This window comes from Drepanopeziza brunnea (genome assembly GCF_022702325.1).
Source record: "Drepanopeziza brunnea f. sp. 'multigermtubi' strain 214-2 chromosome Unknown ctg8, whole genome shotgun sequence".
Lineage (NCBI taxonomy): Eukaryota > Fungi > Ascomycota > Leotiomycetes > Helotiales > Drepanopezizaceae > Drepanopeziza > Drepanopeziza brunnea.
This window is the reverse complement of record NW_027094071.1, coordinates 2,545,317-2,617,405: the sequence shown is the minus strand read 5'-3', so window position 1 is coordinate 2,617,405 and position 72,089 is coordinate 2,545,317. Positions and strand designations below refer to the sequence as shown.

The 72,089-nt window shown below is 35.8% G+C and overlaps 3 protein-coding genes across 3 annotated transcripts; all 3 read left to right on the top strand.

The window, feature by feature from the left end:
• Positions 1-51,252: 51,252 nt before the first annotated feature.
• Positions 51,253-54,093, top strand: L3040_005414 (uncharacterized protein; the record flags this gene model as incomplete). The annotated part of the gene is made up of 1 exon (XM_066157366.1): positions 51,253-54,093. The coding sequence occupies one exon, from the start codon at positions 51,253-51,255 to the stop codon at positions 54,091-54,093; it is 2,841 nt and encodes a 946-aa protein (XP_066011668.1).
• A 2,471-nt stretch (positions 54,094-56,564) lies between these two features.
• On the top strand, positions 56,565-57,656 carry L3040_005413 (uncharacterized protein; the record flags this gene model as incomplete). The annotated part of the gene is made up of 2 exons (XM_066157365.1): positions 56,565-56,809; positions 56,882-57,656. The coding sequence occupies 2 exons, from the start codon at positions 56,565-56,567 to the stop codon at positions 57,654-57,656; spliced, it is 1,020 nt and encodes a 339-aa protein (XP_066011667.1).
• Positions 57,657-58,267: 611 nt separating this feature from the next.
• L3040_005412 (uncharacterized protein) lies at positions 58,268-61,816 on the top strand (the record flags this gene model as incomplete). The annotated part of the gene is made up of 1 exon (XM_066157364.1): positions 58,268-61,816. The coding sequence occupies one exon, from the start codon at positions 58,268-58,270 to the stop codon at positions 61,814-61,816; it is 3,549 nt and encodes a 1,182-aa protein (XP_066011666.1).
• Positions 61,817-72,089: the final 10,273 nt, after the last annotated feature.

Genomic DNA, 72,089 nt, shown 5'->3' with positions numbered 1-72,089 from the left:
TAAACGCTGCTTTCGATAATATCAATGTTAAATCCACCGCTTAATAAGCTTTTTTCGTTTTCGTTTAAAAAAACCGATCTTTCGCTACCTTTCTTTTTAAGTAGCAAAAGACTTGCTTTGAAGCTCAATTCAGCGACGAAGCTTTTATCGCTTTTCTTAAGCGCGCTTTTTACTCCGATATTATTAATCGCCTTTTATATATCTCGGCTAGTGATTACAAAACTAAACTCTTCGAGTTTATTTTATAAGTCCGCGGTATTAATAATATCTTTCGCAATCAAGACTTTAATTACTTTAAGAAAAAGACAGTTACGGTTTCCGTTATCTTTTAAATCGCATTCGGATATACCGCTTTTATTCCTACTCTTATTACTATACAAGGAAGCACTGCTATAAACGTTAGCGTGATAGAAATGGGCTTTGTAGCTACTTAGACCGCCGCCGATGCTTTTGCTAAGCGTATTCTTAAGACCTTAAACGAAAGAGAAGCTAAAAAGGTTTATTATCGTAACAATAGCCTTTGCAATTGGTGCTACGACAAAAACCATACGAGCTCCGCTTGCCTTACCGCCTTATAGAATACTAAAAGAGGAAAGGGCCAAAGAAAAGCTTAGTCTTTGATCGAAGACGCCGTCGAAGACCTTATAAAAAGAGTACTTTAATCATTTCTTCTTTAGATATTGTAAACACCTTGCCTGATGGGGTATTTGCTATGGCCACTAAGGCTACACTAGACGGACCCATCTTTTATAAAAGGGCACATATCTCTTAGCTAGAACAATTAACGAGCTTTCCACCTACCTTTTCTGACACTTCTTTGTGAGACCATAAGGTCTAGCCTTAAAGCTAGGCTTTTATATAGCATATCTTTTTAGGTGCTTCTACATTAGTGACTTACGCAAGGATTTAAACCTTTGGTCTCTGTCCTTATACAGCCTATCATAATCGCTTGATTCGCAGTTAAGTTGAGCTTCGTTCATTTAACACTTCACTTTACAATTACAACTTCAAAACAATTAAAACCCTATTCCCGATAGGTTCGGACACCGAAACGCCGAAATAGCCGAAGTGCAATATTTCGGCTCTTCGGTAAAAACTCTTTTTTATTATTAATAAAAAAGAATTTTCACTTATTAGTGAAAATATCTTTCTATACTTTAGCTCTCATCTTGAATTAAAGCAATTGATATAGTCCGGAGTTGTTAGCGAAGCTAATCAATTGATTCTTAAGTTTTTTATAGTTTTGATTTTAATTATTAATTTACTTTTGCAAAGGATTTACTCTTTTTAATCTCGGATCGAGAATACTTTGCGAAAGTTACTTATTTAGCTCGTGAACCCGGTTTACGAGTTAAAATCAAATAATTTAAAAACCTTTTATCAACCCGATCATTTTTAATATATACATATATTTAATCTTTAAAATATCGAAAACCTTTTTAAGATTTTTGACATCGAAGTCGGCGCCGAGTCATCTTTCTTTTCGTTAGAATTTTTTGAATTTATTAAATCCTTTAATCGTATTCTTATAAGCTTCAGACCAACCTTATCTTACTTCGACTTTTAACCAAAACCTTTACTTTTATCGAAAACAATTGCTTCGGAAATGCTTTTTAAAATCAATACCGGTTTTAAAATCTTTACTATTCTTCTTTTTCTTATTCTTTTTGCTCTTTTATTAAGCCTTGCGCTAGTTATAGTCGACCTTGTTATCTTTTACGCTTTTATAATTACTCGCATGCTATTGCTAAGTACTTTAGGAGCTCCTTGCTTTAATAGTATTAATATCATCGACTTTATCGAAAAGTACGAAAAGACTTATAAGGACTTTAGTATCTTTTAAGACGATCGGTTTATTAAGCTCTTTTGTTATTGCGATAACCTTCGCAAAAAGGTTATTAAAAGCTTGCTCGAATAAAAAGCTAAGAAAGATTAAATTGCTTTCGTTAAAGCTTTAAAAGCCGAGTTTCGTAAAAACGATACTTAACAAATCAAAGACTCGATTGCTTTCTTGTAAGAATTTATTATGCAAGAACGAAATGTTAATAACTTGAAAAACTATTATCGCACTTTCTTTCGAGTTTTCGAAAGACTTACTTTAATACACTTTTTAAGCAAGACCGAATAAAGCCGCTTGTTTCTTTTTAGATTGCTCGTCGAAATTCGAAATAAAACGATCAAGCATTATAAAGTCGACGAACTCGACTTAGACTTTTATACCGCTTTCGACGACTTCGTCGCATTCGCTTTTAAGACCGACTAAAGTGCTAAAACTATCGAAGCTATAAATCGAAAGAAGTTTTTTTTAGCTAATTTCATTAAAGATATTCAAACTTTAATTAAAGAATATACCGAGCTAGCTAGCGTTCTTAAGTCTATTAAAAAAGCTTTAATAATAGTGCCGTTTACTCGTGAACTACGGTTTACGAATGAAAAAAAAAGAATTAACAAAATAGGTTTTATAATTAAAAAGTTTTTTAACTTGCAGATCGATGCGATTTATAATCGAATTGATTACTTCGAAAATTAAATCGCTAATTTAACTTCTCGACGCCTTATCTAATCTTAGCTTTAAGTTCGATTCGAAGATTACGACGAAGCTTTTATTAAGTATACCGCTTAAAATGCTCGAAGTAAAGTCAGCTTCGAAAGTAAAGTTTAGATTGCTGCTATCGGCTATAGATTACAAAAACGAAGAAAAAGAAGAAATAAAAAATACGAAAACCAAATGCAAGATTATAGCTTTTGCGAGAACTCCGAAAACACAACTTAAGCTTTTTATTAATACCGAGATGAATGTAAAGCTTTTAAAAATATAATCAATAAAAGATGCATTTATATTAGTAATTACGAACGCCTTTGCTTAAGACTTAAGAGGATCGGTGCTTTTATTATTTAAAAGAAATAAAAAAAGACTTGGTTTAAATCTATTCTGCTAGACGTTCGTAAAACGGAATACGATAACATCTTAAAGAATCGGCTTATTAGCGGACTTAAGACTTATAAACACTTGCTCTTTTATTAACAACCAATTTAATAGCTAGCTTAATATCAGCCCGATCAAAATGCTTAACAACTAACCAACTAGCCAAAAGAGCTTATTATTATCTTTAAAAGACTAATCGATATTAAAAATATTAATACTATAAGATAAATCAACACGCTTAGCTATTTATCTAGTATAAAGGTTGCTTCGATCGAAATTAACGCTGCCGCAAAAGACAAAGCTAAAAAGCTTTTTCCGCTTTCGAAAAGATCTAAACCTATTAAGATTAAAAAGAATATCCGATAATAAAAAGAGAAGAACTACGGCACCTTTAAAGCCCGTGCTTCTTAAGAATCGAGTACTGCTATAAAAATAGACTCAAAGGATAAGTTGTTCGATAGTATAATTAAAAAAAAGTCTTTTAAACTAACTAAAGCCGATAAAGCTATAAAAGATATAAAAAGAAAGGTTAAGATCACTTAGCGAGTGCTAAGAAAAAAGAAGAAAAGGACTTACAAACGAAAGAAGTTCATTAACCTTTACGTTACTATTAAAGCTTAAGAAAAAGTAATAGCGGCGATTATAAAATCGAAAATCGAAGTTTAAATTAAAAACTTGTTCGGACTTAGCTTTCGCTTCGACAAGCTATTAAGCTATTATATTCTAATAGTCTTCGATGCTAAAGAAAACTTAAAAGTCTTTTAAAGTAAGCTTATTTTTATAAACGCTTTAATTATTAAACGTTTAAGTCGGAATAAAGAAGGCAAGCTAGACCTTTTAGCGACGCAAATTCGCAAACAACTTATCGCTTACAATTGCTTCGAAGTAACGATAAAGACTTTAAAAGTTTTTATTAATATCGACGGTATAATCAAAAGTAGATCCCTTTTCGATAATAAATCTAAAGTTAACGTAATAAATAAAGAAGTAGCTAAGATAGCTAAACTATTTATTATAACGGATCGAGCTTTAGTTTATATTACCGTATTTGAAAATCTCTATAACTTCGATAAATAAATAAACGACGTCGAAGTTATTATCGGCGGAATCATTAATTACGCTAATTTTTTTATTATTAATAATAGCAGTTACGAGGTTATCTTAAGCATGCTTTTCTTTTTAAAATCTTAACTTTCTTTTTTTTACTTCGATAATAGCACGATGAAAGCCTCTTTTTAAAATTACGATCGATCTACTTAAAATTAAATTATTATTGCAAAAGACAAATCAGATTTGGTCGAAGACTCGAGAAATTAATAGCTAGCATGCAAGCTAAAATAGATACTAAGCTAAAAAGAAGCTTAAAAGGAAATTCCGCCCGTGAACTATAATTTATAAGTAGATCAGCATAAAAATAATAAAATCATAAAAAAATAATTTAATTTAATATTAAATAAGATTTATTAAAATCAAAAACATTAAAAATATTTGCAATTAAACTCGATAAATCGGAAAATTTTATATTTATTATCGATAACGATAAGGACCTTTTAAGAAGGAATATAATAGAAGTTAATACGATGTATAAAAGGAAAGCGGAAAAAGTTAAACCGATAGATTTAAAAGTATCGGATAGAAAGATACTTAAAAGAATCGACGATTAATTTAAGCAAGATAAGAAAGCGAAACCTTTTAAACTTAAAAGACCTTTTTCGGAATACTTTATTAATAAGTTTTTAAACTTAAAAGTTAGATTAAGATTAACGAAAAAACGATTCGAAGCATTTACGATTAGCTTTTAAGTCACTTTAAAAGAAAGAGAGCTGCTTTACTAATGCTTTTTGAATCAAGAAAAAGCGATAGCTTAAGATTTTATTTATTTTAATTAAGTTCGAAAAGAAGTCATGCCACTTTAAAAGATTAAGACGATGCTTTACGAAGCTTAATAAAAGAAAACGTTTACGGTATCGAAAGCTCTTTAAAAGATAGTTATCTTTATGCTAAAAAAACGATTAGAGCAAAAGGTCTTCGAATTATATTAAAAACCTTACCGAAATAAATAGTTTATTATAATAAAAAAAAAGAAAAGAAAATATAAGCTGATTACTACCGTAATTAAGATAAACCGTATAACGGTCAAGGACGCTAATATTGCTTCGAACGTAGATTAGTTTTCGAACGAATTTGCCGGTCTTACGATAATTATACTCTTAGACTTTTTTTTTAAATACGATTAATTCTTTTTCGACGTTAAGTCTCGAAACATAATAGCTATTTAAACGCTTATTAAACTGCTTCGGATGACTCAAATACTTATAAAAACTATTAATTCGATCGCTTAATTCGTTAAAGTTATTTACAAGATCTTTATAGATTGCATTCTTAATGTTTGCTTGCTTTATATAAATAACGTAAAAGTTAAAAGATCGCGATCTTTTTATAATTACGAAAAAGTTTTGCTCGGAATTCGACGATTCGTTTTAAAATATATTTAAAATATCGATAAAGTGCTCGTAAGATTTAAAAAAGCTAAGACGACCGTCGGAATTAAGTTTTAATATTACATGCCCGGCTTTAATATCGTTAGATTCGTTACGGATAGCGAAAGACGCTACTTTTAGATCGTTAAAATTAAAAAGATACTAAAATAAACTAAGTGCGAAGATATATCAAAAGCCCGAGCTTTTATTAAGATCGTAATTTATTATAAAATCTAAATTAAAAACTTTTTTATAATTGCTGCTTTAATTTACGCGATTATAAGAAAAAAAGTCGAATTCGAATAGTTAAAGCTTTAGCAAGAAGCGATAAAGCTGCTTAAAAAAGCTTTGCTCTTTGCTTCCGCTTTTATTAAGATCGATTATAGCAAAAAAAAAAGGAAAATCTACTTGACGATAAATGCTAGTCTTAAAAGATAAAAAGCAGTATTATAATAAAAAGATTCCGATAAAAAGCGATATCTTGCTAAGTTCGAAAATAATCTTTAAAACCTTGCGAAAAGCAAGTACGACGCGATTAAGCGAGAATGCCGCGATGCTTTAAAAGCTATAAAAAAGATAAAAAGCGAATTATACGAAGTTCACTTCATTTTAAAAACCGACGCTAAAGTATTAATTGATCAACTTAACGGATTAGCGAGCGATTTGCTTAAAGCTTTCGTTACGAATTAGATTGCGTAAATAAGATTAATAGACTTTAAAGTCAAGCATATCTTTAAGATTAAAAACACAACGGCGGACAGTCTTTTTAAAAAGAAAAGAAAGCATTTTTTAAATATTAAAAAGAAAAAAAAGAAAGATATTAACGATTAAGTTATTAACGAGCTAAGCATTGTTTTAATATTTTCGATTAAACGACTCGTGAATTATAGTTTACGAGTTAAAAAAAGAGTTTTAAAGCACGATTACTCGCTCGATTTTAAGCTTATTGCTTAATTCTTTATTACTTTTAAACGCTTTCTTTCGATCAAGACTTACGATTTCTAAAAGTTTAAGAACAAAGCATTTAACTATTTAGTTAAAGATAGTCACTTTTATAAGCGAGCAAACAATTCTTATCCGATTAAGCTAGTTATCGACGGAACTTAAAGACGCTATATTGCTATTTCCGACGCTTATCGAAAATCCGGATATAAAAAAGCTGAATCAACTTATTATCGTACGTTAAAACTCTTCTTTTAAAATAGATGTTACGAAGACTGCAAAGCTTTCGTTTAAAGCTATAAGCTTTATTAAAAACGCAAAGCTAAACGAATAGAAAACCTTTTATACTCGACCTAGTTTATTTAAATGTGGTTAAAAGTCAGCTTAAACGTATTACGAGTACTTACTATCGATAAAAAGATAACTTGCTTCGTATTAGCTAAAAAAGATCTATTTAAATAGCTAAAAAAGCGACCACTTCGATTAATCAACGCCGAATCTATTATTAAGTTTTTTTAAAAAGATATCGTTTGCCGTTATAAACTATTCGAAAGATTGATTATCGATAAAAGACTCGAAAATAAAGCAGTTGCTAAAGCTTTCGCTATTAAGTACGGGATTAAGAAGGTTTAAATTTCGAGCTATAATTTAAAAGCAAATAAAATGATCGAGAGAAGACATAAAGACATCTTAAATAGCTTATCGAAAGTTATAAACAAAAGATTTAAAAATTAAGTTCGCAAATTTAATAAAATGCTTTTTGCAGTTCGGACTTCGATATACGCACTTATTAAAATTACCTTTTTCTTTTTAAACTACGGACGAAAAGCTAAGCTATTTTTAAAGTCACGATGGCTAGTCTAAAAGTTACTGCTATAACAAAAGGTTCGATCTCGCGCTAACTTGCTTGCTATAAAGTTTAAATAATTAAAACTCTAAAACGAAGATATCAACGAGATCATTTTAAAAAAAAAACGCTATCGACTTGCCGCTAAAGCTACTTAAAAACGAGTCAAGGTTTTTAAATCGGAACTTATTAAAAAGAAAGATCTAGTATTGCTTTACGACGTTAAACGCAGCATCGATATATTAACGGATATTAAACTAGATTATAAGTAGCTAAGACCTTATATCGTTTTTAAAGCTTACGATAAAGGATATTATAAATTTTAAGAAACCGATAAGATTAAGCTTAAAAGCACTTTTGCAGCTAATCGCTTTAAACGATTTTATCGCCGCGATTAAACTTTCTTTCTTTTTAATAAAGACGACGAAAAAAAAGAAAAGGACGATTCGGGTTCTTTAAACAACTCGGACCTTAACGAATACGAGCTTTCCGACGACGGCAAAGATAAACTACTTAGCTTAAAAGTGATCTTTAAACTTAAATCTATCAACTTTTAAATTATTCTTTTAACATTTTCGAAAGAATAAAAATTAATTTATAAAACTGTTTCTTAATCTATTCCTTTACTTTTATTTTTTTACTTTTTTATCCTCTCTTTATTCTATACTTATTTTATAAGAGGACGTGCCTTTAATAATCACTTTCTTTGTTTTAATAAAGAAAGGTATTTCTTACGTTTGTTTTTTCACTTTTAAACTTGCTTTTTATTATATTTTCTGTTTTTTCTTTATTCTTTTCACTTTACTAGCTATTCACTTGTCTTATACAGATTGTTCTTATTATTTGATTGTTTTTCATTTGTTTAAGCTTATACGGCTATTTCTTATTTCTTATTTAAGACTGTTCCCTTGTTTTAAGCGTGCTTAATCACGTGTATTCGAAAGTGAACTGCTATTAAGAAGAGTGGGTCCTCTTTACAAATGTGCTTATATAAGAAAGCTCTCTTTTCCTTTTTCTTAACATTTTCTCTTTTTATATAATAATAATTATAACAATACTACTACTCCTTTTTTCATAACTACATAATACTATATTAATACTAACGACCTTAATTATTACTTAGTCAATTACCGCTATTATTAATCTTTATTCCGCTATCTTATGTTTGACTCGTGAACCGTAGTTTACGATATAAATATGCTTTTTAAATTAGCCGACGCTAAAGGAAAAGCCTTTATCCGTAATGCACTTTTTAGCTTATTAATAAGCGAAGAGCAAGCCGCTTTAGCTCGATAATCGAGTTTCGAATTAAAATTCGAAAGACGAGTTATTAAAACCTTCGATAAATTCTTTTAAACTTACCGTTAAATAAGCAATTCTAATCAATTAACTATGCTTAAAGTAGCAACCTCCGACTTTAATAATAGATTGGGTAAAAAAGACGACTTGATTTTACAATACGATTAATTCTTACGAGCCGAATGCGCAAGAAAGAATATAAACGCTAAAGACTTCTTTTCGGCTTACGATTAGTTTATTATTAAAGTCATCGTTATCTATTCCTTACGTAATAAAAACGCCGAAAGATATAAACGAATTAAGAAAGCTTTCGACGACGCTCGAAGCTAATTGCTATATAACGATTACTTTAAAATTGTATGCACTTTAATCCGCAACGCTCGTTAATTAAGCGTCATCTTAAAAAACTATACTTTTAACGCTTACGCTATCCAAGTCATCAATTATTATATTATTGCTTACGTCGTTTTTTAGAAAACTATAGCTAATATAGCTCGAAAACGCAAGTTCATTAAGCTTAATACTACGATAATCAACTTTACTTGCTAAACCGTGAAAGACAAGAACAATATTAAATAAAAGAATAAAATCGCTATTCTTAACGAAAGACTTTTAAAAAAGCTAAGATTAAAAGTCTTATTATATAGCTTGTTGATTTTGGCTTTCGATAATATTAAAAGCGAATACGACGAGCTTAAAGAACGTATAAAATTTGCCGACGAAAATCAAACTTAGAATTTCGTTTTGCAAAAAGAGCTCGGATTCGAAATTCTATTCGTAAACTATAGTTCACGAATAAAAGATGATTTAGCAATCGAAGCAAGATTAAGTTAACCTTTTGCGCTTAAGACCTTTTTGCTTAAATCACTTATTGCGCGCCTTTCGCTATTATTAGCTTTATCTTAAAGATCGACGTTATCTTTTGCTAATAAGCTTTCGAACGCTAAACTAATTGCTTCGATCATATTTACTTTACGCAAGTCTATCGACGCAAGCTCTTTTCTAGCTTTTATATTTAAAGTGCAACGCGACTTTCTCGAGAACCAGCTATTATTAATATTACTCGTTAAAGAAAAAAACAGCTTCAAGTACGAACTAATTAAAGTTGTGTCGAACCGCTGCTTTAAACTCGTCGAGATTAAAGACTTTATAAGTATAAACGTAGCTTTTATCAACTTTTATTAAAACTTTTATTAATCAGCTTTCGATCGCTTAAACTTAAACGAGAACATCGATAATGCTTTTGAAGTTGCTACGGAATCAATTAAAAAAGTTATCAATTAGATTCGCAAGCTTTTAAAAAACGAATTTTTTAATAACGCGATCTTACGACTTTTCGACCGTCGTAGCTAAGTAAAAGTAAGTAAAGAAAAAAGCAAAATAATAAACTACTTCTTGCTGTTCGAGATCTTTAATTTAAGCTTTAATAACGACGATTGCGATTGCATAAAAGTCTTTTAAAAAGTAAAGAACGTATTAAAATTTAAAGATAGATTTAAAAAACTTTTTAACTTAAACGTTTAAACGAAGCTCCGCTTTAGCCGCAAAGTCTTATCGTCCGCTACTGATTTATTAGAAAGAGTCTTTTGCGAAGTCTATACTTTCGAATACGTTAAATACTTTAAGCTAGCTACGAAAGGCTTTATAATAGTAATGATCCGTTTTAACTTATATCGATTTATCGAAGCTTTTTAAACTAACGCTTTTAACAACTTTATGCTTTACTCGAGCAATTAATTAATGTTCGCTATTAAAACTAAAAGCAGTACTTTAGTTAAAAGAATGTTTAGCTTAAGCTTTTTTAAGTTTAAAGCTAAGCCGATATCTTTTAATAAGCTAAACTAAAGCATTAGCTTAATAGGCACCGCTTAAAAGAACAGCTTTTTTAATACTTTAAATGCGGATAGCTATACGAAAGTTTAGCTTATATTAAAAGCTTTTTTTTTAAACGATAAGCACGGCAATTAAACCTTCTTTACTATTATAAACAAAGAGATCTAGATATACTTCTATTACTTTCGGACTAATGACTTAAAAAGAGCTTCGACTAATGCACTTTTTAATATAATGCACTCTTTAATTTAGTAAGTCTTTCGAAGCTATTATAAGCTATATCTTGTTATCTTGTTTAATCGCCGAGACGAGAACTATAAGCTTATCGTTTATTCGGAACTCTTTCAGCTCTTTAGATGCAATAATAGTGCTCGAGTGATTACGATTAAACACGACGCTAATATTAAACGATTCGTAAACCGTAGTTTACGAGTGAAAGATAAAGTTTTAAATTATTACTTAATATCTTGCGGCGTAAAGAATCAGATCGAAAGCTTAGTTATTTAACTTAAAAGCTACACTTACGACACTAACCTTAAAAAGACCGCTAGATAAAAAGCTTTTAGACTTGAGTCGAAGACTTTAAATACTTTTAAAAACATTGCGCTACGTTAATCTTTCGCTATAATCAATGATCTCGCTACTTTTATATCCGTTATTACGAAACAAAGTGTTTTTTTAAGTATAAACGTTTTTTAGAATTCTTTTTATAGATAAGTAATCTTTTTTAATAATTACACCGCTTTGCTAAACGATAATACTTTAAAAAATAAAATCAGCTTTGCAAAACACGCTTATACGATCGTTTTAAAACGCATGCCGTTAACTTTTTAATAAAGAGTTATTAATAAGTCAAGCTAGCTTTTTATCGCTATAATCTAGCTAAACTACGTCAGTTTCGTATTAAAAGCTTTGATCGAAAGAATAAATTAAAACGAACTTCGAGTAATAAAAGAATTGATCGCTATCTTTATTATGTTTCGAATTTAGTTTTAAAAACACTTTATTAAGCATAAGAAGAAGTTGTTTTCGGCATTTAAAAAAGGATTTGCTATTATCTTAAATGCTAAAGCTAAGACTTATAAAGCTAAGTCCTTTTTTAAAAGCAAGAGCCGCCGAGCTGACGACTTTATAGACGCCGATAAGTTAAAGGATTTTAAAAAGAGCTTGCGACCGATTAAGTTGTCTTTTAACGACTTCGATTTAAGTATAAAGATTAATTTAAAAAGTGCGAAATCTATTCGTGAACTACGATTTACGAGCTAAATCGACGATCTTAAAGCATCATCTTCTTAATCGGAATCCTTAAACCGCGCATTCGATAAAGCTATAAAAGCCTTAAGTGACTTGCTCGAAGACGAAGACGACCTTAGTAGCTCTAGACTTTATTCTGGCTTCGCTAACTTTTCGTCGGCCAAGTTTACGCTTATTAACGATGCTATTAGCAATAAGCGCAAGAACGATACGCGCTCTTTTACTTTTAAAGATGCTGCTGCTAATACGTCATCGTCTAATGCTAGTCTAGCTAAAAGAAGAAGACCTTTCCAGCTTAAGGAGAACGAAGGAGTTAAAGACGTAAGCACGGAAGAAGACTATGAAGAAGCTGCCGGAGCGTAGTTTAATAGTTTAAATGTTTAGAGTTTGGAAATAAAATACCTTTTCTTTTTTGTACACTAGATTTTTTTTTCTTTCTTTTATATCCCTTTTTTTCTTTTTGCTTAATAGTAAGCGGGGGCGCTTACCTATTTTATAAAGGGACGGATGTAAACACCTTGCCTGATAGGGTACCTGCTATGGCTATTAGGGCTATATTAGACGGACTCATCTTTTATAAAAGGGCACATATCTTTTAGCTAAAATAATCAACGAGCTTTCTACCTACCTTTTCTGACACTTCCTTGTGAGACCATAGGGTCCAGCTTTAGAGCCAGGCTTTTATACAGCACATCTTTTTGGGTGCTTTTACAATACCCCGATTAAGAATCATTTGATTCTTTTTTGTATTGTAATAGACTTAACTAATGAAATTCTTATTAAAACCAAAGCTATAATTGATTGCGGGTGTATTAGAAAAGTAATAATCAATTACTCTTTTGCGTAAATTTATAATTTAATTCTCGAACTTTTATTAAAACCTCGATTTTTACGATTCGCCGATAGATCTTTTTCGTTAGCGAACGTTATTTATAAGACACAACTTTATTTTAATATCAACGGCTATTCTGAACTTATTACTAAGTTCCTTTTTAACTTCGGCAAATACGATATTATTCTAAGCAAGCTTTAGCTCGCCTTTCACAACTCTTAAATCGATTAGAGTTTTGATTCTTTTATATTTAATAATAAGACTTGCAAAAATCATTGCTTACCTTTTACTTGTTATTAATTGTTTGTGCGCGGCTTAATATTTCTTATTACAACCTTTAAAACTTTTATTAAAAGACCTCTCTTTCGGAGACTAAGTGCAGCCGCTTTTTATATTACAGCTTTTATACCGAGAGTAGAGATTTTTTCTGCTTTTTTTTACGAAATTGACTAATAATTAAAGACCGAATTTAAAGTAGACTTCGCCGCTTTCGATATTACTTCTCGACCAAGCTTTTTTCTTTACATCTTAGACCTCTTTAACTTTTAAAAAATAGACCGAGAATTATATATTTCTTTTATAGATACAATTAACGATATTTAACTTTCCGAACTTTAACAACGCTATATAGCCGCCGACATATATTTTTGCGGCGCTTCTTTTAAAGATATTCGGAAAGCTTTAGCTTTTAAGGCTCGTATCGATCTTGCTATAATCGTCTTTCTTTAATACTACGATCACTTTAACGCTTTCGATCAAGACGAAGCAAATAAACTCGCTTTTTATAAAGATTGCGATTACGCTATCGAGCTGAAACTAAGCGCTATCTTTTTTTATAATCCTTTTTATAACATATTATAAGATGAACTTTTAGTCTTTCGCAAATTCTTTAAAGAAAACCTTAATAAAAGATTTATTCGAGCAAGTACTTTTTAAGCAGCTTCTTTTATACTTTTCGCTAAGAAACCCGGCGGAAGCTTCCGCTTTTGCGTGGATTATAAAGCTTTAAACGCTATTATAATAAAGAACAGATACTTTTTCCTTTTTGTTTAAAAAACCTTTTCCCGCTTTAGTAAAGCTAAATATTTTATTAAATTAAACGTTATCTACGCTTTTAATAAAATCCGAATGAGAGATAGTGATAAATAGCTTATAGCTTTCAATACTTGATACGGCTTTTTCGAATCCTTCGTTATGCTTTTCGGTTTGTCAAACGCTTTAGTTACTTTTTAAGCTCGAATCAACGATGTTTTACGACTTTTCTTCGATATATTTTGTTTTGCTTATATCGACGATATATTAGTTTACTTCGATACTTTAAAAGAATACCGTTTATACGTTAAGGCCGTACTCCGAGTTATTTAAAAAGCAAGCTTTTAATTAAACGTTAAGAAATGCGAATTCGAAGTTTAAGAAGTCATTTACTTCGGCTTAATTGTTTTTATTATAAGCGTTAAGATAGACTTCGTTAAAGTCGATTGTATAACTTTTTAAAAGGCCTTCGTTAATGTTAAAGACGTTTAAGCATTCTTAAGCTTTTTAAATTTTTATAAACGATTTATTAAAAGTTTCTTTCGAATCGTTACTCTTTTCGTTTACTTTATTAAGAAAGAATCTAAATAGAATTAGACCTCCGCTTGCTAACGAGCTTTCGATACTCTTAAAGAAGCATTCGTTTTAGCACCGATTCTTTCTTACTTCGACCTCGATCGTAAGATTTAGCTTAAAACGGATGCTTTCGATTACGTCTCTTTTGCTATTCTTTTTTAAAAAGATAATAAAAGCGAATTTCACTTCGTAGCTTATATGTTTCGCAAATACAACGCAGTCGAATGCAATTACGAGATCTACGATAAAGAACTTCTCGTTATAGTTCGAGCTTTCGAAAGCTAGCGTTTAAACCTTACGAGATCCTTATACTTTATATACGTATTGATCGATTATCGCAATCTCGAATATTTTATGATCACAAAACAACTCATTCGACGGCAAGTTCGATAAAATAAGTTCTTTTTTAAATTCGATTTTATTATTAAATTTAAACTAAAAAAAGAAGGCCGAAAACCTGACTCTTTTACACGCCGATCACAAGACCTTTTTTAAGATAACTCCGACCTTCGTTACACTTATCGAAACCAAGCCTTTTTTTCTATAGATAACTTAAACTTTTAAATTTCGAATTTATTAATACTTACTTCTTTCTTAAACGCTTTCGCTTAACTCGATTTTTCTTTCGAGCTCACTTCTGCCGAGCTTTACACCGAAGTAGCTTTTTGCTTAAACGAACTAGCTTTTGCAAACGAGCTTTAAAACTTGAAAATCATGCGCCTCTTAAAAGAAAGTTATAAATCCGACAAATAGTTTAAAGTCATTAGTAAAGAGATGATTAAAGAAGAAAAGATCTTTTATTTTAAAGAAATCGCTTTTTCCGAATGCATCTTGCGTAACGATCGATTATTTTTCCGAAGTCGATTGTATATCTCGGATATCGAACTACGTATCTTCTTTTTATAATCTGCTTACGATTCTTACGAATCGAGCTACTTAAGCAAGAACGCTTTATATAAAGTGATATTTCGAAATTACTAATAGCTTAATGTTAGCGCATCTTGCGCTCGATTCGTCCGCAATTGCGACAGCTGCTTTTGTAATATTACTTTTCGACTTCGATACTAAAGCACTTTTAAACCTTTTTCTCTCTCCGATTAACGCTAGCGCCACCTTTTAATCGATTTCGTCGGCCTTTTACCTTTTAACAATAGCTACGATTGCGTTATAGTCGTAGTTGATCGCTTTTTTAAAAGTCGCTATCTTATCGCTTGCTATACTAAGCTTAAAGCAAAAGAGCTAGCTTAATTATTTCTCGATAACGTATAGAAATTACACGGCTTTTTTAATACTATCGTATTTAATAAAAGCTTTTTATTTGTTTTTGAACTTTAAAAAGCAGTTTGCTTTAAACTCGAGATCAAATTCAGCTTTTCTATATCTTTCTACTTTAAGACGGATAGTTAAATAAAGATTTTCAATGCTTAATTCGAGCACTTTATTAGATAATATATCGATTATACTTAAGATAATTAAGCTACTTGGTTATTAATAGCCGAATTCTTAACTAATAACGTAATAAACGCTTTTATTTAGATGTCCTTATTTTTCGCTAATACTAGTTTCTATCTTCGCGTTAGCTTCGGACCCCCTCGACCTTTCGAATCTACTTTTACACTTGCAATTCAAGCAAGAAACAAAGCAGATATAGCTTTCGTAAATAAAATAAAACAAATCTTCGCTTTTTTTAAGACTAATCTTATTTCGGCTTAAGCAATTCAAGAATTCGCAGCTAATAAAACTAGATCTTTAACTTTTGCTTATCGAGTTAAAGATAAGGTTTTCCTTGACTTTCGCAACATTAAGACCGATAGACTTATTAAGAAGTTCGATTATAAGTTCTTCGGCCGTTATAAGATTAAAAAGGTATTAAGCTTTTATACTTATCGCTTGGACCTACTTTTCGAATACGATAAGTTAAACGACAGTTTTCATACCAACCTTTTTCGCCTCGCTTTTACCGACCTTTTGCTAAGCTAACAAAACCCTTTTTCTCTTCTTATTGCTATCGATGCAAATAGTGAAAAGCTATGAGCGGTTGAAGTTATTATCGACTTTAAAAGAATTAAAGCAAAAGGTTTCTAATACTTGATTTTATAAAGAGGATATAATCTAAAAGATAAGACTTAAGAACCTCTTTCTTACGTAATTAACGCACGGTCTTTTATCTTAAAGTTCGAAAAACGCTTTTTTAAAAAGCTAAAACTTATTAAAGCAGAACTTATTGCTGCTCGAAAGGAAGCTTAATTGTTTGATTAATTTTAACGAAAAGGATGCTCGAAGAGAAGGAATAAAAAGGACTATATGTGAAAGGAGGAAACAAACAATTCAGCCAAGGAATGCCAAGGCTAAAGAACGCACGGACCCTTATAATGGACTTATCTCTTCTTGTACTTTAGTATCTCTTCCATCCTTCGTATACAATTTAAACCTCATTCGAAGACCTTGCTCTCGTACCGTGACAAATTGTCGATATCCGCCGAGCAATTGCATTCGCAATTGAGACCTTTCGACCCGCTAAAGCGAATAGAGCTTACGCGAGCTCTAGCGAGCTACACGATCACACTTGCTTTCAGCACGCCTTAAAGGCTGACTCCGATTTAAATAAAGAATACGAATGCTTTATTCAGGACCGCTAATACTTCGGAGGTAAGAAAGCTGCTAAAGCTACTAAAAGTGAAAAAAGGTGTTTTATTTGCAAGAAGCTAAGTTGCTAAAGCACTAACTATACTTCCGACGAGCGTAAAGTATCCGTAGCTAAGTTCCAGAGTTCTAAGGACGCAAAAAGAGTGACGAAGAGCAAATTCTCTTAATACGTAGCATCGATTAAAGGCTTGCTACTTGTATTTACGAAAGAATTCGATTAGTTTATCGTAAGCTTATTAAACGAGCCGCTCGAATCGAGCAGCTACGCTAATATATCGAAAGGTTTTATAATTACTTACGGCACCTTTAACGCTAACGAAGTATATAAACAATTGAAGATTCAAACGGCATTCTACGCTCTTACTAGCTAAATCGAGACTTAAAACGTGCCCGCGAGCAAGGCAGAGACTTATATAGCTTTTAAGTATTTTGAAAACGTATTCATAAGCTTTATAATTGATAGCGGAGCAGCTAATTTCTTTACCGCTAGCTTGCCTTAGCTAAGAGCATTTTAAAAGAAGTACTTCGAAGTCTAATTAAATACATCTCGAGCAAAAGAGAAATCCGTTAAATACGATATCGGCTTTACTACTTTTATTAAAGCAGTTACTTTAAAAACACCTTTAAGTCAAGTGGAGTTCTACGTTATAAAAAGCGACGTACCTTTTTTATTCTTATTAGCTAATATAAACAAGCACAAAGTGATCTTAAATAACTTACGGAACGTGTTAGTTTAAAGGAAAAAGGAAATACTAGTAATAAAGATGTTTAAGCACGTATAAATGCTATTGAGTAAAAAGTACGCTGCTGCTTATTACAATATCGAAGGCGAAAGCGAGACCGTCTATTGCTACCTTACGAAAGAGCAATTAAGGATTATCTACAAGCGTTTTAGCTACCTTTTAGCAAGTCGATTTGCTGCTATTCTTAAAAGGGCCGGGCACGAATTTAAGCGGGATTTGCTTTATAATATCTAAAAGTTTTGCTACTATTACTAAGTATTCGGACGCTTTTCAAAGAGGTTTAGTATTAGACTTAAAGATGATACTGACTTTAATAATACGATATACGTAGACGTAATGCACTTTAACGGCAAAAACGTATTGCACGTCGTTTGCGATTTTATTAATTTTCAAGCCGCTACTTTCTTTAATAGCATATCCGTATAGCACTTACTTAAAGGATTCAATCGATGTTAAATCAATACTTACGTCGGACCTCTTATAAACGTCGTGCACGATCCCGGAACCAACTTCAATTTAATGACGTTTCGAAAGTACTTTAAAAGTATTAATAGCACTTTAAAGCAGATGCTTATAAAAGCTTATCATAGCGTCGAGCTAATAGAACGCTATTACGTCTTTGTGCGACGCGCTTTTAAGATCGTTATAAAAGAGCTTTTAAAAGCTTTAAAGGAGGACCGGCTTTAAATAGTTATAAAAGCTATCAACGATACGGCGGGACCTAATAGCTTAGTACTTACGCTTCTCGTTTTTAAGACCTTATTAAAGCTAACGGAATAAGATCGACTTGCCGCGTCTACTTAAAAACGTGCTGCTGCTATCAACAAAGCTATAAAGGAAGTACGAAAATGCTACGCGGCAAAGCAGGTTAAAGACGCGCTTAAAAGGAAGAATAGGCTAGTTACGGAGCATACTTTAGACCTTTTTATTAGCTCATAAGTACTCGTGTGGCGAAAGAATCAAGGGTAGAAGGGCCCTTTTCAATTGCTTAACAAGCAAAAGCATACGTGCATAATAGCATGTCCGAGACCTACGGAATTCAAGTCAACCTTAGTAAAACCTTATTACTTTGAAGTTGAAAAGCTGCTAAAAGAGTTGCAAGTACTTAAGGTAGAAGCGGAAGAAGAAAAAGATGGAAGCGAAGACGAAAAAGAGCTGGAACCGCGAAATTCGCTTAAACCTCAACATTCGCTTAATCTACCGAGGTCGCTTAATTCAAAAAGCTCGCCAAGATCAGCAAACAGCCCTCCCAACCCTTAACTTGTCAACTCTTAAAGATCAATAATACTAATAGTCTAAATACTTTATTAAAAGTACGATTTTAATATCTCGACCGTGCTCGACGAAAAGAAAAGCGATTCTTACGTTCCATTCACTAAAGACTTAAAAGTGTTGATTACCGATAAAGAACGCCGAGACTATAAGCTTTCAATTAAGCTACGAGCCGAAAGAATTATTAAGAACTCCGGAGCATTATTTCAAGAGTCTAAAGTAAAAGAATTAGCTAGATTAATAGCTTAAAGCATCTTTTAAATGATCTCGAGCACCGACTTACGCGCTAAAAGCGCTAAGATTTTCGAATTTAAATTTATTAATAAGATTAAAAGCAAAAGAATACTTACGCTATACGAAAAGTCTCGTATAATAGTTTAAGCTTTTTAAGATAAAAGCAAGACGAAAGTATTTATCGAATTACTTACGATGCAACGAACGGGCTAAAGACTTTGTTATGCTTTAGCTCTTTCTCTAATAAAAGATTACGAATGCTAAGTTTATAATAAAGATATCATATAAGCTTATATTTAATTAAGCACGAAGCTTATACGGATAATCGTCGTACGACCACTTAAAAAGATCACTTATCGATTCTCTTCCGGCACTTTGTTTTTTATAACTAGCTTTTTATATAGCATCTTCGAAGCAAAGACGCATTAGTATAAGCGTTTTTCCGAGCATTTTATAAACAACCTCGGCATAAAGCAATCGAGCTTCGATTCTTGCTTTTTTATATCAACTAATAAAGATTAGTTAAGAATAGCTGCTTTATAAACGAACGATGTTCTTATAATTGTTAACCGAGCTATAAAAGCAAAAGAAGAGAAAGAGCTGGTCAAATCTAAGCTAAAGAACAAAGAAATAAAGATTTTTACATACGCCGAACCGATAATTTTCAATAGATGCAAGCTATTTTTAAATAAAAACGAGTTCGAAGTGTCAATTGAGCAAAAAAAGCAAAGTAAAAAGCTTGCCGTGATTAAGCTCGATTCAGCTACACGAGCTAAAGAATACTTAAAGCAACGTGCTCGAGAAGCGTATTTAATTATTATTTGCTATTTAAAAGCATCTTGCGCTTTATCGATAGCTGCTTAATATTAAGATCCGAAAGACGAAGACTATAAAGCCTTTAATAAAATGATCTAATAGCTGATCGATCACTTAACTCGAAAGATCTATTACGTGTTTTTAAACTTAAAGACGGCGAACTTTTTATGTTCGTAGATAAAGCGTTTGCTAATAACGCTAATTTTAGCTCTTAAATCGGTTTCGTAGCTATCTTTAGCAATGAAGCTTACGTAAGTAAAAACGAGTTCACTTTAACGAGTAACATCTTTTATTAAGTGTCATAGAAGTGCAAGAAAGTAATAAAGGCGGTGTTAGCTTTTAAGCTATACGCTATATCCTTAAGTATCGATATAGCTATTGCTATATCGACTACTTTTGCTTAAATCACAGCTCAGCTAAAGATCTTTAATTTTCTCGTAATTGTGTGCACTAACTCTTACTCGCTTTACGAGTGTATAATAAAGCTAAGAACTATTAAGGAAAAGCGCTTCATAATCGATATTATAGCTATTCGAGAGTCATACGAAAAGCGAGAGCTCTTTAAAGTACGCTAAATCGAAGGAAAATCTAACCTTGCTAACGCCATGACTAAAGTCGAAGCTAATACTTTCTTGCAAAAGCTAGTTTTGACTAATACCTTAAAGGTACAAGTAGACGGATGAGTAGAAAAGCCGCTGTAAGAGAAAGAAGAGTGAGGTTTAATAGAATGAGATTGAATTTTCTTTTGTTTGATTACCTTTTTCTTTTTTCGGTCGATATAATAGTTAGCAAAGCATTGCTTGCCAAAGAAAGAGTTGCCGGTGTCGGTATCTTTATATCGACCTTAGCTAGCTAGTAGTAGTAGTTGAGGGAGCTCACCCGTGAACTATGGTTCACGGGCCACTCGGCATGCTTCGCTTAGCATCTCAGCAGTCAAAGGACCTCCAACTTGACAAGTAAGCCTATTAGTTAGCTAGTACACGTGATTCCTTCTAATCATATAGAAGGAATCAGCTCCCTTGAGCATTAAGGAGCAAACAGAATTCAGATACCTTATCAACCGAGTGTTTTGCAATTGCAAGTACTTTGACGACCGTTACGACCTTACGAATATATATTCCCAATCGCTTAAAAGCAATCCAACAAATAGACTCGTATTAAAATCGATATTGAATCGAAAAGGTGAAGTATATTAAACGAATAGTACTTTAAACGTATCGCCGTGCAAAATAGCTTAAGTGAATAAAACTTTATAAATATCGAATTGAACTTTAGTTAACTTGATCTTCGAACTAGAATAACGATTTCTTCAGTAGTACTTATCGAGTATATCGAATAGCATGTTCGACGGACACAAATCGAAAGAAGATCGCTTTTAAAATAATAGCTTCGAAGCTTATATGCAAAAGCACTTAATTATTAGCTTAGCGTATATCGAATACTCTTCGAAAGAGCACCGCAAAAGCATATAGTCAATAGCTTAGCGTATAACGTAAACTTCGAATATATAGCTTCTCGCAAAAGAAGCAAGTTTAAAAAGAGTATAAAAACTAACCTTTAGTTCGATTCCTTACGTAAATCACTAAATATATATAAAAGAAAAGAGCTCCGACATATACTTAACGTTAAATCAAGAGATATATATAAATATAACTATAATAGAATCGTAAGTGAATAAAAAAGGAAAAGGAAGACGATCGAAAGACACTCGAATATGTGCTATAAGTACGTGTATTGTATTATATAATAATATAATGCTAGTTTAAAGAAAAACCAACTACTCGTTTATATAAAAGCTTGCACGTGACTTAACCACGTGCTTAGCAAGGCCAGAGCATGCAGCGCACCCACGTGATAAAGGTGCTTAGCATCAGTACTATATACATGGACAAAACAAATACAGAGCCGCAACTCCACCACAATAGTGATATAATGCTAGTTTAAAGAAGAATCAACTACTCGTTTATATAAGAGCTTGCACGTGACTTAACCACGTGCTTAACAAGGCCAGAGCATGCAGCGCACCCACGTAACGTCGTAACAAAGGTGCCTAGCATCAGTACTATATACATGGACAAAACAAATACAAAGCCCCAACTCCACCATACTAGTCAAAGTTATTAAGAAAGTAAAAGAGAGTTAAGAAGTCAAACTACTACTAACTTAAAAGATTTATTTTATATTTTATTCTTAATCATTACGAAAGCATATTACAAACTTATTATTAAGCTAAGTCAAACTTTAGCTAGCGCTGATTTAAATACTACTTAACCAAGACGAAAAAGAAATCGAACGAGTCTTAGCTTCTTATATATATAAAAGAGCACTTTAATATCGAATACAATAAGTTAAAGCAGACGAAAACCTGGAATAGTACTTATACTTAGACGCGATAATAGCACTTCTGTCGGTATCTCCATATCGACCTTAGCTAGCTAGTAGTAGTAGTAGTAGTAGTAGTAGTTGGGGAAGCTCACCCGTGAACCATGGTTCACGGGCCACTTGGCATGCCTCGCTTAGCATGTTAGCAGTTAAGGGACCCCTAACTTGACAAGTAAACCTATTAGCTAGCTAGTGTACGTGATTCCTTTTAATCGTATAGAAAGAATCAGCCCCTTTGAGCTTTAAGGAGCAGACAGAATTTAAATACTTTATCAACCGAGTGTTTTGCAATTGCAAGTACTTTAACGACCTTACGAAATTACGAATAGATATTCTCAATCGCTTAAAAGCAATCCAACACTGATCAGTGGTTGATTTACTACTAAGTGATTAATCACAAAGAAGCTAAGACTCTATAGCGAAGATACTTTTCAATACGATACTTCTTTCCTTTTACAACGGAAGAGCGATTTCGTACTAAGTCGCTTTTTATACTACCGATTTTCCTTATTTTTACGGAAGAGTGATTCCGAACCAAGTCACTTCTATACAACTTTTAAAGCTGTAAAGCCGCGCTTGCTACACACAGCAAACCTAATTAATAAGATCGATCTACGTACGAGCAGACAACAATTATAGCCGATCGAGCAACTAGACCTTTAAGTAAAGAGTCTAGCCGACAAAGAGCAGTAGGGTATTATACTCTTCGAGTCTTATTACCACTTACGGAACTTCTAGCTATTTAGCCAAAAGGACTACTATACTTAAGACTCTTAAGCCTTTCGGAAGGACTAAATGACGAGATGTCGAGCATCTTATTTAACTTAAACGAGCTATTATACGCAAGGCCCGATAGTAAGATTACGGCTCGAGCAATAATAAAAGACTTCTTAGATGCGAAGTCTAAAAGGCTAAAAGATTACGACTTGTAGAGCTTGTTCCGGCACGCTTTCTTACGCTAAGATTAAACGAGCTTTACGATAATAAAAGACAATACGAGACGAGGCCTTAAGTTTGCTACTTTTATTAGCTTTAAAGAACATTTGCTATTTAAAAGCGTGTAGTGCTCTTTAAAGCAAAAGGGCTACGCTAATAAGATAGTCAAGCTCTTGAACGACGAGCAACAGCATTAATAGACCTTCGAAGAAATAAAAGAGCAATAAGCAACACTTTTAAGTCTCGATTCAAGGTGGACCGCCGAAAACCTTACGAACGACGAAGATAATACGCTTTAACTACTTCTACCACTGAGAAGTCTAAAAGGGAAGGAAAAGGAGACCTTAAGCAAGAAGGAAGAAGGGGAGGAGATTCGGAGGTTACGCGAAGAGTTTGCGAAGGAGAAGAAGGATATAAAGCAAAATATAAAAGTAATAGTAAGGCAAATAGCGGAATTACGGATTTACGCTATACAATCCAACGAAGGGCTACGACGAAGCACTTTAGCGTACTTAACGCCCTTAATCTTTCAATCGCTACGCAATACGCTAATCATACAACAAGAGCTAAAATCACTTCAGCGGCCCTCAAACCCTTTTCTTAAGGGCTACATTTAGTTTTCTGAAAAGCTTAGATCGAGTAGCAACAAAAATAGTCTTGAGATCATTATCGGACTAGACAACACTCGAGGCTACGAGAGCTACACGTTAAAAAAGGACCTACTAAACCTTAAAAGCATTCCGAGCAAAATCAGCTCTTACTAAAGACAGCGTGCAGATTTCCGTGCTTAACCTTAATAACTCGAAGAAAGGGTCTAGCACTTTCGAACGTACCGACAAGCTACTTACATCTCTTAAAAGGCTACGTATTAGCAAGAAAGAAACTAAAGGTATAAGAATCGCTAAGAGCGCGCTTAAAAGTACGGATATTATTAAGCTAGAGCCTCGGCCGGTAACTCGAATGGCTTTAGCGATCTTAACGATAATCGACGAAAAAGAAACGGAAAAGATTAGCAAAGAGATCGAGGCTACGAGTACGAAAGAGGTAGGAACGGCTTTTTTAAATTATTAAAAGGATTCGGAAACGGACTTTTTAAAGACTTCGGATTCGGAAATGAGCTTTTTAAGGACTTTAGAAAAGGACGGATTACCGGCAATTATATCGGTAACTTTTTATCGATCAGACCTTTAGCTAAGCAAAGCACACTTGCGTACGGCATTCTAAGCGCTTTTGACGATAATAGAGATGATTTTTTTAAGCTAAGAACAGTAGACCTTCATTTAAAAGCGAAAGAATTAGCTTTGTTTGCAAGAAGCTTTTTTAAAGAGCTAAAGTATTCGAGACTCGACGATGATTTTAAAACTTAATTAAGTATTTTTGCTGATTAAGCAAGTCGATACGGCTTGACCTCCGACGACTACTTAGCGGCGTTCTTTATTATGCTTACGAAGGAAGCTATTACTTTTTATTATAATCACGTAATTAAGGCTTGGCTTTTTACGTTCAAAGCGAACGCTATTGTAATAAAGGACTATTTCGAAACTGACTACCGGCGGCAAGCAAAATACGACTATTAAAAGAAAATTTCGCTAGATTTAATTAAGAAAGAGAATCTAAGGACCTCGCTTAACGAATGCTTTAAGAAGCTTGCTAAAGAGTTTAAAGGCATTTAAAGCTCTTTACGACCAAGTTTGAAAGATGATCGAAGTCTTGCTAATAAGCTGTATTCAGCTTGTAAAAACGTGCTAAAGATTACGATTGCACGAATAAACTTTGCTTTTACTTTTACCGCGGCAATTGCTGATATTCGTCGAGCAATTGCGTTTGCAACTAAGACCTCTCGACTTACTTCTCGACCTTTCGCTAAGGCTAGAGCTTACGCGAGCTCTAGCGAGCTATACGATCACACTTACTCTTATAACACTTTAGAGGCTGACTCCGATTTAGACGAGGAATACGAATGCTTTATTCAAGACCGTTAATACTTCGGAGGTAAAAAAGCTGCTAAGGTTATTAAGGGTGAGAAAAGGTGTTTTGTATGCAAAAAGCTAGGTTGCTAGAGCATTAACCACACCTTCGACGAGAGAAAGGCATTCGTCGCTAAGTTCTAGGCTTTTAAGGACGCAAAAAGAGTGACGAAAAGCAAATTCTCTTAATACGTAGCATCGATTAAAAGCTTGCTACTTGTATTTACGAAAGAATTCGATCAGTTTATCGCAAGCTTATTAGACGAGCCGCTCGAATCGAGCAGCTACGCTAATATGTCGGAAGGTTTTGTGATTACTTACGGCACTTTTGACGCTAACGAAGTATATAAACAACTGGAGATTCAGACGGCATTCTACGCCTTTACTAGCTAAGTAGAGACTTAAAAGATGCTCGGGCAAGATCCGCGTATGCCCGCGGGCAAGGCAAAGACTTATATAGCTTTTAAGTACTTTGAAAACGTATTTATAAGCTTTATGATTGATAGCGGAGCAGCTAATTTCTTTATCGCTGGCTTGCTTTAGCTACGAGCACTTTAAAAGAGGTACTCCGAAGTCTAGTTAAATATATCCCGGGCAAAGGAGAAGTCCGTTAAGTACGGCATCGGCTCTGCTACTTCTATTAGAGCAGTTACTTTAGTCACTTTTTTAAGTCAAGTGGAGTTTTACGTTATGGAAAGCGACGTACCCTTCTTATTCTTATTTGTCGGTATATCCATATCGACCTTAGCTAGCTAGTAGTAGTAGTAGTAGTAGTAGTTAGGGAAGCTCACCCGTGAACCATGGTTCACGGGCCACTTGGCATGCCTCGCTTAGCATGTCAGCAATCAAAGGACCCCTAACTTGACAAGTAAACCTATTAGCTAGCTAGTGCACGTGATTCCTTTTAATCATATAAAAAGAATCAGCTCCCCTGAATCTTAAGGAGCAAACAGAATTGAGATACTTTATCAACCGAGTGTTTTGCAATTGCAAGTACTTTGACGACCTTACGAAGTTACTGTAGAAGCACCCAAAAAGATGTGCTGTATAGAAGCCTGGCTCTGAGGCTAGACCTTATGGTCTTACAAAGGAGGTGTCAGAAAAGGAGGGTGGAAAGCTCGTTGATTATTCTAGCTAAAAGATGTGTGCCCTTTTATAGAAGATAGGTCCGTCTAGTATAGCTTTAGTGGCCATAGCAGGTACTTTATCAAGCAAGGTGTTTATATCCGTCTTTTTATAAAATAAGTAGGCGCCCTCGCTTACTATCAAGCAAGAAGAAAAAAAAGGGAGAGTATAAAAGAAAGAAAAAAAAATCTAGTATATAAAAAAGAAGGTATCTTGTTTTTAAATTCTAAACATCTAAACTACTAAACTATACTTCGGCAGCTTCTTTATAGTCTCCTTTCGTGCTTACGTTTTTAACTCTTTCGTTCTTTTTAAGCTAAGAAGATCTTCTTCTTTTGGCTAAGCTAATATTAGATAATGACGTACTAATAATAGCATCTTTAAGAATGAAAGAGCGCGTGTCGTTCTTGCGCTTGTTAATAGCATCGTTGATAAGTGTAAACTTGGCCGACGGGAAGTTAGCGAAGCTAAAATAAAGTCCGGAGCTACTAATTAAGTCGTCTTCGTTTTCGAGCAAGTCACTTAAAGCTTTTATAGCTTTATCGAATGCGCGGTTTAAAGATTCCGGCTAAGAAGATGATGCTTTAAGATCGTCGATTTAGTTCGTAAACCGTAGTTCACGAATGGATTTCGCACTTTTTAAATTGATCTTTACACTTGAATCGAAGTCGTTAAAAAACAATTTAATCGGTCGCAAGCTCTTTTTAAAATCTTTTAATTTATCGGCGTTTATAAGATCGTTAGCTCGGCGGCTTTTGCTTTTAAAAAAGGACTTAGCTTCGTAAATCTTAGCTTTAGCATTTAAAACAATAGCAAATCTTTTTTTAAATGCCGAGAACAACTTCTTTTTATGCTTAATAAAGTGTTTTTAAAATTAAGTTCGAGATATAGCAAAGATAACGGTCAATTCTTTTACTATTCGAAGCTCGTTTTAATTTATTCTTTCGATTAAAGCTTTCGATACGAAACTAACGTAGTCTAGCTAGATTATAGCAGCGAAAAGCTAGCTTGATTTATTAATAACTCTTTACCGAAAGGTTAGCGGCATGCGTTTTAAAACGATCGTGCAAGCGTGTTTTATAAAGTTGACTTTATTTTTTAAAGTGTTATCGTTTAGCAAAGCGGTATAATTGTTAAAAAAGATTGCTTATTCGTAAAAAGAATTTTAAAAAGCGTTTATGTTTAAGAAAACACTTTGTTTTGTAATAACGGATATAAAAGTAACGAGATCATTAATTATAGCGAAAGATTAGCGTAGCGTAATGTTTTTAAAAGCATTTAAAGTCTTCGACTTAAGTTTAAAAGCTTTTTATCTAGCGGTCTTTTTAAAAGTAGTATCGTAAGTATAGCTCTTAAGTTAAATAGCTAAGCTTTCGATTTAATTTTTTACGCCGTAAAGCATTAAGTAATAGTTTAAAACTTTATCTTTTATTCGTAAACTACGGTTTACGAGTCGTTTAATATTAACGTCGTGCTTAATCGCAATTACTCGAGCATTATTATTGTATTTAAAGAATTAAAAGGGTTCCGAGTAAGCGATAAGCTTATAGTTTTCGTCTCGGCGATTAAGCAAAGCGGCAAGGTATAGCTTATAATAGCTTCGGAGGACTTGCTAGGTCAAAGAGTGCATTATATTAAAGAATGCACCGGTCGAAGCTTTTCTTAAATCATTAGTTCGAAAGTGGTACAAGTATATCTAGATCTCTTTATTTATAATAATAAAAAAGGTCTAGTTGCCGTGCTTATCGTTTAAAAAAGAAGCTTTTAATATAAGCTAAACTTTCGTATAACTACTCGTATCTATAATATTAAAAGGGCTATTCTTTTAAGCGGTGCTTATTAAACTAGTGCTTTAGTCCAGCTTGTTAAAAGACATCGGCTTAGCTTTGAACTTAAAAGAGCTTAAGCTAAACATTTTTTAATTAGTTGCTCGAATAAAGCATAAAGTTGTTAAAAGTATTGATTTAAAAAGCTTCGATGAATCGATACAAGTTAAAACGGATCGTTATTATTATAAAGCTTTTCGTAGCTAGCTTAAAGTATTTAACGTATTCGAAAGTATAAACTTCGCAAAAGACTTTATTTAATAATTCGATAGCGAACGGTAAGACTTTACGACTAAAGCGGAGCTTCGTTTAAACGTTTAAATCAAAGAGTTTTTTAAACTTATCTTTAAATTCTAATACGTTTTTTACTTTTTAAAAGACTTTTATGCAATCGCAATCGTCGTCGTTAAGCTTTAAATTAAAGATCTCGAATAATAAAAAGTAATTTATTACTTTGCTTTTTTCTTTACTTACTTTTATTTAGCTACGACGGTCGAAAAGTCGTAAAATCGCGTTGTTAAAAAATTCGTCTTTTAAAAGCTTGCGGATTTAGCTAATAGCTTTCTTAATTGATTTCGCAGTAACTTAAAAAGCATTATCGATGTTCTTATTTAAATTCAAGCGGTCGAAAGCTAATTAATAAAAGTCTTAGCAAAAGTTGATAAAAGCTACGTTTATATTTATAAAGTCTTTAATTTCGACGAATCCGAAGTAGCGGTTCGATATAGCTTTAACTAGTTCGTACTCGAAGCTGTTTCTTTTTTTAATAAATAATACTAGTAATAACTAGTTTTCGAAAAGGTCGCGTTACACTTCGAATGTAAAAGTTAAAAAAGAGCTTGCGTCGATAGACTTGCGTAAAATAAATATAATCGAAGCAATTAATTTAGCGTTCGAAAGCTTATTAGCAAAAGATAACGTCGATCTTTAAGACAAAGCTAATGATAACGAAAAGCGCGCAATAAGTGATCTAAGTAAAAAGGTCTTAAAAGCAAAAGGTTAACTTAATCTCGCTTCGGTTGCTAAGTTATTTATTACTCGTAAATTATAATTCACGAGTAAAGTTTCGGATCCGAGCTCTTTTTGTAAAACGAAATTCTAAGTTTGATTCTCGTCGGCAAACTTTATACGTTTTTTAAGCTCGTTGTATTCGCTTTTAATATTATCGAAAGCTAAAATTAATAAGTTATATAATAAAACTTTTAATCTTAGCTTTTTTAAGAATCTTTCGTTAAGAATAACGATCTTATCTTTTCATTTAATATTATTCTTATCTTTTACGGTCTAGTAAATAAGGTTGATTATCGTAGCATTAAGCTTAATGAACTTGCGTCTTCGAGCTATATTAGCTATAGTCTTTTAAAAAGCGACATAAGCAATAATATAATAATTGATAACTTAAATAGCGTAAGCGTTAAGAGTATAGTTTTTTAAAATAACGCTTAGTTAGCGAGCGTTGCGGATTGAAATGCATATAGCTTTAAAGTAGTCGTTATATAGCAATTAGCTTCGAGCGCCGTCGAAAGCTTTCTTAATTCGTTTGTGTTTTTTAGCGTTTTTATTACGTAAAGAATAAATAGCGGTGACTTTAATAATAAATTAGTCGTAAGCTAAAAAAAGATTTTCGGCGTTTATATTCTTTCTTGCGTATTCGGCTTATAAAAACTAATCGTATTGCAAGATCAAGTCGTCTTCTTTACTTAATTTATTATTAAGGTCGAAAATTGCTATTTTAAGCATAGCTAATTGACTAGAGTTGCTTATTTAACGGTAAGTCTAAAAGAACTTATCGAAGGTTTTAATGACTCGTCTTTCGAACTTTAATTCGAAACTCGATTATCGAGTTAAAGCAGCTTGCTTTTCGCTTATTAATAAGCTAGAAAGTACATCACGGATAAAGGCTTTTCTTTTAACGGCGGCTGACTTAAAAAGCATATTTGACTCGTGAATTACGGTTCACGAGCTAAACATAAGATAACGGAATAAGGTTAATAATAATAGTAATTGATTAAGTGATAATTAAAAGTTGTTAGTATTAGTATAGTATTATATAGTTGTGAAAAAAGGGTGGTAATAGTGTTGTTATAATTGTTGTTATATAAAGAAAGAAAATGTTGAAAAAAAGAAAAGGAAAGCTTTCTTATATAAGTATATTTATAAAGAAGACTTACTCTTTTTAATAGCAGTTCACTTTCGAATATACGTGGTTAAGCACGCTTAAAACAAAAGAATAGTTTTAAATAAGAAATAAGAAATAGCCGTATAAGCTTAAAACAAGTAAAAAACAATTAAATAATAAGAATAATTTATATAAGACAAATGAATAGCTAGTAAAGTGAAAAGAATAAAAAAAGAGCAGAGAATATAATAAAAAGCAGGTCTAAAAGTAAAAGAACAAACGTAAGAAATACCTTTTTTTACCAAAACAAAGAAAGTGATTATTAAAGGCACGTCCCTTTATAAAATAAGTATAGAATAAAGAAAGAATAAGAAAGTAAGAAAAATAAAGTAAAAGAATAAGTTAAGAAACAATTTTGTAAGCTAATTTTTATTTTTTCGAAAGTATTAAAAGAATGATTTAAAAGTTAGTAAACTTAAGTCTAAAGATCACTTTTAAGTTGAGTGGTTTACTTTTGCCGTCGTCGGAAGGCTCGTATTTATTAAAGTCCGAGTTGTTTAAAGAGCTCGAATCTTTTTTTTTTTCTTCTTCGTCGTCGTTAAAAAGAAAAAAGGTTTAATCGCGGCGGTAGAATCGTTTAAGTCGGTTAGCTGCAAAAGTGCTTTTAAGCTTAGTCTTATCGGTTTCTTAGAGCTTATAATATCTTTTATCGTAAGCTTTAAAGACGATATAAAGTCTTAGCCACTTATAGTTTAGCTTGATATCCGCGGACATATCGATGCTGCGTTTAACGTCGTAAAGCAATACTAGATCTTTTTTTTTAATAAGTTCCGACTTTAAGACTTTAACTCGTTTTTAAGTAGCTTTAACGGCGAATCGATAACGCTTCTTTTTTAAAATGATCTCGTCGATATCTTTATCTCGAAGTTTTAATTGTTTAAACTTTATAATAAGTAAGTTAGCGCGAGATCGAACCTTTTGTTATAGCAATAACTTCTAGACTAGCTATCGTGACTTTAAAAGTAGCTTAGCTTTTCGTCCGTAATTTAAGAAGAAGAAAGTAATTTTAATAAGTGCGTATATCGAAGTCCGAATTGCAAAGAGCATTTTATTGAATTTGCGAACTTAATCTTTAAATCTTTCGTTTATAACTTTCGATAAGTTATCTAAAATATCTTTGTGTCTTTTCTTAATCATTTTATTAGCTTTTGAATTATAGCTCGAGATTTAGACCTTTTTAATCTTATACTTAATAACGAAAGCTTTAGCAATTGCTTTATTCTCGAGTCTTTTATCGATAATCAGCTTTTCGAATAGTTTATAACGGCAAACGATATTTTTTTAAAAAAACTTAGCAATAGATTCGGCGTTAGCTGATCGAAGTAATCGCTTTTTTAGCCATTTAAATAGATCTTTTTTAGTTAATACGAAGCAGGTTATCTTTTTGTCGGTGATAAGTACTTATAATACGTTTAAGCTGACTTTTAATTATATTTGAGTAAGCTAAGTCGAATATAAAAAGTTTTTTATTCGTTTAACTTTGCGTTTTTAATAAAGCTTATAGCTTTGAACGAAAGCTTTATAGTCTTCGTAACATCTATTTTAAAAGAAGAGTTTTAATGTGCGGTAGTAAATTGATTTAGCTCTTTTATATTCGGATTTTCGGTAAGCGTTAGAAATAATAGTATAGCGTCTTTAAGTTTCGTCGATAATTAGCTTGATTAAGTAAGAATTATTTGCTCGTTTATAAAAGTAACTATCTTTAATTAAGTAATTGAGTGCTTTATTCTTGAACTTTTAAAAGTCGTAAGTCTTAATCGAAAAAAAGCGTTTAAAAGTAGTAAGGAATTGAATAATAAGCTTAAAGTCGAGCGAATAATCGTACTTTAAGACTCTCTTTTTAGCTTGTAAATTATAGTTTACGAGTCGTTTAACCGAGAATATTAAAACAATGCTTAACTCGTTAATAACTTAATCGTTAATATCTTTTTTTTCTCTTTTTTTAATATTTAAAAGATGCTTTTTTTTTCTTTTAAAAAAGCCGTCCGTTGCTGTGTTTTTAATCTTAAAGATATACTTGATTTTAAAGTCTATTAATCTTATTTACGCAATTTAGTTCGTAACGAAAGCTTTAAGCAAATCGCTCGCTAATCCGTTAAGCTGATCAATTAATACTTTAGCGTCGGTTTTTAAGATGAAGTAAACTTCGTATAATTCGCTTTTTATCTTTTTTATAGCTTTTAAAGCACCGCGGCATTTTCGCTTAATTGCGTCGTACTTGCTTTCCGCAAAGTTTTAAAAATTACTTTCGAACTTAGCAAGATATCGCTTTTTATCGGAATCTTTTTGCTATAATACCGTTTTTTATCTTTTAAGATTAGCGTTTACCGTTAAGTAGATTTTCTTTTTTTCTTTATTATAATCGATTTTAATAAAAGCGAAAGCAAAAAGCAAAGCTTTTTTAAGCAGTCTTATCGCTTTTTGTTAAAGCTCTAATTATTCGAATTCGACTTTTTTTCTTATAGTTGCGTAAATTAAAGCAGCAATCGTAAAAAAGTTTTTAATTTAGATTTTATAATAAACTACGATTTTAATAAAAGCTCGAGCTTTCGATATATTCTCGCACTTAGTTTATTTTAATATCTTTTTAATTTTAACGGTTTAAAAGTAGCGTTTTTCGCTATCCGTAACGAATCTAACGATGTTAAGGCCGAGCATATAATATTAAGACTTCGTTTCGACGGTCGTCTTAGCTCTTTTAAACTTTACGAGCACTTTATCGATGTTTTAAATATATTTTAAAACGAATCGTCGTATTTCGAGCAAAACTTTTTCGTAATTGTAAAAAGATCGAAATCTTTTAATTTTTACGTCATTTATATAAAGCAAGCAAACGTTAAGAATGCAGTTTATAAAGATCTTATAAATAACTTTAACGAATTGTACGATCGAATTAATAGCTTTTATAAGTATCCGAATTATTCGAAGCAGTTCGATAAGCGTTTAAATAGCTATTATATTTTTAAATTTAACGTCGAAAAAGAATTGATCGTATTTAAAAAAAAAGTTTAAAAGTATAATTATCGTAAGACCGGCAAATTCGTTCGAGAATTAATTTACGTTCGAAGCAATATTAACGTTTTTAATCGTTATACGGTTTATCTTAATTACGGCAATGATCAGCTTGTATTTTTTTTTTTTTTTTTATTATAATAAACTATTTGTTTCGATAAAAGCTTTAATATAATTCGAAGACTTTTTGCTTTAATCGTTTTTTTAATATAAAGATAACTATTTTTTATAAAGCTTTCGATATAATAAATGTTTTTTTTTATTAAGCTTCGTAAAACACCGTTTTAATCTTTTAAAATAGCATGACTTCTTTTCGGACTTAGCTAAGATAAATAAAGTCTTAAGCTATCGCTTCTTTTCGATTTAAAAAGCATTAGTAAAGCAGCTCTTTCTTTTTCGAAGTAACTTAAAAGCTAATCGTAAGTGCTTTAAATCGTTCTTTCGTTAATCTTAATCTAACTTTTAAGTTTAAAAACTTATTAATAAAGTATTTCGAAAAAAGTCTTTTAAGTTTAAGAAGTTTCGCTTTCTTATTTTATTTAAACTAATCGTCGATTTTTTTAAGTATTTCTTTATCCGATACTTTTAAATCTATCGGTTTAACTTTCTCCGCTTTCTTTTTATATATTATATTAACTTTTATTATATTCTTTTTTAAAAGGTCTTTATCGTTATCGATAATAAATATAAAATTTTCCGATTTGTCGAGTTTAATTGCAAATATTTTTAATATTTTTAATTTTAATAAGTCTTGCTTAGTATTAAGTTGAATTGTTTTTTTATAATTTTATTATTTTTATGCCGATCTATTCGTGAATTATAATTCACAAGCGGAATTTTTTTTTAAGCTTTTTTTTAGCTTAGCATCTATTTTAACTTGCATGCTAGTTATTAATTTTTCGAGTCTTCGACTAAATCCGATTTGTCTTTTATAATAATAATCTAGCTTTAAGTAAATCGATCGTAGTTTTAAAAAGAAGCTTTTATCGTGCTATTATCGAAGTAAGAAAAAAAGAGTTAAGATTTTAAAAAGAAAAACATGCTTAAGATAACCTCGTAATTGCTATTATTAATAATAAAGAAATCGGCGTAATTAATGATTCCGCTGATAATGATTTTAACGTCGTTTATCTATTTATCGAAATTATAAAGATCTTCGGATATAATAGTATAAATTAAAGCTCGATCCGTTATGATAAGTAGTTTAGTTATTTTAGCTACTTTTTTGTTTATTACGTTGATTTTAGATTTATTATCGAAAAAGGATTTGCTTTTAATTATACCGTCGATATTAATAAAAACTTTTAAAGTCTTTATCGCTATTTCGAAGCAATTGCGAACGATAAGTTGTTTACGAATTTACGTCGCTAAAAGGTTTAGCTTGCTTTCTTTATTTCGACTTAAACGTTTAATAATTAAAGCGTTCACAAGAATAAGCTTACTTTAAAAGACTTTTACGTTTTCTTTAGTATCGAGAACTACTAGAATATAATAGTTTAATAGCTTGTCGAAGCGAGAGCTAAGTCCGAACAAGTCTTTAATCTGGATTTCGATTCTCGATTTTATAATCGCCGTTATTGTTTTTTCTTAAGCTTTAATAATAACGTAAAGGTCAATGAACTTCTTTCGTTTATAAGTCTTCTTTTTCCTTTCTTTTAGCACTCGTTAAGTGATTTTAACCTTTCTTTTTATATCTTTTATAACTTCGTCGGCTTTAATTGGTTTAAAAGGTCTAGAAGATTCTTTTTTAATTATATTATCGAACAACTTATTTTTTAAGTCTATCTTTATAGCAATACTCGATTTTTAAAAAGCACGAGCTTTAAGAGTGCCGTAGTTCTTTTTTTTTTGTTATCGGATATTCTTTTTGATCTTAATAAGTTTAAATCTTTTCGAAAGCGAGAAAGGCTTTTTAGCTTTATTTTTCGCGGCGGCGTTGATTTCGATCGAAGCGACTTTTATATTAGATAAGTAGCTAAGCGTGTTGATTTAGTTTATAGCATTAATGTTTTTAATATCGATCGGTCTTTTAAAAATAGTAATAAGCTTTTTTAATTAGTTGGTTAATTGCTAAGCATTTTAATCGGGCTAATATTAAGCTAGCTGTTAGATTGGTTATTAATGAAAAAGCAAATGTTTATAAGTCTTAAGTCCGCTAGTAAGTCGATTTTCTAAGATGTTATCGTATTTTATCTTACGAACGTTTAGCACGATAGATTTAAATTAAGTTTTTTTTTGCTTCTTTTAAATAATAAAAGCGCCGATCTTTTTAAGCTTTAAGCAAAAGCGTCCGTAATCATTAATATAAATGCATCTTTTATTAATTATGTTTTTAAAAGCTTTATATTTATCTCGGTATTAATAAAGAGCTTGAATTGTGTCTTTAAAGTTCTCGTAAAAGTTATAATCTTGCATTTAACTCTTATATCTTTTACTTCTTTTTCTTTTTCGTTTTTGTAATCCGTAGCCGATAGCAGCAATCTGAACTCTACTTTCGAAGCTGACTTTATTTCGAGCATTTTAAGCGGTATACTTAATAAAAGCTTCGTCGCGGTCTTCGAATCGAACTTAAAGTTAAGATTAAACAAAGCGTCGGAAAGTTAAGTTAACGACTTAATCTTCGAGATAATCAATTCGATTATAGATCGCATCGATTTGCAAGTTAAAAAACTTTTTAATTATAAAACCTACTTTATTAATTTCTTTTTTTTTATTCGTAAACCGTAATTTACGAGTGAACGGCATTATTATTAAAGCTTTCTTAATAGACTTAAGAACGCTAGCTAGCTCGGTGTGCTTTTTAATTAAAGTCTAAATATCTTTAGTAAAGTTAGCTAAAAGAGACTTTTTTCGATTTATAACTTCGATAGTTCTAGTATTCTGATCGGTTTTAAAAGCGAATGCGGCGAAGTCGTCGAAAGCGATATAAAAGTTTAAATCGAGTTCGTCGACTTTATAATGCTTAATTGTTTTATTTCGGATTCCGACGAGTAATCTAAGAAAGAATAAGCGGCTTTATTCGGTCTTGCTTAAGAAGTGTATTAAAGTAAGCTTTTCGAAGACTCGAAAGAAAGTGCGATAATAGTTTTTTAAATTATTAATATTTCGTTTTTACATAGCAAATTCTCGTAAAAAAGCGATTAAGTCTTTAATCTGTTAAGTATCGTTTTTACGAAACTCGGCTCTTAAAGCTTTAACGAAAGTAGCTTAATCTTTCTTAGCTTTTTATTCGAGCAAGCTTTTAATAACTTTTTTACGAAGGTTATCGTAATAATAAAAGAGCTTGATAAACCGATCGTTTTTAAAAATATTAAAATCATTATAAGTTTTTTCGTACTTTTCGATAAAGTCGGTGATGTTAGCATTATTAAAGCAAAGAGCTTTTAAAGCGCTTAGCAATAGTATACGAGTAGTTATAAAAGCGTAAAAGATGGCAAGGTCGATTATAATTAGCGTAAGGCCTGGTAGAAAAGCAAGAAGAGCAAGAAAAAGAAGAATAGTATAGATCTTAAGACCGGTGTTTATTTTAAGAGGTATTTCCGAAGCAAGTGTTTTCGATAAAAGTAAAAGTAAAGGTTCTAGTTAAAGATCGAAGTAAAATAAAGATAATCCGAAGCTTATAAGAATACGATTAAAAGATTTAATAAATTTAAAAGATTTTAACGAAAAAAAAAGTGACTTTGCGCCGATTTCGATGTTAGAAATCTTAAAAAGGTTTTCGGTATTTTAAAAATCAAATATGTATGTATATTAAGAATGATCGAGTTAATAAAAAGTTTTTAAATTGTTTAATTTTAACTCGTGAACCGGATTTACGAGTAAAATAAGCGATTTTCGCAAAGTATTTTCGATTCGAGATTAAAAAAAGTAGACTTTTTGCAAAAGTAAACTAATAGTTAAGATTAAGATTATAAAAAACTTAAGAATCAATTGATTAGCTTCGCTAATAACTTCGGATTATATTAATTGCTTTAATTTAAGATAAGAGCTAAAGTATAAAAAGATATTTTCATTAATAAGTGAAAATTCTTTCTTATTGATAATAGAAAAGAGTTTTTAACGGAGAGCCGAAATATTGCATTTCGGCTATTTCGGCGTTTCGGTATCCGAACTTATTAAGAATAAGGATTTAATTGTTTTAAAGTTGTAGTTATAGAATTTAAAAAAGGCTGAATGATGAACGAAGGTTAACTTGATTGCGAATCAAGCGATTATAATAAGCTATATAAGGACAAAGACTAAAGGTTTGAATTTTTGCGTAGGTTATTAATATAAAAGCACTCAAAAAGATGTGCTGTATAGAAGCTTGGCTTTGAAGCTAGACCTTATGGTCTTACAAAGGAGGTGTTAGAAAAAGAAAGTAGAAAGCTCGTTGATTGTTCTAGCTAAGAGATGTGTGCCCTTTTATAGAAGATGGGTCCGTTTAGTGTAGCCTTAGTGGCCATAGCAGGTACCCCATCAGGCAAGGTGTTTACATTACGAATATATTCTTAATCGCTTAAAAGCAATCTAACATTGATCAGTAGTTGATTTACTACTAAGTGATCAATCACAAAGAAGCTAAGACTCTATAGCGAAGATACCTTTCACTACGATACCTTTCCTTTACAACGGAAGAGCGATTCCGTACCAAGTCGCTTCTTATACTACCGATTTTCCTTATTCTTACGGAAGAGTGATTCCGAACCAAGTCACTTCTATATAACCTTTAACGCTATAAAAGCCGCGCTTGTTATATATAGCATCTTAATTAAATTTAGATCGACTTATACACAAATAGACAACAACTATAGCCGATCGAGCAACTAGACCTTTAAGTGAAGAGTCTAGCCGACAAAGAGCAATAAGGTATTATACCCTTCGAGCCTTATTACTACTTACGGAACCCTTAGCTATCTAGCCAAAAGAAACACTATACCTAAGACTCTTAAGCCTTTCGGAAAGACCAAACGACGAGATATCGAGCATCTCATTTAACTTAAACGAGCTACTATACGCAAGGCTCGATAATAAGATTACGGCCCGAGCAATAATAAAAGACTTCTTAAACGCGAAGTATAAAGAGCTAAAAGATTACGACTTGTAAAGCTTATTCCGGCACGCTTTTTCACGCTAAGATTAAACGAGTTTTACGATAACGGAAGACAATACGAGACGAAGCTTTAAGTTTGCTACTTTTATTAACCTTAAAGAACACTTGCTGTCCAAAAGCGTGTAGTGCTCTTTAAAGCAAAAAAGCTACGCTAATAAGATGGTCAAGCTCTTGAACGACGAGCAGCAGCACTAATAAACCTTCGAAGAGATAAAAGAATAATAAGCAACACCTTTAAGCTTCGAGTTAAGGTAGACCGCCGAAAACCTTACGGACGACGAAGATAATACGCTTTAACTACCTCTACCACTTTTACGAAGTTTAAAAAGGAAAGAGAAAAAAGAAAGGGAAAAGATCCGAAGGTTACGGGAAGAGTTTTTAAAAGAGAAGAAAGATATAGAACGAAATATAGAAGCTATAGCAAAGCAAATGGCGGAATTACGAACTTACGTTATACAATCTAACGAAAAGCTACGACGAAGCACTTTAGCGTACTCGACGCTTTCAATTTATCAATCGCTACGCAATACGCTAATCATACAAGAGCTAAAATCACCTTAGCGACCTTTAAACCTATTTCTTAAGAGCTACACTTAGTTTTTTAAAAAGCCTGGGCTTAGTAGCAACGATAATAAAGGTCTTGAGACTATCATCGGACCAGATAATACTCGAGGCTACGGGAGCTATACGCTAAAAGAAGACCCGTTAAAACCTAAGAGCATTCCGGACAAAATCAGCTTTTACTAAAGATAGCGTGCAGATTTCCGTGCTTAACTTTAACGACTCGAGAAAAGAATTCAATAACTCGAGGAGAGGGTCTAGCACCTTCGGACGTACCGATAAGCTTTTTAGATCTTTTAACAAGCTACGTATCGATAAGAAGGATATTAAAGGTATAAGAATCGTTAAGAGCGTACTTAAGAGTACGGATATTATTAAGCTAAAGCTTTAGCTAGTGACCCGAATAGCTTTAGCGATCTTAACGATAACCGACGAAAAAGGAACGAAAGAGATTAGCAAAAAGATCGAGGACACGGATACGGAAAGAGTAAGGACGGGCCTCTTAGACTATTAAAAGGATTCGGAAACGGACTTTTAAAGGACCTCGGATTCGGAAATAAGCCTTTTAAAGACTTTAAAAGAAGACGGACCACCGGCAATTATATCGATAACCTTTTATCGATCAGACTATTAGCTAAGCAAAGTACACTTGCGTACGGCACTTTAAGCGCTTTTAACGATAATAAAGATAATTTCCTTAAGCTAAAAGCAGCAGACCTTTACTTAAGAGCGAAAGAATTAGCCTTGTTTATAAAAAGCTTTCTTAAAGAACTAAAGTATTCGAAACTCGACAATGACTTTAAGACTTAATTAAGTATTTTCGTTAATTAAGCAAGTCGATACGAACTAATATCCGACGATTATTTAATAACGTTCCCGATTATGCTTACGAAAAAAGCTATTACCTTTTATTATAATCACGTTATTAAGGCTAAGCTTTCGACCTTTAAAGCTAACGCTATTGCGGTAAAAGACCACTTCGAGACTGACTACCGGCGGCAAGTAAAATACGACCGTTAAAAGGAAATTTCGCTAAATTTAGTTAAGAAGGAGAATCTAAGGACCTCGCTTAACGAGTGCTTTAAGAAGCTCGTTAAAGAGCTCAAAGGACTTTAAGGCTCATTACGACCAAGTCTAAGAGACGATAAGAGTCTTGCCGATAAGCTGTATTCAGCTTGTAAAAACGTGCTAAAGACGATTATTGCGCGGATAAATCTTGCTTTTACTTTTACCGCCGCAATTGCCGATATCCGCCGAGCAATTGCATTTGCAACTGAAACCTTTCGACCTCTCGCCAAGGCTAGAGCTTACGCGAGCTCTAGCGAGCCACACGATCACACCTGCTTTTATAACACCTTAAAAGCTGACTTCGATTTGAACGAGGAATACGAATGCTTTATTTAAGACCGCTAATACTTCGGAAGTAAAAAAGCTGTTAAGGTTATTAAAAGTGAGAAAAAGTATTTTATTTGCAAAAAGCCAGATTGCTAAAGCACTAATTACACTTCCGACGAAAGAAAAGCATCCGTCGCTAAGTTCTAGGCTTTTAAAGACGCAAAAAGGGTAACGAAAAGCAAATTCTCTTAATACGTAGCATCGATTAAAAGCTTGCTATTTATATTTACGAAAGAATTCGATCAGTTCATCGCAAGCTTATTAAACGAGCCGTTCGAATCGAGCAGCTACGCTAATATGTCGAAAGGTTTTATGACTATCCACGGCACTTTTAACGCTGACGAAGTATATAAACAGCTAGAGATTTAAACGGTATTCTACGCTTTTACTAGCTAAGTGAAGACTTAAAAGATGCTCGAGCAAGATCCGCGTGTGCTCGCGAGCAAAGCAGAGGCTTATATAGCTTCTAAATACTTTGAAAACGTATTCATAAGCCTTATGATTGATAGCGGAGCAGCTAATTTTTTTACCGTTAGCTTGCTTTAATTAAAAGCACTTTAAAAGAAGTATCTTAAAGTCTAATTAGATATATCCCGAGCAAAGGAGAAGTCCGTCAAGTACGAAATCGGCTCTGCTACTTTTATTAAAGCAATTACTTTAGATACTCTTTTAAGTCAAGTGGAGTTTTACGTTGTAGAAAGCGACGTACTTTTTTTATTCTCGTTAACTAATATAGATAAGCACAAAGTGATCTTAGATAACTTGCGGAACGTATTAGTTTAAAAGAAGAAAGAAATACTAGTAGTAAAGATGTTTAAGCACGTATAAATGCTATTAAGTAAAGAGCACGCTGCTACTTATTATAGCACCGAAAGCGAGACCGTCTACTGCCACTTTATAGAAGAGCAATTAAAGACCATCTACAAGCGTTTTGGCCACTTTTTAGCAAGTCGATTTGCTATTGTTTTTAAAAGGGCCGAGCATAAATTCAAACGAGATTTGCTTTATAACATTTAAAAGTTTTGCTACTACTATTAAGTATTCGGACGCTCTTCGAGAAGGTTTAATATTAAACTCAAGAATAATATTAATTTCAATAACACGGTATACGTCGATGTGATGCACTTTAACGGTAAAAACGTATTACACGTCGTTTGCGACTTTATGAATTTTTAAGCCGTTACTTTCTTTAAAAGCATGTCCGCATAGCACTTACTTAAAGGATTCAATCGATGCTAAGTTAATACTTACGTCGGGCTTTTTATAAACGTAGTATACGATCTCGGAACCAATTTCAATTCAGCAACGTTTCGAAGCTACTTTAAAAGTATTAATAGCACTTTAAAGCAGATGCTTATAAAAGCTTATTATAGCGTCGGGCTAGTAGAACGCTATTACGTAATACGTCTTTATGCGACGCGCTTTTAAGATCGTTATAAAAGAGCTTCTAAAAGCCTTAAAAGAGGACCGGCTTCAAATAGCTATCAAAGCTATCAACGACATAGCTAGATTTAATAGCTTGGTTCTTATACTCTTCGTTTTTAAGACTTTATTAAAGCTGACGGAACAAGATCGACTTGCCGCGTCTATTTAAAAGCGTGCTGCTGCTATTAGCAAAGCTATAAAGGAAGTACGAAAATGCTACGCAGCGAAGCAAGTTAAGGACGCGCTTAAGAAGAAGAATGGGCTAGTTACGGAGTATACCTTAGACCTTTTTATTAGCTTACAAGTACTCGTGTAGCAAGAGAATCAAGGGTAGAAAGGCCCTTTTCAGCTGCTTAGCAAGCAAGGGCATACGTGCATAATGGCATGTCCGAGACCTACGGAATTCAGGTCAACTTTAATAAAACCTTATTACTTTGAAGTTGAAAAGCTGCTAGAAGAGATGTAGGTACTTGAAGAAGAAGTAAAAGAAGATCAAAGCGAAGGCGAAAAAGAGCTGGAATCGAGGAATTCGCTTAAACCTCAACATTCGCTTAATCTTCTACCGAGGCCGCGTAATCCGACAAGTCCGCTAAGACTAGCAAATAGCCTTTCTTCGAACCTTTAACTTGTCAATTCTCAAAGATCAATGTAAACACCCTGCCTGATGGGGTACTTGCTATGGCCACTAGGGCTATACTAGACGGACCCATCTTTTATAAGAGGGCATACATCTTTTAGCTAGAACAATCAACGAGCTTTCTACCTACCTTTTTTGACACCTTTTTTGTAAGACTATAAGGTTTAGCTTTAGTGTCAAACTTCTGTATAACACGTCTTTTTAGGTGCTTTTATATTAGTGACTTACGCAAAGATTCAAACCTTTAGTCTTTGTCTTTATACAGCTTATTATAATCGCTTGATTCGCAGTCAAGTTGATCTTCGTTTATTATTCAGCACTTCACTTTATAACTATAACTTTAAAACAATCAAAACTTTATTCTCGATAGGTTCGGACATCGAAACGCCGAAATGGCCGAAGTGCAATATTTCGGCTCTTCGTTAAAAACTTTCTTCTATTATCAATAAGAAAGAATTTTTACTTATTAATGAAAATATCTTTTTATACTTTAGCTCTTATTTTGAATTAAAGCAATTGATATAATCCGGAGTTGTTAGCGAAGCTAATCAATTAATTCTTAAGTTTTTTATAGTTCTGATCTTGATTATTAGTTTACTTTTGCAAAAAGTCTATTCTTTTTAATTTCGGATCGAGAATACTTTGCGAAAATCGCTTATTTTACTTATGAACCCGGTTTACGAGTTAAAATTAAACAATTTAAAAACCTTTTATTAACTCGATCATTTTTAACATATACATATATTTAATTTTTAAAATCTCGAAAACCTTTTTAAGATTTTTAATATCGAAGTCGGCGCCGAGTCATTTTTCTTTTCGTTAGAATCTTTTGAATTTGTTAAATCCTTTAATCGTATTTTTATAAGCTTCGGACTATCTTTATCTTACTTCGACTTTTAATTAAAACTTTTACTTTTATCGGAAACACTTGCTCCGGAAATGCTTTTTAAAATGAACACCGGTCTTAAGATTTATACTACTCTTTCTTCTTTTACTTTTCTTGCTTTTCTACTAGGCCTTGCGCTAGTTATAGTCGACCTTATTATCTTTTATGCTTTTATGATTACTCGCATGCTATTATTAAGTGCTTCAAGAGCTCTTTGCTTTAATAGTGCTAATATCACCGACTTTATCGAGAAGTACGAAAAGACTTATAATGACTTTAATATCTTTGAAAATAATCGGTTTATTAAGCTCTTTCGTTATTACGATAACCTTCGCAAAAAAGTTATTAAAAGCTTGCTCGAATAAAAAGCTAAGAAAGATTAAGTTGCTTTCGTTAAAGCTTTAAGAGCCGAGTTTCGTAAAAACGATATTTAACAAATTAAAAACTCAATCGCTTTTTTGCGAGAATTTGCTATATAAGAACGGGATATTAATAACTTGAAAAACTATTGTCGTACTTTTTTTCGAGTCTTCGAAAAGCTTACTTTAATGCACTTCTTAAGCAAGACCGAATAAGGCCGCTTATTCTTTTTCAGATTGCTCGTCGGAATCCGAAATAAAACGATCAAGTATTATAAAGTCGACGAATTCGATTCGGACTTTTATACCGCTTTCGACGACTTCGCTATATTCGCTTTTAAGACCGACTAAAGTATTAAAATTATCGAAGCTATGAATCGAGAAAAGTCTCTTTTAGCTAACTTTATTAAAGATATTCGGACCTTGGTTAAAGAACATATCGAGCTAGCTAGCGTTCTTGAGTCTATTAAAAAAGCTTTAGTAATAGTGCCGTTTACTCGTAAACTACGATTCACGAGTGAAAAAAAAGAAATTAATAAAGTAGGTTTTATAATTAAGAAGTTTTTTAACTTATAAATTAATGCGATTTATAATCGAATTAATTACTTCGAAGATTAAGTCGTTAACTTAACTTCTCGACGCTTTATTTAATTTTAACTTTAAGTTCGATTCGAAGATTGCGACGAAGCTTTTACTAAGTATACCGCTTAAAATGCTCGAAGTAGAGTTAGCTTCGAAAGTAGAGTTTAAATTGCTGCTATCGGTTACAAATTATAAAGACGAAAAAGAAAAAGAAGTAAAGGATACGAGAACCAAATGCAAGACTATAGCTTTTGCGAGAACTTCGAAGATACAACTTAAGTTTTTTATTAATACCGAGATAAATATAAAGCTTTTAAAGATATAATTAATAAAAGATGTATTTATATTAATAATTACGGACGCTTTTACTTAAGACTTAAAAGAATCGATGCTTTTATTATTTAAAAGAAGCAAGAAAAGACTTGGTTTAGATCTATCGTATTAAACGTTCGTAAAACGGAATACGATAACATCTTAAAGAATCGACTTACTAGCGGACTTAAGACTTATAGACACTTGCTCTTTTATTAACAATCAATTTAACAGCCAGCTCAGTATTAGCTCGATCAAAATGCTTAATAACTAATCAACTAGCTAAAGAAGCTTACTATTATCTTTAAAAGACTAGTCGATATTAAGAATATTAATGCTATAAAATAGATTAACACGCTTAGCTATTTATTTAGTATAAAGGTTGCTTCGGTCGAGATCAACGTTGCCGTAAGAAATAAAGTTAAAAAGCTTCTTTCGCTTTCGGAAGGATCTAAGCTTATTAAGATTAAAAAGAATATCCGATAATAAAAAGAGAAGAACTACGGCACCTTTAAGGCTCGTGCTTTTTAAAAATCGGGTATTGCTATAGAAATAAACTTAAAAGATAGGTTGTTCGATAGTGTAATTGGAGAAGAGTCTTTTAGATTAACTGCAGCCGACGAGGCTATAGAAGATATAGAAAGAAAGGTTGAGATTACTCAGCGAGTGCTAGAAGGAAAGAAGAAAAGGACTTATAAACGAAAGAAGTTCATTGACTTTTACGTTATTATTAAAGCTTAAGAAAAAGCAGTAGCGGCGATTATAAAATCGAGAATCGAAGTTTAAATTAAAGACTTGTTCGGACTCAGCTTTCGCTTCGATAAGCTATTAAGCTATTATATTCTAATGGTTCTTGATGCTAAGGAAAACGTGAAAGTCTTTTAAAGTAAGCTTATTCTTGTGAACGCTTTAACTATTGGACGTTTAAGTCGGAATAAAGAAAGCAAGCTAGACTTTTTAGCGACGCAAATTCGTAAACAACTTATCGCTCGCAATTGCTTCAAAGTAGCGATAAAGACTTTAAAAGTTTTCATTAATATCGACGGTATAATTAAAAGCAGATCTTTTTTCGATAGTAAATCTAAAGTTAACGTAATAAACAAAAAGGTAGCTAAGATAGCTAAACTACTTATTATGACGGATCGAGCTTTAGTTTATATTATCGTGTTTAAGGATCTTTATAACTTCGATAAGTAAATAAACGACGACGAAATCATTATCGGCGGAATCACTAACTACGCCGATTTCTTTATTATTAATAATAGTAGTTACGAGGTGATTTTAAGTATGTTTTTCTTTTTAGAATCTTAACTTTTCTTTTTTTATCTTAATAATAGCACGATAAAGGCTTTTTTTTAAAACTACGATCGATCTACTTAAAGATAGATTATTATTATAAAAGATAAGTCGGATTTAGTCGAAGACTTAAAAAACTAATAACTAGCATGCAAGCTAAGATAGATGCTAAGCTAAAGAGAAGCTTAAAAAGAAATTCCGCTCGTAAATTATAGTTCACGAGTAGATCGGCATAAAAACAATAAAATTATAAAAAAACAATTCAACTTAATATTAAGCAAAGCTTACTAAAATCAAAAACATTAAAAATATTTGCAATCAAACTCGATAAATCGGAAAATTTTATGTTTATTATCGACGACGACAAAGACTTTTTAAGAAAGAATATAATAGAAGTTAATACGATGTATTGTGGTGGAGTTGGGGTTCTGTATTTGTTTTGTCTATGTATATAGTACTGATGCTAGGCACTTTTGTTACGTGGGTGCGCTGCATGCTCTGGCCTTGCTAAGCACGTGGTTAGGTTACGTAGTTAAGTCACGTGCAAGCTTTTATATAAACGAGTAGTTGGTTTTTCCTTAAACTAATACTATATCACTACATAATATAATACACGTACTTATAGCATATATTCGAGTGTCTTTCGATCGTCCTTCTTCTCTCTTTTTATTTACTTACGATTTTATTATAATTATATTTATATATATCTTTTGATTTAACGTTAAGTATATATCGAAGCTCTTTTCTTTTATATATATTTAATGACTTACGCAAAGAATCGAATTAAAAGTTAGTCTTTATACTCTTTTTAGACTTGCTTCTTTTGCGAAAAGCTATATATTCGAAGTTCACGTTATACGCTAAGCTATTGATTATATGCTTTTGCGGTGCTCTTTTAAAGAGTATTCGATATACGCTAAGCTAATAGTTAAGTGCTTTTGCATATGAGCTTCGAGGTTATTGCTTTAAAAGCGACTTTTCTTCGATTTGTGTCCGTCGAGTATGCTATTCGATATACTCGATAAGTATTACTTAAAAAGTCGTTACTTTAGTTCGAGGATCGAGCTAGTTAGAGTTCAATTCGGTATTTATAAAGTATTATTCACTTAGACTATTTTGTACGGCGATACGCTCGAAGTACTATTCGTTTAGTATACTTTACTTTTTCGATTTAATATCGATTTTAATACGAGTTTATTGCTTTTTCTTTTTTAAAAAAGTAAGCAGTAGCTAAGTATTAGAAATATTACGCTAAGCTTAAGAAGTTAAAAATTCAACACTTACTTTGCAACGGAGATTACGTATAAAGACTTCGAACTGCTTTCGAATATCTTTCGCTTTAATAAATAAAAGATACGACGAGCGGAAATAAGTGTTATGCAATTCGAAACCGTTTCGGTGTCGTATTATATTAAAAGTAAGCTATATGCTTGTATAAAAGCTCGGTTATTACCCGACTTCGTTTTTAGTTCGATATACTTAATCTCGGCAATTACTTTTCCGCTTATTCGGATCTTATGTTTAAAAATCAGACGTATTATTAATATTATTTATTATATCGATTTAGTTTCGATTATTTAGCTCGAAGCGATCGATATCCGATTCTTTAATGAATCACTTTCGACGCATCGAGATCTTATATCTTTGCAATATTTCTTTATGTATTTAACATTTATTACAAATTGTACTTATTTTATTTTTATTATTCATTTACATTTATATTATTCTCGTTTTTTTTTCGCATCCGTTTCGAAACACTTTTACATTTTAATCGATATTTATTAACTTAACTTAACGGGCTTACGTTAAAGCTTTCGGAAATCAAAAAGAGCTATAACTTTTTCGATTCAAAAGGATTTCGGACTTAGCGAAGATGCTATTCGCAAGATAATTAAAAACGAAATGAAAAAGATTCAAGCCTTTTTACTTTTCGTAAATGCTTCGAATTACGTAAGTATCCGTAGACTTCTTTTTAGACTTAAAGCTTTTAAAATGCTTGCTTTCGATAAAGCTAATATTACGGACCATATTCGCTAGCTCGAACGAGCGTTTAAAAACTACGGTATCGTTATTAATTCGGAAAAGAAGCAATGCTTTGCTAAATATAATATTTCTAGCTTTTTCGGTTATAATATACGTTGCAATATTAAAAGCTTCGGCGGCTTTTCGGATCCGAAAGTAACTTAAGACGACTTTAAATCGGTAATTAAAAAGGAGTACAAGGCTTTCGACTTAGCTAAGTAAAAGGATAGTATTAGCTTTTTAAACGATTTAAGCAATAAGTGGATAGCAAAAGAAAGAGCTTTTAAAACAAAGCTTTTATAATTCATTCGCTAGTTCAACTTTACGAGCTTTGCTTGCTTCGTTAATAAAAATATTATCGATAAGCAACTAAAGTAGAAGTTCTTTAGTTGCTTATTATTATCGATGCAAAATCGGACTTAAAAGAATATTAAACTTAAAGAAGATCACTTGCAAACGTATAATATAATATATATTATAATTAACGACTTAATTAAGTAAAAATAGATCATTATAAAACGGATTAAAAAATACGGCTACGCCGAGATCTTTAAGGCTTTTTCTCGTTATAATTCTTATTAAAACGAAAACTTTCGTCTTTAAGTACCGTTTGTCATTCTCGAGAGTAAGCGAAACTTATACGTTTCGCTCTTTTATAGCACTTACTTTAATAATACTTATTCTTCTCTTTTTTATCGCGCAAATATTATCGCTGCGAGTTTAATTACTTCGTTTATCGATCTTGACTTAAAGATCGAAGCTTTTATAAAACAGCTAGCGAAAGTTAATATTTACTTAAGACTTACCGATAGCTTCGCTTTCGTATCGAAAGAAGCTTATATGAACTTATTAAAAGCTGCTTAATATAAAGAGATTTAAGAGACCGCATTGCACCGGGTCTACGAGATCAATGCGACCGATACTTATTCGAACCGAAGCTATGCTATATCGAAAAGGAAACGGTCTTTAAACGATTTTAATTGCATTTTCTATTAGTGCTAGCAAACTTTTGACTTACTTAACTATTAATAAAAGCTTTACAAATACTAAAATCAATACTATTTGTTTATGCTTTAATACGGATTAGCTTTTCATTTTAATAAAGCGGACTTAATATATGTAAGACCGTATCGAAAAGAAATACTATCGATCTCGTTTTAATTTCGAAACGATACTTTTAAATACGAATAAGTTTTAAAAAGGGTTCGTAAAATAATAAATGATCTTAATCTTAAGCGTCGTTATAAAGCTTTAAAAGCACAACGAGAATTTATTAAAAAAGCTATACGAGAACGTATTAAAGCGCTTATTCGAATAGCTAACGGCGGTAATGCGGAAGCTTTTCGTATTAACGACTTTAATACTTCGGATATAATTCGTTAACGATGCATTATATTAACGGATTTATATGCTCGCGTGTTTAATACAGAAGCTACTATTGCATTAGTAAAGACTCGAGCGCGCAACGCAGCTTTTCGAGTTACGTTATACTCGCTAAAAGACGCTCTTTTAACAAAAGCAAAAGTTTAATCTACTTATAACTAGTTTAAAGTTATTTTCGCTGAACTAATAGAAATAGATAAGCTCGAGCTCGCTTATACCGCGATTCTCAACCGAAACGCTTTACGACCGAAAGACTTACGGAATCTGTTCGTTACGTTGCTAAAAGCTTTTAAAGCTGCACTTAAGCTTAAAGCCAAGCTTTTTAAAACTGTTAAATCGTACGAAAGGCTTAGTAAAGTGATCTTTTCCTTAAGAATAGACTACGAAGCGATTCGTATTAAGCTTTTAAAAAGACGCGATTTGCTTAAGAACCTAACTTTTAATAAGACTATTGCGTTCTTCGCTGCTCTTTTTACTTTTAAACGATCTTTTTTCGAAAGTATAATCGATAAGATGATTTAGCAAACCTTTATTAGCGAGAGCGCTATTAATTGCCTTTAAGCTACGGTTAGCGTTGCGAAAGCTTCGAAGGATTGCTTAATTATAAGTAGCAAGCTTATACCGAAAGCGACGGATGATCCGGTAAGAAACGGACTTGCTTTAAAGTTTTAACGACTTATTTAAAGAAAAGATAATATCTCTTTATCTAGTAGCGATTTATTTTGCAAAGTTATAAATCGCTTTATCGATAAAGCGCTTTATCGTAAGAATTTACTTTTTTCTTTTTCTTTTGCTACCTCGACTTACGGCCGAATCATTAATGAAACGGACTTTATATAAGTCTTTGCTCGATTAAGACGGATCTTATATAAAGATGCTATTACTTAACGGTCTTAACTCGAACGCTTATTCGAATTCTCTTAGATAACTAAGCTTTAATTGTAAAAGAATATCCGTAGCAGCTAAATTAAGTACTGCCGACGCAATACGCTTTTCGCACTCGAAGTTCTTTCGATTTTGTCGGTATATCCATATCGACGATACCTCTTTCTTTTTACAACAGAAGAGCGATTCCGTACCAAGTCGCTTTCTCACACCTCGATACTTTTCCTTTACAACGGAAGAGCGATTCCGTACCAAGTCGCTTCTTATACTACCGATTTTCCTTATTCCTACGGAAAAGTGATTCCGAACCAAGTCACTTCTATACAACCTTCAAAGCTATAGAGCCGTGCTTGCTACACACAGCAAACCTAACCAACAAGATCGATCTACGTACGAGCAGACAACAATTATAGCCGATCGAGCAATTAGACCTTCGGGTAAGAAGTCCAGCCGATAAGGAACAAAGTATTATACTCTTCGAATCTTATTACTACTTACGGAACCTTTAGCTATTTAACTAATGTAAACACCCTGCCTGATGGGGTACCTGCCATGGCCACTAGGGCCACACTAGACGGACCCATCTTCTATAAGAGGGCACACATCTCCTAGCTAGAACAATCAACGAGCTTTCCACCCACCTTTTCTGACACTTCTTTTGTGAGACCATGAGGTCTAGCCTCAGAGTCAGGCTTCTATACAGCACATCTTTTTGGGTGCTTCTACATTGGTGACCTACGCAGGGATTCAAACCTTTGGTCTCTGTCCTCATACAGCCCATCACAATCGCTTGATTCGCAGTCAAGTTGATCTTCGTTCATCATTCAGCCCCCTTCACACTCTCTACAACTACAACTTCAAAACAATCAAAACCCCGTTCCCGATGGGTTCGGACACCGAAATGCCGAAATGGCCGAAGTGCAATATTTCGGCTCCCCGGCAAAAACTCTCTTCTATTGTCAATAAGAAAGAATTTTCACTCATTAGTGAAAATATCCTTCCATACCCCAGCTCTCATCCTGAATTAGAGCAATTGACATGGTTCGGAGTTGTCAGCGAGGCTAATCAATTGATTCTTAGGTTTTTCATGGTTCTGATCCTGACCATTAGTTTACCTTTGCAAGGGGTCTACTCCTTCCAATCTCGGATCGAGAATACCTTGCGAAAATCGCTTATTTTACCCGTGAACCCGGTTCACGAGTCAAAATCAAACAATTCAAAAACCTTTCATCAACCCGATCATTCTCAGCACACACACATGTCTGATCCTCAGAATACCGAAAACCTTCTTGAGATTTCTGACATCGAAGTCGGCGCCGCGTCACCTCCCTCTTCGTCAGAATCCTCTGAATTTGTTGAATCCCCTGGTCGTATTCTTGTAGGCTTCGGACCAGCCTCATCCTACTTCGACCCTCAACCAGAACCCTTACCTCCACCTCCATCGGAAACACTTGCCCCGGAAATGCCTCCCAAAATGAACACCGGTCCTAAGATCTACACCACTCCTCCTCCTCCTGCCCCTCCTGCTCCTCCACCAGGCCCTGCGCCAGTTATGGTCGACCCTGCCATCCTCCACGCCTTCATGACTACTCGCATGCCATTGCCAGGTGCCCCAGGAGCTCCTTGCTTCAGTGGTGCCAACATCACCGACTTCATCGAGAAGTACGAGGAGACCTGTGAGGACTTTGGTATCCCTCAAGACGATCGGTTTGTCAAGCTCCCCCGTTACTGCGATAACCCTCGCAAGGAGGTTATCAAAAGCTTGCCCGAGTGGAAAGCCAAGAAAGATTGGGCTGCCCTCGTCAAGGCCTTGAGAGCCGAGTTTCGTGAAAACGATACCCAGCAGATCAGGGACTCGGTCGCCTTCTTGCGGGAATTTGCCATGCAGGAACGGGATGTCAATGACCTGAAAAACTACTGTCGCACTTTCTCCCGGGTCTCCGAAAGACTTACCTCAATGCACCTCCTGAGCAAGACCGAACAAGGCCGCCTGTTCCTTCTCGGATTGCCCGTCGGAATCCGAAACAAAACGATCAAGCATTGTAAGGTCGACGAACTCGACCCAGACTCCTATGCCGCCTTCGACGACTTCGTCGCATTCGCCCTTAAGACCGACCAGAGTGCCAGGACTATCGAAGCTATGAATCGGGAGAAGTCTCCTTCAGCCAACTTCACCAAGGATATTCGGACCTTGGTCAAGGAACACACCGAGCCAGCCAGCGTTCCTGAGTCTGCCAAGAAAGCCCCAGTGGTAGTGCCGTTCACCCGTGAACCACGGTTCACGAGTGAAAAAGAGGGAATTGACAAGGTAGGTTCCATGATTGAGAAGTTTTCTAACCTGCAGATCGGTGCGATCCATAGTCGAATTGATTACCTCGAGGACCAAGTCGCCAACCCAACTTCCCGACGTCCTGTCCAGTCTCAGCCCCAAGTTCGATTCGAAGACCACGACGAAGCCCCTACCAAGTATACCGCTCAAGATGCCCGAAGTGGGGTCAGCCTCGGAGGTGGAGTTCAGATTGCTGCTGTCGGCTACGGACCACAAGGACGAGGAAGAGGAGGAGGTAGAGGATACGGGAACCAGATGCAAGACTGTGGCTTCTGCGAGAACTCCGGGGACACAACTCAGGCTCCTCATCAATACCGGGATGAATGTGAGGCCTTCAAGGACATGGTCAATAAGGGATGTATTCACATCAGTGATTACGGACGCCTTTGCCTAGGACCTAGGAGGATCGGTGCCCCCATCATCCAGAAGAAGCAGGGAAAGACTTGGTTCAGATCCATCGTGCTGGACGTTCGTGGGACGGAATACGACAACATCCTAGAGAATCGACCTACCAGCGGACCTGGGACCTATGGACACCTACTCTCTCATCAACAACCAATCCAACAGCCAACCCAGTATCAGCCCGATCAAAATGCTCAGCAACCAACCAACCAGCCAAGAGAGCCTACCACCATCCTTAAGAGACCAGTCGACACCAAGAACATCAATGCTGTGGGGTGGATCAACACGCCTAGCCACCCATCCAGCATGGAGGTTGCCTCGGTCGAAATCAACGCCGCCGCAAGAGACAAAGCCAAGAAGCCTCTCCCGCCCTCGGAAGGATCCAAGCCCACTGGGATCAAGAAGAATGTCCGACAACAGAGGGAGAAGAACTACGGCACCCTTAGGGCCCGTGCCTCTCAAGAATCGGGTACTGCTGTGGAGATAGACTCAGAGGATGGGTTGTTCGATGGTGTAATTGGGGAAGAGTCTTCTGGACCAGCTGGAGCCGACGAGGCTATGGAGGATGTGGAAGGAGAGGTTGAGATCACTCAGCGAGTACCAGGAGGAAGGAAGAAGAGGACCTACAGACGAGAGAAGTTCATTGACCCCTACGTTACTACTAAAGCTCAAGAAAAAGCAGTGGCGGCGATTATGAAATCGAGAATCGAGGTCCAGATTGAAGACCTGTTCGGACTCAGCTCTCGCTTCGACAGGCTACTAGGCCACCACATTCCAGTGGTCCCCGATGCTGAGGAAAACGTGGAAGTCCTCCAAGGTAAGCCCATTCTTGTGAACGCCTCAACTGTTGGACGTCTAGGTCGGAATGAGGAAGGCAAGCTAGACCTCCTAGCGACGCAAATTCGCAAACAACCTATCGCCCGCAACTGCCCCGAGGTAGCGATGAAGACCCCAAGGGTTTTCATCAATATCGACGGTATGGTCAAGAGCAGATCCCTCCTCGACAGTGGATCTGAGGTCAACGTGATGAACAAGGAGGTGGCTGAGATGGCCAAACTACCTATCATGACGGATCGAGCCTTGGTCTACACCACCGTGTCCGGGGATCTCCACAACTTCGATGGATGGATAAACGACGTCGAGGTCACTATCGGCGGAATCACCAACTACGCCGATTTCTTTATCATCAACAATGGCAGTCACGAGGTCATCCTGGGCATGCCTTTCTTCCTGGAATCCCAACTCTCTTTTTCCTACCCCGACAATGGCACGATGAAGGCCTCTTTTTGGAACCACGATCGATCCACCCAAGGCCAGATTACTGTTGCAGGGGACAAGTCGGATTTGGTCGAAGACCCGGGAAACTAGTCGCCAGCATGCAGGCTAGGATGGATGCTGGGCTGGAGGGAAGCCTAGAAGGAAATTCCGCCCGTGAACCATGGTTCACGAGTGGATCGGCACAAAAACAACAAAATCACAAAAAAACAATTCAACCCAACACTGAGCAGGGCTCACCAAAATCAAAAACACCAAAAATATTTGCAATCAAACTCGACAAATCGGAAAATTTCATGTTTATTATCGACAACGACAAGGACCCTTTGAGAGGGAGTGTGGTGGAGGTTAATACGATGTACAAGAGAAAGGCGGAGAAGGTCAGACCGGTGGATTTGGGAGTGTCGGATGGAGAGATACCTGGAGGGATCGACGATTGGTTTGAGCAGGATGAGAAGGCAAGACCCCCTAGGCCTGGAGGACCCTTTTCGGAATACCTTACTGGCAGGTTTTCAGACCTAGAGGTTGGATCAAGATTGACGAGGGAACGATTCGAAGCACTCACGATTGGCTCTCAAGTCACCCCGGAAGAGAGAGAGCTGCTTTACCAATGCCTTTTGAATCGAGAGGAAGCGATGGCCTGGGATTTTACCCATCTTGGCCAGGTCCGGAAGGAAGTCATGCCACCCTGGAAGATCAAAACGGTGCCTCACGAAGCCTGGCAAGAGAAAACGTTTACGGTACCGAAGGCTCTGCAGGAGATGGTCATCTCTATGCTGAAGGAACGATTGAAGCAAGGGGTCCTCGAACCATGCCAAGGCCCTTACCGGAACAAGTGGTTCATTGTGGCAAAGAAAGAGAAGGGAAAATACAGGCTGATCACTGCCGTAATTGAGATGAACCGTGTGACGGTCAGGGACGCCAATGTTGCCCCGAACGTGGACCAGTTCTCGAACGAATTTGCCGGTCTTACGATGGCTACACTCTTAGACTTCTTCTCTGGATACGATCAATTCCTCCTCGACGTTGAGTCTAGGGACATGACAGCCATTCAGACGCCCATCGGACTGCTTCGGATGACCCGGATACCCATGGGAGCTACTAATTCGATCGCCCAATTCGTCAGAGTCATCTACAAGATCCTTATGGACTGCATTCCTAACGTCTGCCTGCCCTACATGGATGACGTAGGAGTCAAAGGATCGCGATCCTTCTACAATTACGAGGAAGTTTTGCCCGGAATACGACGATTCGTCTTGGAACACATCCAAAATATCGACAAGGTGCTCGTGAGGTTTGAAAGAGCTGGGACGACCGTCGGAACGAAATCCCAATACTGCATGCCTGGCCTCAACATTGTTGGATTCGTCACGGATAGCGAGGGACGCCACCCCCAGACCGCCAAAATTGAGAAGATACTGGAATGGACCAGGTGCGAGGACGTATCGGAAGCCCGAGCCTTCATTGGCATCGTGGTTTACTACAGAATCTGGATCAAAAACTTCTCCACGATTGCTGCCCCAATCTACGCGACGATGAGAAAGGGGGTCGAATTCGAGTGGTTGGAGCCTCAGCAGGAAGCGATGAGGCTGCTCAAGGAAGCCTTGCTCTCTGCCCCCGCTCTTATCAAGATCGACTATAGCAAGGACGGAGGGAAAATTTACCTGACGGTAGACGCCAGTCTCAAGGGATGGGGAGCAGTATTGCAGCAAGAGGATTCCGACAAAAAGCGACATCCTGCCAGGTTCGAGAGTGGTCTTTGGAACCCTGCGGAGAGCAAGTACGACGCGACCAAGCGAGAATGCCGCGGTGCCCTAAAAGCTATGAAGAAGATGAGGAGCGAACTATACGGAGTTCACTTCATCTTGGAAACCGACGCCAAGGTACTGGTTGACCAACTCAACGGATCAGCAAGTGACTTGCCGGGAGCCCTCGTTACGAACTGGATTGCGTGGATGAGATTGATGGACTTTGAAGTCAAGCACATCCCTGGGACCAAAAACACGGCAGCGGACGGTCTCTCTAGGAGGGGAAGGGAGCATCCTTCAGACATCAGGGAGAGAGAGGAGGAAGATATTGACGATTGGGTCACCAACGAGCTGAGCACTGTTTCAGTATTCTCGGTTAAACGACTCGTGAACCACGGTTCACGGGCCAAAAAGAGAGTTTTGAAGCACGATTACTCGCCCGACTCTGAGCTCATTGCCCAATTCCTCACCACCCTCAAACGCCCTCCCTCGATCAAGACCTACGACTTCCAGAAGTTCAAGAACAAAGCACTCAACTACTTGGTCAGAGATGGTTACCTCTACAAGCGAGCAGACAATTCCTACCCGATCAGGCTAGTTGTCGACGGAACCCAAAGACGCCACACTGCCATTTCCGACGCCCACCGAGAATCCGGACATAGAGGAGCCGAGTCAACCTACCACCGCACGTCAAAACTCTTCTTCTGGAATGGATGCTACGAGGACTGCAAGGCCTTCGTTCAAAGCTGTGAGCCCTGTCAGAAACGCAAAGCTGGACGAACAGAAAACCCCTTGTACCCGACCTGGCCCACTCAGATGTGGTCAAAAGTCAGCCTGGACGTGTCACGAGTTCCCACCACCGACAAAGGGATGACCTGCTTCGTACTGGCCAAGGAAGATCTATCTGGATGGCCCGAGGGGCGACCACTTCGATCAGCCAACGCCGAATCCATTGCCAAGTTCCTTTGGGAGGATATCGTTTGCCGCCACGGACTATTCGGGAGACTGATTATCGATGGGGGACCCGAGAACAAAGCAGTTGCCAAGGCCTTCGCTACCAGGTACGGGATCAAGAGGGTCCAAATCTCAAGTTACAATTCAAAGGCCAATGGAATGATTGAGAGAGGCCATAGGGACATCTTGGATGGCCTATCGAAGGTCACAAACGGGGGATTCAAGGATTGGGTTCGCAAATTCAGTGGGATGCTCTTTGCGGTCCGGACATCGATACACGCACCTACTGGAGTCACCCCCTTCTTCCTGAACTACGGACGGGAAGCTGAGCTACCTTTGGAATCACGATGGCCAGTCTGGAGGTTACTACCTTGGCAGGAAGTTCGATCCCGCGCTGACCTGCTTGCTATGAGGTTCAGACAATTGGAACTCCGGGACGAGGATATCGACGAGATCATCTTGAGGAAGAAACGCCATCGACTTGCCGCCAAAGCCACTTGGGAACGAGTCAAGGTCCTGAAGTCGGAACCCATCAAAGAGAAAGACCTGGTACTACTCTACGACGTCAAACGCAGCATCGACATGTCCGCGGATACCAAACTGGACTACAGGTGGCTGGGACCTTATGTCGTCTCCAAGGCCTACGACAAGGGATACTACAAACTCCAGGAAACCGATGGAACTGAGCTCAAAGGCACCTTTGCAGCCAACCGCCTCAAGCGATTCTACCGCCGCGATCAAACCCTCTTTCCCCTTGAGGACGACGAAGAAGAAGAAGAGGAGGATTCGGATTCCTCGGACAACTCAGACCTCAGCGAATACGAGCCCTCCGACGACGGCAAAGGTGAACCACTCAACCCAAGGGTGACCCTTGGACCCAGGTCCACCAACTTCCAAATCATTCCCCTAACACTCTCGAAGGAACAAAAACTGGCCTACAAAATTGTTTCCTAGTCTGTTTTCCTTTACCTTGTTTTTTTTTCCTACTTTCGTATCCTCTCCTTGTTCTACACCTATTCTATGAGGGGACGTGCCCCCAATGATCACTCTCTTTGTTTTGGTGGGGAAGGGTATTTCCTACGTTTGTTCCCTCACCTTTGGACCTGCCTTTCATTGTATTCTCTGTTTTTTTTTTTTTTTTTTTTTTTTTTTTTTGTTCCTCTCACCTTACTGGCTATTCACTTGTCCTACACAGATTGTTCCTATTGTTTGATTGTTTTTCACCTGTTTGGGCCTACACGGCTATTTCCTATTTCCTATTTCGGACTGTTCCCCTGTTTTAAGCGTGCTCAACCACGTGTATTCGAAGGAGAACTGCTGTTGGGAAGAGTGGGTCCTCCCCACAAATGCACCTATATAAGAAAGCTCCCCCCTCCTTCTTCTCAACATTTTCTCTCCTTATACAACAACAACTACAACAACACCACCACCACCCCTCTTCACAACCACACAATACCACACCAACACTAACGACCCCCAATCATCACTCAATCAATCACCTCCACTATCAGCCCCTATTCCGCCATCTCATGTTTGGCCCGTGAACCGTGGTTCACGAGTCAGATATGCCTCCCAAGTCAGCCGCCGCCAAGGGAAAAGCCCCTGTCCGTGATGCACCCTCCAGCCCACCAATGAGCGAGGAGCAAGCCGCCCTGGCCCGACAATCGAGTTTCGAGCTGAAGTTCGAAGGACGAGTCACCAAGACCTTCGATGAGTTCCTCCAGACCTACCGCCAAATGGGCAACTCCAGTCAACTAGCCATGCTCAAGGTGGCAACCTCCGACCTCAACAACAGATTGGGTAGGGAAGACGACCTGATCTTGCAGTACGACCAGTTCTTGCGGGCCGAATGCGCAAGAAAGAACATGGACGCCGAGGACCTCCTTTCGGCCTACGACCAGTTTACCACCAGAGTCACCGCCATCCACTCCCTACGCAACAAGAACGCCGAGGGACACAGACGAATCAAAAGAGCCCTCGACGGCGCTCGAGGCCAACTGCTGTATGACGACCACCTCAAGGCTGTGTGCACCTCAGTCCGCAGCGCTCGCCAACTGGGCGTCATCCTGGAGAACTGCACCCCCAACGCCTACGCCATCCAGGTCATCAACCACCACATTGTTGCCCACGTCGCCTTCCAGAAGACTACAGCCAATGTAGCCCGAGGACGCAAGTTCACCAAGCTCAATGCCACGGTAGTCAACCTCACCTGCCAGACCGTGGAAGACAAGAACAACACCAAGTGGAAGGATGAGATCGCCATTCCTGACGAAGGACTCCTGAAGAAGCTAGGACTAGAGGTCTCATCATGTGGCCTGTTGGTTTTGGCTCCCGACAACATTGAGGGCGAATACGACGAGCCTGAGGAACGTGTGGAGTTTGCCGACGAGAATCAGACCTGGAATTTCGTCCTGCAAGAGGAGCCCGAATCCGGAACTCCACCCGTGAACCATGGTTCACGAGTGGAGGATGACTCAGCAACTGAGGCAGGACCAAGTCAACCCCCTGCTCCTAGAACCCCCTTGCCCAGATCACCCATTGCGCGCCCCTCGCTGTCGCCAGCCTTGTCTCAAGGATCGACGTCATCCCCTGCCAATAGAGCCCCGAACGCCAAACTGGTTGCCTCGATCATGTCCACCCTACGCAAGTCCACCGACGCGAGCTCCCCTGCAGCCCCTGGACCTGAAGTGCAACGCGACCCTCCCGAGAACCAGCTGCCACCAGCACCACCCGTTGAAGAAGGAGACAGCCTCGAGTACGAACTAGCCAAGGCCGTGTCAAACCGCTGCCTAGGACTCGTCGAGATTGGTGACCTCATGGGTATGGACGTGGCCCTCATCAACTTTTGCCAGGACTTCCACCAATCAGCCCTCGACCGCCTGAACCTGGACGAGAATATCGACAATGCCCCTCAAGTTGCCGCGGAATCAACCAAGAAGGCTGTCAGCCAGATTCGCAAGCTTTTGGAGGACGAATTTTCTGACAACGCGATCCTACGACTCTTCGACCGTCGTAGCCAGGTGGGGGTAAGTGGGGAAGGAAGCAAGGTAGTGAACTACTTTTTGCTGTCCGAGATCTCCAATTTGGGCCCCAACGACGACGATTGCGACTGCACAGGGGTCTCCCAGGAGGTGAAGAACGTGTTAGAATTTGGGGATAGATTCAAGGAACTCTTTGACTTGGACGTCCAGACGAAGCTCCGCTTCAGCCGCAGAGTCTCACCGTCCGCCACCGACCTGTCAGAGGGAGTCTTTTGCGAAGTCCACACCTTCGAATACGCCAAATACCTTGGGCTAGCTACGAAGGGCCTTACAACAGTGGTGATCCGTTCCAACCTGTGTCGATTCATTGAGGCCTTCCAAACCAACGCCCTCAACAACTTCATGCTTCACCCGAGCAACCAATCGATGTTCGCCACCAAGACCAAGGGCAGTACTCTAGCCAAGAGAATGTCTAGCTTGGGCTCTTCCAAGTTCAAAGCCAAGCCGATGTCCCTCAACAAGCTGAACTGGAGCACTAGCCTGATGGGCACCGCCTGGAAGAACAGCCCCCTCAACACCTTGGATGCGGGTGGCTACACGAAAGTTTGGCCTATGTTAGGAGCTTCCTTCTTGAACAACAAGCACGGCAACCAGACCTTCCTCACCATCATGAACAAGGAGATCCAGATGTACCTCCACCACTTTCGGACCAGTGACTCAAGAGGAGCCCCGACTGGTGCACTCTCCAACATGGTGCACTCCCTGACCCAGCAAGTCCTCCGAAGCCATCATGGGCTATACCTGGCCGCCTTACTCAATCGCCGAGACGGAAACTACAAGCTCATTGCCTACCCGGAACCCCCTCAGCTCCCTGGATGCAACAATGGTGCCCGAGTGATTGCAACCAAGCACGACGCTGACACCAAACGACCCGTGAACCGTGGTTCACGAGTGGAAGACAGAGTTTTGGACTACCACTTGGTGCCCTACGGCTTGAAGAGTCAGATCGGAAGCTTGGGTATTTGGCCCAAGAGCCACACCCACGACACCACCCCCAGAAAGACCGCCAGATGGGAAGCTTTTGGACCCAAGTCGAAGACCCTGGATGCCCTCAAGAACATTGCGCCACGCCAACCTCTCGCCATGGTCATGGATCTCGCCACCCCTATGTCCGTCATCACGAAACAAGGTGTTTTCCTGGACATGGACGCTTTCCAGAATTCCCCGTGCGGATGGGCCATCTTCTCCAACAACTACACCGCCTTGCTGAACGATGGCACCCTGGAAAATGGAGTCAGCTTTGCAGAGCACGCCTGCACCATCGTCCTGAGACGCATGCCGCCAACCCCTCGGTGGGGAGTCATCAATGAATCAAGCCAGCCTTTCGCCGCCACAATCCAGCTGGACCACGTCAGTTTCGTGTCAGAAGCCCTGATCGGAAGAATGGACTGGAACGAACCCCGAGTGGTAGAGGAATTGACCGCCATCTTTGCCATGTCCCGAACCCAGTTCCAGGAACACCTCATCAAGCATGAGAAGAAGTTGTTCTCGGCATTCAGAAAGGGATTTGCTGTTGTCCTGGATGCTGAAGCCAAGACCTACGGAGCCAAGTCCTTTTCCAAGGGCAAGAGCCGCCGAGCTGACGACCCTGTAGACGCCGACAAGTTGAAGGACTTTGAGGAGAGCTTGCGACCGATTGAGTTGTCCTCTGACGACTCCGATTCAAGTGTGGAGATCAATCTGGAAAGTGCGAAATCCACCCGTGAACCACGGTTCACGGGCCAAATCGACGACTCTGAGGCATCATCTTCTCAGCCGGAATCCTTAGACCGCGCATTCGATGAGGCTATGGAAGCCCTGGGTGACTTGCCCGAAGACGAGGACGACCTCAGTGGCTCTGGACCCTACTCTGGCCTCGCTGACCCCCCGTCGGCCAAGTTCACACCCATCAACGATGCCACCAACAAGCGCAAGAACGACACGCGCTCCCTCACCCCTGAGGATGCTGCTACTGGCACGTCATCGTCCAATGCTGGCCCTGCCAAGAGAAGAAGACCCTCCCAGCCTGAGGAGAACGAAGGAGTTGAGGACGTGAGCACGGAAGGAGACCATGAGGAAGCTGCCGAGGCGTAGTTTGGATGTTTGGAGTTTGGAGACAAGATACCCCCCCCTTTTTGTACACTAGATTTTTCTTTCTTCTACACCCCCCTTTTTCTTCTTTGCTTGATGGTAGGCGGGGGCGCCTACCTATTCTATGAGGGGACGGATGTAAACACCCTGCCTGATGGGGTACCTGCCATGGCCACTAGGGCCACACTAGACGGACCCATCTTCTATAAGAGGGCACACATCTCCTAGCTAGAACAATCAACGAGCTTTCCACCCACCTTTTCTGACACTTCTTTTGTGAGACCATGAGGTCTAGCCTCAGAGTCAGGCTTCTATACAGCACATCTTTTTGGGTGCTTCTACACTAAAAGAAACCTTATACTTAAGACTCTTAAGCCTTTCGGAAAGACTAGACGACGAGATGTCGAACATCTTATTTGACTTAAACGAGCTATTATACGCAAGGCTCGATAGTAAGATTACGGCTCGAGCAATAGTAAAGGACTTCTTAAACGCGAAGTATAAAAAGCTAAGGGATTACGACTTATAGAGCTTATTCCGGCACGCTTTCTTACGCTAAGATTAAACGAGTTTTACGATAACGAAAGATAATACGGAACGAAGCTTTAAGTTTGCTACTTTAATTAGCTTTAAAGAACACTTGCTATCTAAAGGCGTGTAGTGCCTTTTAAAGCAAAAAGGCTACGCTAATAAGATAGTCAAGCTCTTGAACGACGAATAGCAATACTAATAGACTTTCGAAGAAATAAAAAAGCAATAAGCAACACTTTTAAGCCTCGATTTAAAGTGGACCGCCGAAAACCTTACGGACGACGAAGATAATACGCCTTAACTACCTCTACCACCTTTACGAAGTCTAAAAGAGAAGGAGAAGGAAAAGAAGGAAGAGATTCGGAAGTTACGCGAAGAATTTGCGAAAGAAAAGAAAGATATAAAGCAAAATATAAAAGTGATAGCAAAGCAAATAGCGGAATTACGGACTTACGCTATACAATCCAACGAAAGGTTACGACGAAGCGCTTTAGCGTACTCGACGCTTTCAATTTATTAATCGCTACGCAATACGCTAATTATACGAGAAGAGCTAAAATCACCTTAACGGCTTTTAAACCTTTTTTTCAAGAGCTATACCCAGTTTTCTAAAAAGCTTAAGCTTAATAGCAATAACAACAAAGGTCTTGAGATCATCATCGGACTAAACAATACTCGAGGCTACGGGAGCTATACGCTAAAAGAAGACCTATTAAAGCTTGAAAGCATTCCGAGCAAAATCAGCTTTTATTAAAAATAGCGTGCAGATTTCCGTGCTTAACTTTAGCAATCCGAAAAAAGGATCTAGCACTTTCGGACGTACTAATAAGCTCTTTAGATCTTTTAATAAGCTACGTATCGACAAGAAGAATACTAAGGGTATAAGAATCGCTAAAAGCGTGCTTAAAAGTACGGATATTATTAAGTTAAAACCTTAGCTAATAACTCGAATAGCTTTAGCGATCTTAACGATAACCGACGAAGAAAGAACGGAAGAGATTAGCAAAAAGATCGAAGCTACGAGTACGGAAAAGGTAAAAACGGCCCTTTTAAACTATCAAAAGGATTCGGAAACGGACCTTTAAAAGACTCCGGATTCGGAAATAAGCTTCTTAAGGACCTTAGAAAAAGACGGACTATTAGCAATTATATCGGTAACCTTTTACCGATTAGACTATTAGCTAAGCAAAGCACGCTTGCGTACGGCACTTTAAGCGCTCTTGACGATAATAAAGACGATTTCTTTAAGCTAAGAGCAGCAGACCTTTACTTAAGAGCGAAAGAATTAGCTTTATTCGCGCGAAGCTTTCTTAAAAAGCTAAAGTATTTAAGACCCGACGATGACTTTAAGACTTAATTAAAGATTTTTATTAATTAAGCAAGTCGATACGGTTTGACCTCCGACGATTACTTAATAGCGTTTTTAATTATACTTATAAAGAAAGCTATAACTTTCTATTATAATTATGTGATTAAAGCTAGGCTTCTTACGTTTAAAGCGAACGCTATTGTTATAAAGAATTACTTCGAGATTAATTATCGGCGGCAAGCAAAATACGACCGTTAAGAAGAAATTTCGTTAGATTTGATTAAGAAAGAGAATTTAAAGACCTCGCTTAGCGAGTGCTTTAAGAAGCTCGCTAAAGAGCTTAAAGGCTTAAAGCTTTTTACGACCAAGTTTAAAAGATGATCGAAGTCTTATTAACAAGCTGTATTCAGCTTGTAAAAACGTATTAAAGACTACGATTGCACGAATAAATCTTGCTTTTACTTTTACCGCGGCAGTTGCTAATATTCGTCGAGCAATTGCGTTTGCTATTAAGACCTCTCGACCTTTCGTCAAAGCGAGTAGAACTTACGCGAGCTCTAGCGAGCTATACGATCACACTTGCTTTCATAACACCTTAAAGGTTGACTCCGATTTAAACGAGGAATACGAATGCTTTATTCAAGACCGCTAATACTTCGGAGGTAAGAAAGCTATTAAGGCTATTACTGAAGGTAAGAAAAGGTGTTTTGTTTGCAAAAAGCTAGGTTGCTAAAGCACTAATTATACCTTCGACGAAAGAAAAGCATCCGTCGCTAAGTTTTAAGCTTTTAAAGACGCAAAAAAAATAACGAGAAGCAAATTCTTTTAATACGTAATATCGATTGAAAGCTTACTATTTGTATTTACGGAAGAATTCGATCAGTTCATCGTAAGCTTATTAAACGAGCCGCTCGAATCGGGCAACTACGCTAACATATCGGAAGGTTTTATAATTACTTACGGCATTTTTAACGCTAACGAAGTATACAAACAGCTAAAGATTCAAACGGCATTCTACGCTTTTACTAGCTAAGTAAAGACTTAAAAGATGCTCGAGCAAGATCCGCGTGTGCTCGTGAGTAAAGCAAAGACTTACATAGCTTTTAAGTACTTTAAAAACGTATTTATAAGCTTTATAATTAATAGCGGAGCAGCCAACTTTTTTATCGCTAGCTTGCTTTAACTAAAAGCACTTTAAAAGAAGTACTTCGAAGTCTAATTGAATACATCTCGAGCAAAAAAGAAGTCCGTTAAGTACAAGATCGGCTTTGCTACCTTTATTAAAGCAATTACTTTAAATACCTTTTTAAGTCAAGTAGAGTTTTACGTTATAAAGAGCGACGTACCTTTTTTATTCTCGTTAGCTAATATAAACAAGCATAAAGTGATCTTAAATAACTTGCGGAACGTACTAGTTTAAAAGAAGAAGGAAATACTAATAGTAAAGATGTTTAAGCACGTATAGATGCTATTAAGTAAAGAGCACGCTACTACTTACTATAGCATCGAAAGCGAGACCGTCTATTGCTATTTTACAAAAGAGCAATTGAGGACTATCTATAAGCGTTTTGGCCACTTTTTAATAAGTCGATTTGCTGCTGTTTTTAAAAAGGCCGAGCACGAATTTAAACGGGATTTGCTTTATAACATTTAAAAGTTTTGCTACTATTATTAAGTATTCGGACGCTTTTCGAAAAGGTTTAATATCAGACTCAAAGATGATATTGACTTTAATAATACGGTATACGTCGATATAATGCACTTTAACGGCAAGAACGTATTACACGTCGTTTACGACTCTATTAATTTTTAAGCCGCTACCTTTCTTAAAAGCATGTCCGCATAGCATTTACTTAAAAGATTCAATCGATATTAAGTTAATACTTACGTCGAGCCTTTTATAAACGTAATATATGATCCCGGAACCAACTTTAATTTAACGACGTTCCGAAGGTACTTTAAAAGTATTAAAAGCACTCCGAAGCAGATGCTTGTAAAGGCTTATCATAGCGTCGAGCTAATAGAACGCTACCACGTTTTTGTGCGACGCGCTTTTAAGATCGTTATAAAAAAGCTTCTAAAGGCTTTAAAAGAGGATCGGCTTCAAATAGCTATTAAAGCTATTAACGATATAACTAGACTTAATGGCTTAGTTCTTATACTCTTCGTTTTTAAGACTTTACTAAAGCTAACGGAACAAGATCGACTTGCCGCGTTTATTTAAGAACGTACTGTTGTTATTAATAAGGCTATAAAAGAAGTACGAAAATGCTACGCAGCGAAGCAAGTTAAAGACGCGCTTAAAAAGAGGAATAGACTAATTACGGAGTATACTTTAAACCTTTTTATTAGTTCACAGGTACTCGTATAGCGGAAAAACTAAAGGTAAAAAGGCCTTTTTCAGCTGCTTAGCAAACAAAGGCATACGTGCACAATGGCATATCCGAAGCTTACGGAATTCAGGTCAACCTTAGTAAAACCTTATTACTTTAAAGTTGAAAAGCTGCTAGAGAAGTTGCAAGTACTTAAGGTAGAGGTGGAAGAAGAGGTAAAAGAAGATCAAAGCGAAAGCGAAAAAGAGCTAGAACTACGAAATTCGCTTAAACCTTAACAGTCGCTTAATCTACCGAGGTCGCTTAATCTAAGAAGCTCGCCAAGATTAGCAAACAGCTTTCTTAACTTTTAACTTATCAATTCTTAGAGATTAATAATACTAATAGTCTAGATACTTTATTAAAAGTACGATCTTAGTATCTCGATCGTGCTCGACGAGAAAGAAGGCGATTCTTACGTTTTATTTATTAAAGACTTCGAAGTATTTGTTATCGATAAAGAACGCCGAGACTATAAGCTCTTAGCTAAGCTACGAGCTGAAGGAATCATTAAGAGCTTTAAAATATTATTTTAAGAGTCGAAAGCAAAAGAATTAATTAGATTAATAACTTAAAGCATCTTTTAAGTAATCTCGAGCACCGACTTAAGAGCTAAAAGCGTTAAGATCTTCGGATCTAAGTTTATTAACGAGATCAAAAGCAAAAGAATACTTACGTTATACGAGAAGTCTCGTATAATAGTCTAAGCTTTTTAAAATAAAAGCAAGACGAAAGTACTTATTGAGTTACTTACGGTATAGCGAGCGGGCTAAAGATTTTATTGTGCTTTAGCTCTTTCGTTGATAAAAGACTACGAGTGTCAAGTCTATAATAAGGATATCACGCAAGCTTATACTTAGTTAAGCACGAAGCTTATACGAATAATCGTCGTGCGACTATTTAAAAAAATTACTTATCGATTCTTTTTCGGCACTTTGTTCTTTATGATTAGCTTTTTATACGGTATCTTCGAAGCAAAGACGTACTAGTATAAGCGTTTTTCCGAGCATTTTATAAACAACTTCAGTATAAAGCAATCGAGCTTTGATTCTTGCTTCTTTATATCAACTAATAAAGATCAGTTAAGAATAGCTGCCTTATAGACGGACGATGTTCTTATAGTTATTAATCGAGCTATAAAAGCAAAAGAAGAGAAAGAGCTAATTAAATTTAAGTTAAAGAGCAAAGAAATAGAGATCTTTATACACGCTGAACCGATGATTTTCAATAGATGCAAGCTATTTTTAAATAAAGACGGGTTCGGAGTGTTAGTTGGTTAGAAAAGGCAAGGTAAGAAGCTTGTAATAATCAAGCTCGATTTAACTATACGGGCTAAAGAGTACTTAAAGTAACGTGCTCGAGAAGCGTATTTGGCTATCATTTGCTACTTAAAAGCATTTTGTGCTTTATCGATAGCTGCTTAGCATTAAGAACCGAAGGACGAGGATTATAAGGCTTTTAATAAGGTGATTTAATGGCTGATCGATCACTTAACTCGAAGGATCTATTACGTACTCTTAGATTTAAAGACAGCGAAGCTTTTTGTGTTCGTGGACGGAGCGTTTGCTAATAACGCTAACTTTAGCTCTCAAATCGGTTTCGTAGCTATCTTTAGCAATAAAGTTTACGTAAGTAAGAACGAGTTCACTTTAACGGGTAACATCTTTTATTAAGTATTACAAAAGTGTAAGAGAGTGATAAGAGTAGTATTAGCCTTTAAGCTATACGCTATGTCTTTAAGTATTGATATGGTTATTACTATGTCGACTACTTTTGCTTAAATCACGGCTTAATTAAGAATCTTTAACTTCTTCGTAATCGTGTGCACTAACTCTTACTCGCTTTACGAGTGCATAGTAAAGCTGAGGACTATTAAAGAGAAGCGCTTAATAATCGATATTATAACTATTCGAAAGTTATACGAAAAGCGAAAGCTTTCTGAAGTACGCTGGATCGGAAGCAAATCTAACTTTGCTGACGCCATGATCAAAATCGAAGCTAATACTTTTTTGCAAGAGCTAGTTTTGACCAATACTTTAAAGGTGCAAGTGGATAGATAGGTGGAAAGGCCGCTGTAAGAGAGAGAAAGAGATTGTTTTTCTTTTGTTTGATTATCTTCCTCCTTTTTTCGGTCGATATAGTAGTTAGCAAAACACTATTTGCCAAAGAGAGAGTTGCTAGTGTCGGTATATCCATATCGACCTTAGCTAGCTAGTAGTAGTAGTAGTAGTAGTTAAGGAAGCTTACTCGTGAACCATGGTTCACGAGCCACTTGGCATGCTTCGCTTAGCATGTCAGCAGTCAAGGGACCCTTAACTTGACAAGTAAACTTATTAGCTAGCTAGTGCACGTGATTCCTTCTAATCGTATAAAAGGAATCAGCTCCCCTGAGCCTTAAGGAGCAGACAGAATTCAGATACCTTATCAATGTGAAATTTGAATGAGGAATTGGGGTAAAGAAAAGACGAGTCCAAATTGCTTTGCTTGCTTGCTTGCTTGAAGTAAATACAGGAGACCTTTCAAGGTCTTATATAGACTATTAGGTAGTTCTAGAGCCTTCTATATGACTCATAGAATACGTAATAGTATTACAAATCAAAATCAAGTAGAATGTTCTTGAAGGTTCTGGTAGGTCACTTGACTTCGCTTAGAAAGTTCTAGAAGTGCTGATTACAAATCAACACCTTAGAATATTCTAGGCAAAGTAATGATTATAAATCAACACGCCCTTTTAATCATTACTTTAATAAGCTAGATTTAAATCAGAGCTTACATATAAAAGAACTATATGACTGCGCCTTTTAACCCTTATAAAAGCTAGTTTTAAAACAGAGCTTTTATACCTGCAATCTATTTATTTCTTAATATAATTAAGAAAGTTGCAATTGTTTAACAAATTCGTTAAACTTAGGCTTATCGAGAGCTTTAGTAAACCCGTCTGCCTTTTGATTCAAAGTTCTTATATAAACAAGGTCTATAATACCTTTGTTTATAAGATCTCTTATATAATGATATTTAACAGCTATATGCTTTGTTCTTTCGTGAAAAACAGGGTTATTAGCGAGTAATAAAGCGCCGTTATTATTAGTATATAAAGGGAATTTATCTTGCATATAATAGCTTAATTCGGTAAGAAGTTGCTTTATATAAACAGCTTCCTTAGCGGCCGAATTAATCGCTATATATTCAGCTTCAGTAGTGCTTTGAGCTATTATACTCTGTAATTTTGATTTCTAACTAAATAAGCTAGAGCTTATATAAAAGTTGAAACCGCTAGTCGATTTTGCTGTATTAATATCTCTAGCGTAATCAGCATCGCAATAGCCACTAACGAATTTATTAGGGCTTCTTTGATAAATTAGCCCTAGTTTTATAGAGCCTTTTAAATATCGTAAGATATTTTTAAGACTTATAATATGGCTTTCGCTAGGATTGCTTGCGAATCGAGCTAGCTTAATTACAGCGTAGCAAATATCGGGTCTAGTTGCTAGCGTCAAGAATAAAAGGCAGCTTATTACTTGCTGAAACCACGTGATTTTTGACGCGCTAGCCTTATTAGGATTAGGCTTTAATTTAGCCTTTGAATCCATTGGTATTGGTTTAGGCTTGCAATCTAGCATATCGAAACGATTCAAAATCTTAGTAATATAAGATTCTTGGCTTAATTTCATATAGCTTCGCTTAATATCGTATTCGATATCGATACTTAAATAATCTTTTATTAGCTTTAAATCTTTTAATTTAAAGTATTTTTGAAGTTCTTTAATAAAGGATTTTATTGTATCGATATTCGGACTAATAAGTGCTAAATCATCAACGTAAACGCTAATGATTAATTTTAGCTCTTTATTATACAAAATACAGCTATCAGCTAGTAAAGGCGTAAAGCTGAATTTTTGTATAAGCACTTCTTTTAACGTGATAAACCATAAGCGAGCTGATTGTTTCAGTCCGTATAATGCTTTATTAAGTATTAATAGCTTATTCGCGTATTTAGAGCTATTGATTCTTATTAGAGGAATTATATATAGCTTTAAGTTAATATCGCTTTGAGTAAAAGCTGATATCATGTCGATTTTATATATAAACTAGCTATATAAAACAGCTAGCGCAAAAATTAAGCGCTAAGCTATTTGTTTGACAACGCTAGCAAAGGTATCTATATAGTTTAAGCTATATAATTGCTTAAACCTTTTAGCTACGAACCTTGATTTAAATTCGTAAGTATCGGTACCTTGCTTGATTTTATAAACCCATCGAGTTTTTAAGGGTTTAATATTATTGCTAGCGCTTTTATTGACTACTTTTTAAGTATTTTGGCTTTCTAATGAATCTATTTTATTTTGCATAGATTTAAGCCAGTAGTCTTTATATAAGGCTGAGTTTATAGCTTCTTTATAGCTTTTAGGCTTTAATGGCGGAGTGCTAATAGAGGATTTTTTAATAGTTACTTTAGAACTATTTTTATCGCTTAATTTAATTAGCCTTTGATCGAGATTTCGATCAGTTTTAGAGCTAATTAAAGCTATTGAAGCTAGAAGAGTTACGTTCTTGTAAACCGACATAGCTTGTATTTGCTTTTCGATTAATCGATTATTTAGCTTTGTAATAGCTAAATTAGAAGAGTTATTTTTACTCGATCTAGTAGTTACGTTTGGTCTTTGATCGGAGTAATCTTTCGCCGGGCCCCGAGTTTTAGGAGCTTTAGGCGCTTCTACGGTAGCCTTATTAGGATCATCTGTATTTAGATCATTAAGAGCATCGCTAGCGCGAGATTCAGTGTCGTTAAAATAAAGTTGATCTTCGGCTTCTTTTATTTCAACGACTTTCGGCTGGTTAATATTCGGCTGATTATTACTAGTATCATCGATTGATTTAATACTAGTAGTAAAATCATCATCGCCTTTAGTAGAAGGTAACTCTTTTTCGATTATATCGAAATAATCGCTCTTTTCGTTAATTAGTTCGTCTTTAAATTTAAGGTCTTCTTTAATAAGAACGTTTTTTAAACTAATTACGACTCTTTTACTCGGGAGGTAGATCAAGTAATTATTAGCTGATTCGAAACCAATTAATAGCCTTTTTTCATTTTTATCGGCCAATTTATTGTCTCGCTTATTTTTTAATATATAAGCTAGAGAACCTAGTATTTTAAAGTAGCCTATATAAGGCTTTTGGCCGTAAAGAGCTTCGTAAGGGGTCTTTTTAATAATCGAGTTATAAGACCGATTTTTTATATGAGCTATTGCTTGTAATAATTAGGGCTATAAAAATAGAGCTATATCTTTATCCTTATATACGCTTATTAAGCGTTCAATTAGGTAACGATTTAATCGTTCGGCTATGCCGTTTTGAGAAGGTGAATAAGGACTAGTATATTCGCAAATTATACCTTTGCTTTTGCAAAACGTAGTCTATTTATTCGAAGTGAATTCTCTTGCGTTATTTAATTTGAATACTTTTATATTAAAGCTAGGTTTTCGATCGAATTGAGTTGTAATCATATTATAAAATTCAACTAATCGATCTAATACGTCAGCTTTAAATTTTAAAGCGTATAGCCAAATGGCTTTAGAACTTCTGCACGTGAAAGTAACGAAAAATCGTTCTTTTAATAAGCCTTTAATTTTAAAAGGCCTTGCTATATTTATATCGAAAGCGGTTAAAGGGGGTGAGTCTGACATAGGCCTTTTACTATTCATTTGAGTAATTTTGCCACTTACGCAAGACTTACAATTTTCAAGATTTTGTTCAATAGCTTTAGAAAGACCTTCGCTATTATCGATTGTTTTTAAAACAAAATCTTTATTTACGTGCAATAAGCGCTTATGATAAAGGCTTAATTTGGTAGTCACAAAAGGATCTACTTTAAATAATAAAGGTTCTAGGTATTTATTATTAATTTCGACCTTTATAAAATAAGTATTATTAGCTTATTTTACGTTAATATAAGGTTTGAAAGAAGCATGAGAGATTTTAGCTCCATTTCGATCGAAATTAATAGCCTAGTCTTTATTTGTAAGCTCTTTTGAACTTATTAAGGTCGTTTTTAGCTTAGGAATAT